This window comes from Equus przewalskii, chromosome 1, assembly GCF_037783145.1.
Source record: "Equus przewalskii isolate Varuska chromosome 1, EquPr2, whole genome shotgun sequence".
Lineage (NCBI taxonomy): Eukaryota > Metazoa > Chordata > Mammalia > Perissodactyla > Equidae > Equus > Equus przewalskii.
The window spans coordinates 110,065,874-110,137,962 of NC_091831.1; the positions used below are offsets into that span (position 1 = coordinate 110,065,874).

At 36.8% G+C, this 72,089-nt stretch overlaps 1 long non-coding RNA gene across 1 annotated transcript; it reads left to right on the forward strand.

Annotated features, from left to right (window-relative positions):
- Window positions 1-8,301: 8,301 nt before the first annotated feature.
- Window positions 8,302-39,880, forward strand: LOC139075498 (uncharacterized). The gene is made up of 5 exons (XR_011525874.1): window positions 8,302-8,403; window positions 20,355-20,499; window positions 22,486-22,622; window positions 35,977-36,049; window positions 39,452-39,880. It is a non-coding gene; the product is annotated as an uncharacterized lncRNA (long non-coding RNA).
- The last annotated feature ends 32,209 nt before the right edge of the window (window positions 39,881-72,089 follow it).

Sequence of the window (72,089 nt, forward strand, 5' to 3'; positions counted from 1 at the left end):
GAGAGTTCAGTGGACAATGAGGAGAATGTAGGCCCAGAAACAGAGGGGAGGCTACTTAAAAAGGAGGAGGCTCATAAACACTTGAATACAGATGAGAGGAACAATGGGAAGTGTCCACCAGATTAAATCGGCATGAAGGTGCATAATGATGTTTGAATGATTTCTTTTCATAGAGTGAGGGGGAAAATCCACCCAGAATAGGACAAAGGCTCAGATGTGAATAGGTAGTATCTGTGGAATGGCCTATTATTGGTCTTATGCTATAGCCTTTCCTGTGTATGATAGGGAATTTTTAAAATTCTAACAAAAAATCACTCTGAATATTACCAACCACATGGAAAATAATTACAGCATCTATTTGTAATTCATGGCAATCAGAGGGCAGATGATAATCTCCAGTGCATTTCTATGGTTTTTAAAAGGCACTGCAGGCTCTATTCCTGTCCTGGCCAGAATCCTGGTGATGCAGTTAGTAGATGGATGGGTCCAGCTGGAAGCTCCAATAGCAAGAACCTGTGGTAGATCTATGTTTAGAGTGGGAATGCCATGAATAATATGATGACCCTTAAAAGCATTTTCTTTAAATTTTGTTCAAGATTGAGATATTGAAGAAAAACAGAAAATTATAAATAAAAATTAATTTCTTCCTTTCAGTTGAAAATTGGGGATTTATTATATTCTGAGAAACACTCTATAACATTCTGTTTGGAGTAGTCTTTCATTTCACAAATATTTCATCAGACATAATGAGAATTAGTCAGCCATACTAGTTAATGACAGTGGTAACAATCTGTCATTCATGTTAACATTATTTCCAACTTCTTGAGTATGCTCTTCAAATATTCATGATTTTATAAAACAAAATCTTGAAATGCATATAAAACAATTAGAAATATGTAAAATAAAACTAATAATTTACTGCATTATTTGACTCCAGGATTTCAGCTAGTCCTTCTCTGGATAGTTATCATAGCGATTATGTGCAATATTGAAACTTAATACATGTGCATCCCTATTACCAATATAGAGAATACCTGTTTCTCTACTCCTTTGACAAGACCATATAAATTGCCTTTTTATAAATTGCCATTTTAGTAGGTGAGAAATAGTATGATTTCATTTTTCTGATTTTACATCAGATAAGCATTTTTTTTTCAGATGTTTCTTGGTAATTTGTATTTTATCTTTTGTGAATTTCCTGTTGAATATAAATTGCTCCTTTTTCCCCATTGGGTGGGTGATTGTTAACTGTAATCATTTTAGAAGTCCTTTATATATTCGAGGATCCAAACCTTTGTCAATTACACATGCTACAGATATTTCTTCCCAGTAGGTAGATTCCCCCCATGTTAAGACAGTCATTTTATGTTAATTTAAACTCATTTTTGTAAATATTGTGATAGAGGGATTTAAAACTATTTTTTTGCTAGATGGATGATATAGTACATTGTGCCAAAATTAGTCTTGATTTTCTTTTCTTTTTTTTTTGCTGAGGAAGATTGGCCCTGAGCTAGCATCTGTGCCAATCTTCTTTTTCTGTATGTGGGATGCTGCCACAGCATAGCCTGCCTGATGAGAAGTGTACAGGTCCGTGCCCAAGATCCAAAACCCATGAACCCCAGACAGCCAAAGAGGAGTACACAAACTTGACCACTATTCCTCTAGGCAGGTCCGTAACTTTTTTATTATGATATAATGTTAAACTTAAAGAAAGTGGCAAGAACAGAACAAAGGACTCCTATATTCACCCTACCCAGATTCATCAGATGTTTACATTTTGCCTCTCATTTATCATTCTTATTACTTTCTTTCTATATAGACATGGATAGATACCGACATCTGTGTGCACATGCATGCATGCACACACACAATTTATTTCCAAACCGTTTAAAAATAAGTTAGATAAATCATGTTCTTTCAAACCTAAGTACTGTAGAGTACATCTCCAATAACACTGATGTTCTCTTATACAACAACAGTTCATGAAAATTGGGATTGATTAAACGCTATTATCTAATATACAATTTATATTCAAATTTTGTCGACTGTCCCAATTTTGTTCTTTACAACTGTTGTTTAGGGATCCAGGATCAGACGTTGCATTTCATTTTCAGATCTTTTTGGTCTCCTTTCATCTAGTGTAATTTGTAGTGTTTATTTGTGATTCTTGACTTTTATGATTTTGAAGCATAAAAGTCAATTATTGTTTAAAATCTCTCTTAATTTGTGTTTGTCTGATGTTGCCCCATGGTTACATTTATGTTATGCATTTTTAGGAAGAATGTTATTGAATTCATGCTGGATCATTCTCAAAGCATCTTGCCAGAAGGCATATAATGTTGGTTCATACCAATATCAGTGATGTTAACTTTACTACTTGGTTAAAATGAAAAAAGTTTCTCCATAATTAACATTTTACCTTTGCAATTAATACAAAGAATCTTCTGGGAGATACTTTGAGACTAGGTAAATTGTCTGCTCCTAATCATACTTTCACTATTTAGCACAAACTGATGACTTTCTAATTCCTTCTTTAGTTATTACTTTGTATCCTAATGTCTGGAACAGTTTCCCCTTCACCCTCATTCATTGTTTCATTGGTTATATCAGTATGGACTCATGACTTTCATTTTATTCATTGCGTTTGAATGTATTACTATCTTTATTTTTATTTATTTATTTATTTTTTTGCTTGAGGAAGATTCACCTTGAGCTAACATCTGTGTCAATAATCCTCTATTTTGTATGTGTGTTCCCACCACGACATGGCTGCTGATGAGTCATGTAGGTTTGCACCCAGGAACAGAACCCGGGCTGCCAAAGTAGAGGGTGCCGAACTTAACCACCAGGAAACATGGCCATCCCCCGTATTTTTTTTAAAGTGTTTTAAATTTACAGAAAAACTGTGAAGATAGTATAGAGAGTTCCTATATTCTTGTTCAGAGTTCTTATTGAAGATAATATAGAAAATCTGACACCTATTTCCCTTATTGTTAACATTTTGCAGAAGTATGGTGCATACATTAAAATTAATGAATATCAATACATATTTTTTTAACTAAAAACAATACCCTAATCAAGTTTCCTTAGTGTTCACCTAATGTGCTTTATATGTCCTAGGATCTCACTCAGGATACCACATTAAGTTTACTTGTCATAGTGGCTGGCGCCATAGCTCAGGGGTTAGAGCACTTGTCTTGTAAGTTTACTTGTCATGTCTCCATGAACTCCTCTAGATTGTGACAGTTTCTCAGAATTTCCTTGTTTTTAATGATTTTGACACTGTTGAGGACTTCGGCAAGTATTTTGTAGAAGGTCCCTCAATTGGGATTTATTTGATTAAGTTCTCATAATTAAACTGGGGCTATCAATTTTGGGAAGGAGGATTACAGAGGAAAAGTACCATTTCCATCACATCATATCAATGGTACATAATATCACTATGACTTAGCACTGTTGATATTGAACCTGAACACCTGGCTGAGGTAGTTTGTCAGGTTTCTCCACTGTAAAGTTACTCCTTTCCCCCACTTTCCATAATATACTCTTTGGAAGTAAGTCACTGTGAGCAGCCAACACTTATGGAGAAGAGTTATGCTCTACTAACTTGAGGGGAAAGTATCTGCATAAATTATTCAGGATTCTTATGCACGGGATATATGTCTTATTTCCTCATTTGTTCATTTAGTAACTTATTAATCTATGCAAGTATGGGCTCATGGGTATTTATGTTATGTTTTGGAACATAATCCAACACTACTTTATTTTGTTACACATATTTTCCAAAATATACCTCCTTCAATATGGCTTCTGTGCCCTTTGACATGTTCCCATGTTTTCTCAAGCACTATTTTATTCCAACATTATTTTTCTTCAAAAATGAACTATTCAGTACTTACTCTTTTGATTTGAAATACCCTATTTATAATACAGGCATACCTTGTTTTATTGCACTTTGCAGATATTGCGTTTTTTTAAATATGATCCTCCACCAGCAAAAAGATTATGACTTACTGAAGACTCGGATAACGGTTAGCATTTTTTAGCAATAAAGTATTTTTTTCTTAAAATTGGCCCTGAGCTAACATCTGTTGCCATTCTTCCTCCTTTTCCCCCTCCCCAAAGCACCAGTACATACTTGTATATCCTAGTGTAAGTCATTCTAGCTCCTCTATGTGGGATGCCACCACAAGCATGGGGTAACGAGTAGTGTGTAGGTCCGCGCCTAGGATCCAAACCGGTGAACCCTGGGCTGCTGAAGTGGAGTGTGCAAACTTAACCGCTTGGCCATGGAGCTGGCTCCCTAGAATAAAGTATTTTTAATTAATACTTTTTTTTAGACATAATGCTATTGCACACTTAATAGACTACAGCATAGTGTAAAGAACTTTTATATGTACTAGGAAACCAAGAAATTCTTGTGACTGGCTTTATTGTGATATTTGCTTTTTGCAGTTGTCTGGAACGGAACCAGCAATATCTCCAAGGTATGCTTATTTATGAATTTTTCATAAATACATGGGTTATATTCAGTTATATGATATTTTCCCATTATCATTTCTATACCAGCACTTGTGGCCCATCCAGAAATGACAAATGCATTAGTAAAATCATGAGGCACAGGCTTCCATTAGCCCATAGGCTCTTGGAAAAATCCTAAAACGAAGTGGTGTATGCAAGATTTTGTGCAGAGCTTAAAAATTACTAGGCTTAGGAAATTTGCTTGGGATCTAAAATTTATTTTTCTGTTACTGATTAACTTTCTCAATTCAAGACTTACACTTTAAATTTATGTTTTTTCTTTTTTGCTTTATGATTACTTACAATTTTCCAGTACCTCTTTCACTGCCTCACCTGGCCTTTTTCTGTATATTCCAACCAAGAAATACCACAAAAAACTTCTTAAATTAATTAACCTAATTAATTTAAATTAATGTTCCTGTGGCTTTGAAGTTTGGGAGAGAAACTGAGCCGTCCAAAAATGCTGGGTTATAAGAGGAACCACTCTCACCTTCCAGTGAGTAGTCACAGGAGCTTGTTTTACAGCCTTCTCTCAGCACGTAGACACTGCCCTATACTCCCCTTAGCTAGTTGCCAAAGTCCTTAAAATCTGCCTGTGAAAATTTACAATATACCATCCTCAAAGGTAATGTGTGAACCCTGAGAACAACTCCATCTTCCTAATTAAAATTTCCCTCATTTATACGTGGGGTGTCAAGTGTCCACAAATATCAAAAACCTATGTTACAGCGCCATCTGTCATCCAATCATGGGGGATGGGAGCACGGTAAAATTAAATTGCTGAGAACCCAGGCTCCCAGCAGCAGTGGAAGATGATGGTTACCATGAGGAGAAAGATCCGATTCCTGGAAAGAGCAGAGCTCAAGGAACCACTGCTGATGGACTTCAATGAAAAGAGGGTTAAAATACCTTTTAAATTACAGAATTAATAGAAAATAATTGCAAATATTAAAAAATAGAAGCTTGCAAGATAAAAATTAAAAGATTTATACACAGCATTCATTTTCTTATTTCATTTCATATTCCCTTTTAGACGTGTGTATACATTCAGATTTTTCAGGACGTTTACAAATATATTAGACCAAATCCATATCTATACCTATATAGACATAGAGATTTGGATATAGATAAAAGTATAGATATCAGATCTTTCATAACATTTGCACATATATTCAACCCAATATCTATCTATCTATGTATATTTCTATATATTTAATTAGAAAAAATATATATATTTAAGAATAATGAGATACATATGTGATACTCACATTTTGTTTTCCAAATTGATTTTTACTTGCAGTAAATCATAGCGTTTATTATTGCTAAGTATACAGATAAGTGTACACTATCACTAAGTAGACATTATTTTTGTTAGTATTTTGCATCAAATGACATACACCCTTTATTTTGTCTATGCCCCAAGTGATAAACACTCACTTTATTTCTTGTTTTTTTCACTTTTGCAGAAAATGCTGCAGAGAACATTCTTGTAAATCTCGTACCTCAGTCAAAATAAAACTGATGGGTCAAAAAACCCTACAGTGATATATATTGTATGTTAAACTGTGTAACTACCAAACATGCAGTTTTCAAACCTGAATATTAGCAATTCATTTTTTCCCCCAATCAGGATAACATGGCTTCTCCTATTAGCTTATCCTAGATTTGGGGGGAATATAGTGTTTATTGTTTTTATTTTGTTTTCTCTTCTGAAAACAACCTGCTTTTATGAGTTAATACATGGTTAAAATTCGTTTGTTTTTTTCTTATTAATTTTGGGCCAGTCTGTATTCTGAGTATTACACTGAAAACTACACTATATAGCAAATATTTTCCAAATATTTGACTGTTTTTTGTAGTCTTACCCTATTATACCTAAACATTATCAATAACAGAGAAAAATGCAAATTGTTAATTGTATTATTTCTGGATTTCATGTAAGCATCTACATTAGGAAAAGTAAGTTCTTAATTTTCATTTAAAACAATAATTGCATCTGGGATTTATGTACATGTATAGCAAAAGATGGGGACTCTAGGGTTGTTCTTTGAATGAATGGCTGATAAGCTACCATCTTTTTTAACCATCCACTCTAGATTACGGATTTTAATTAAAAGTTCATTCTTATTAAGCCAAGTTCTGTATTTTATAGAAAATATAGTCAATGAAAGATGGGAATGGAAATTCCCTGAAAGATGTGGGGCAGTGCTATTTTTACCGTTTTGGAGTATTTGCTTCTTACTATACTCTGTTTTTATTCTGGTACATTTGGCTAAATAATTATCTTAAGACATGCTCTACTTTGTAACCTATTCTCTTAACATTTCAAATTCAGAATTGACTTGGAAACATCTCAGAACTGACCTGTAAAAGTGCAGCTACAGAATCTATAAACTGGAGAATTTTCTTGACAAAGCGACCGAAATGTTTTGTCCTCAAAGCAATGGTAAAAAAAAGTTTGTTTAACGCTTCTTATGTACTACGCTAAAAAATAGCGACAATGTGGAAATTGACCATGGGGAGACAGAGCGTTCTAGAAATTGTTTTTTTCTTGACTTACGAATAGCCCTACGTGAGCCTCTGGTCTCCGGACACTGACTCCATCAGTACCGGGACGGCTGCCATCAAAGCGCCCTGGAAGGCAGGCGGCAGGAAAGCCGACCTAGTCCAAGGGTCTCAGCTCACTTGCTGAGCGCTGTGGGAAGGTCACATGACTGGTGGGTCGGACGGTGGCCCTCAAGAGCCAATCCTGTAAGCATCTGGGCGCCGCTGGAGGCGGGAGTAGGTTCAGCGTCTTTGGCCCTCTGGACTCTATCGCTGTGGTCTACGTAGGGTCCGTTCAGGGTTAAGGTGCTAGCAGGGGTTTTCCTAGGGATCTTTTGCGCCATCGGGATTTATCTAGCCCCACTGCTAGTGACCACTGGCTCTCCCAAGGCTGATTCCTTCTGTGGAGTTTGCACCACTTTATTTATTTATTTATTTATTTTTGGTGAGGAACATTGGCCCTGAGGTAACATCCGTTGCCAAGATCCGTGCCAATTTCCCCTCTATTTTGTAGTGTGAGGCCACCACAGCATGGCTTGATGATCAGTGTGTAGGTCCACTCTTGGGATCTGAACCCAAACTCGGGACACCAAAAGCAAGGCCTGAACTTAACCACTATGCCACCAGCTGGCCCCTGCACCAGCAGATTTCAATAGTTAACTTTCAGCATATATAGGAATTAGCTATTTCAAGAAAATGTGAAAGTCTAGTTTTAATAGCTGTCATTTTTTATATTTATAAGGAAGTCCATAAGTAAAGTTGTCTATAGTGTTCCTTCTTATTTAGTGCTTTTTATCTTTACTTTAGCTTAATTCCATTGGTCAGAATTTTTTCAAATGTTTTTAGATGGATGTTGAGTTTTTTGTTTTGTTTAATGAGAAAACAACATTACTTAAGATAACTTTAGATTTGGATACTGATTGTTTATTTTAGTGTTTCACAGGCTTTTTCTTCCACTCCAAAATCTCCAGGAACAAAATTTCTTCCAGAATTTGACACATTATCTTTAAAATCTTGTGATTATTGCCAGTATAAAACTTTGCTTCCATTTTCAAGTTTTAGTGGTTTTTACCACCAATCTTTTAAATTCCAATTAATTTAATTTAAAGCAACTTAAAGTCGTTTGATTAATTTCAAAACTGCTGTTGGGCTTTCATTTTGAACCTCTCCTATATGCAAACCCTCCTCCTTTTAGCCACTACCCCTTAATCTCACCTTAGACCTATTGGTCTTCAGAATCTTTTTCAGATTTACCTCACTCTTATACCTCCTGTGCTATATCCTAGCTCAAGCTTCTGTGTCTGTTGTGGAAACCTCTTCGCTAGTACGTCTCACAGAGTAAGTCTGGGCGTGTTTTCCTTCCCATGTGTTGTAAGGTCTTTAGAATTTACCTGTCTGTATTTCACAATTTCAAAATTTATTTAAAAATATATTTCAAAATGTATTTCAAAAATTACTATAGAAGAGTGTTAACAAAGATAAGGGAGAAGCAGAGCAGGGAAAATTTAATAACATGAAATTTCTGATGTGACATTTAGCATTGATGTTCAACACTTGTTATAGCCATGTAATTTTCCTTTATAAAATATCCATAACAATATGCATAATTATTTTTGCTATGTTAACTTTCTAATTTTTGAAGGAAGAAGTTTTTGATAAAAATTCAAATTATTCCTAGAAAAAATTAATTTAATGAGGGACCATCATCTACCGTCTGACTCTGACAATTTGTTACTGCCAACATCCATACTTTGATGTCTCCTTTTTCAGACCTATGCTAGCAAAATAAATATATTTGTATTCCTCTGTATGTTTTCACACGTAGACTTATGTATACAATGCCGATTGTTTTATTTTCAGCTAGATATACTGTGTCATATTATTGCCACACATTATTATTATTACTGTCCTTTTATTTTGTTAGAACATTATTACTCAGAAAAAATACGTGGAAAATATAGCCATATCCCACTGTAAAAGTGAGGACACTAAGGATAAGGTAGGTAGTGTAACTGGCAAAAGTTTACATAGGTATTAAGTGATGTGATCAAAACACTGTCACCTACATTTTCTCTACATCACCATTCTCTTCACTAGTGTGTAGGCATAAATATATTCTCATTGTCCTGAACTGTAAATATGTTAAACATTCGGTAACTCCTAATTTACTTCAAATGTTTGTATAGTAATGTGTTATAAAGATGTGCCATAATTTGTTTACCCAATTATTCATCATTCTGTGGTGGGTATATATAGTATTAAATTTGTTTCCCAATATTTGTTTTGTTTGCTTTACCAAAAAAAAACAGTATTGGAGTACAAATACCCTATACATTTATCTGCACTAGAGGCCCATTACATGTGTATATATATATATATATATATATATATATATATATATATGTATATATATATATATGTATATATATCTGTGTGTGTATATATATATATATATTTGTACAATTTTAATTTTCAAATCAAAGCCTGTCCATACCTCTGCAATTTTACTACGTAAAAGCACATCGTTCTCCAAGTTGTATTATTTCCTAATATAATATACATCATCTTGTAGAGTTATGTGATATATGACATAATATGAGAAGCATTTTTCGTTTTGAAAAAGGATATATAATCACATTTACAAATTAGAGTACATAATTCTTTCATTTTGCTTTAGCAGCTATTTCAGTGCTGTCTATTGCCTTCAGCTGAACCTTTCACATTGCTTTGATAGAGTTTGTTTGGGAGTGACATGATTAGTGGACTGATTACAGAGAACAATAGCCCAGAAAAGACAGCAGAGAGAAAGCAAAGCACAAAGGTGCTGTTCAGGGACAACCACTAGATTAGGTATTCCGGGAGGCTGTTGTGGGGGATTTGGTGTAAGTTCTGACCAGGTGTAATGCAAGCTAACTGACCATGTTTTAAGAATTTTGGTATTAAATAAAAGCCCTACTTTAATTTCTTATTGACCTGATAATGATTTAGTTTTATTGCATCAAAAAATTCAAGTCATGGAAGACAAACTTTGACTATTAGGGAAGCTCAAGAGTGCCCTCATAGTCCCAACCTCATTCTGTTTTTCTTTTCCATCATCCTCAATGTAGGCCTTTATACCCATCCATTTCGGGAGAAAGAGATGAGGAAGGCAATGAGGATTACTGTTACATCTCCTGACAGATGACATGTGTGTGGATCACTTATCCAGTCGTGAGACGTACTTGCTCCACTTATACGCTTACCAGTTGAGTTGGGGGTTCAGCACAGGGGCTTAGCATTTTCTTGTGGAGAAAATCACCTTATGTTGAATCATAGCTGTAACAATCACTAGATGTGGCATGACATGATTCATGAAAAAGACTTTGAACCACGTTTGAAGCATAGAACTAATTTAAGGATTATTTAGCCATTATCTTAATAGTTACATGCATTTATATCTCTTACCTTAATGATAAAAACAGAAAATATACAGGCATTCAAGAAAACCAATTTTAGAGAGGCGATATCAAGTATAATTAAGTGAGCACATTTCTTTCTTTTGTGGTGAGGAAGACCTGCCCTGAGCTAACATCCATTGCCAGTCTTCCCTTTTTTATCACTTACGGAAGATTAGCCCTGAGCTAACATTCATGCCAATCCTCCTCTCTTTGGTACGTGAGATGCCTCCACAGCATGACCAACGAGTGGAGTAGGTCCATGCCTGGGATTCAAACCCACAAGCTCGGGCTGCTGAAGTGGAAGAGCAGCCCTGAGAGCATATTTCATAAGGTCACACTTTTTGTGACAGAGCTATGATATTAGCCCAAACAATATAGTACATTCAAACTCAGTTTTAAGCACTAAACAATGACCTCATGAAGCATTTGGCATAAATTCTTTCTGTGACTCACTATTCTCTATTTCTTATTGCATCATTTCCCTGGGGGTACTATACTGAAATATTGGCTTTATCTCTAACTTTGGTCCTGGCTGTGAATGAACAGATACATCTAGATAGCCCCTGTCTCGGAAAATCCTTAAATGTGTTCATGAATGGGAAGTGTCAGTCTATGAAATGAGTTAACTCCCAATATCATGTTCACTGAGATTCAAAGGTCTGAAGAGTAAAAGAAGCAGCCTAAGTTTGGCCAAACCAAAGATGCAGAATTTGGTATCAAAGGACAAGTTGCCAACTGAGATCTTGAAGTGAAAAACTTTGTCCTGTTCAAAGTATATGTTTAGTTCATTTGAGAGAAGGCACTAAGGGATTAAAGAGCACACAAAGAACATATTGGTCCTTGCTGGGAACTTGCTTAGCAAAACAAAATTGTTAGCGGTGTTTAAACATAACATGATTGAGAGATCATGAAAATAGAGTTCCATTCACGCTTCCTCCAGGTCCTCCAACGATAACATCTTATATAACTGTAGTACAATAATCAAAACCAAAAAACTGACCTTGATACAATGCTATTGACTAAACTACACAGCTTCTTCGGATTTAACCCCTTTTTATGTCCACTCTTTTTTTTTGTATATAATTCTATGAAATTGTACCGCATATGTAGATTTGTGTAACATACACCACATTCAGCACAGAGAACTTTTTCATCACCCCCAAAATACTCTCACATGCTATTCTGTGATAGAAACTCCCTCTCCCAACCCTAGCCCCTTTCCTCCACTGATCTGTTCTTGCAATTTTATAATTTTAGGAATGTCATATAAATTAAATCCTATGGAAGGTAACCTTTTGAGATTGACTTTATTTCACTCAGTATAGTGCTGTGAAATCCATCCAAATTATGTGTATCAATAGTGTGTTATTTTATATTGCTGTGTAGTATTCCATTGTATGGATATACTATTGTTGGTTCTTCCTTTCACCTACTGAAAGTCATTTGGATTAGTTTCTGTTTCTAGAAATTACAAGGAAAGCTGCTATGAACGTTCAGGTACATTTTTTTGCGTGTGAACATAAGTTTCCATTTCTCTATGTACACATTCTCATTAGTGACATTGCTGGGTCATATGGTAAATGTATTTTTAATCTTAGAAGAAACTGCAAGACTGTTTGCCATAACAGCTGTACCATTATATAGTCCCCATAAACTTGGCGTTGTCACTTTTTAAGGTATATTTTAGCAATTTTAGTAGGTATAGTAGGGTCTCTAAAGTATGATGGCTTTAATTTGAATTTTCCTAGTAACTAAATTTGTTGAATATATTTCATGTGCTTATGTGTCATCCATATCTTCTCTTTAGTGAAGCACCTGCTCAAGACTTTCCCATTTTTAAACTAGATTTTCTATTTTCTTACTGTTTGGTTTAGAGAGTTCTTTATATTTTCTGGATATGAATCTTTTGTCAAAAATATAGTTTGCAAATATTTTCAACAATTCTGCTCCTTGACTTTCCAGTCCCTTAACAATATCTTTCGCAGAGCAAAAGTTATTAATTTGAATAAGTCCAATTTATTGATTTTTTTTTCTGTTATGGGCTGTGCTTTTAGTGTCACATCTAAGATCTCTTATCCTAACCAAAGGTCAACAAATTTGCTTGCAAAAGTTTTACAGCTTAAATTTAGATAAATGGTCCACTTGAGCTTGTTATTGCATAAGGTGTGATTTGAGGTTCATTTAATGTGTGTGTTTGATATACAATTAACACCATCTATTTTAAAAATTATTTCTCCACAGAATTTCTTTTGTACATTTGTGAAAAAATGTTTTGGCTATTTCTGTGTGGGTCTGTTTATAAAGTATTCTGTTCCATTGATATATGTCTCTATCCCTCCACAGTGTCTTGATTACTGTAGCTATGCACTAAGTCTTAAAATCAGGTGGTGTGATTCCTCCAATTTTATTGTTCTTTTTCAAAATTGTTTCAGCTATTTTACTTACTTTGCCTTTCTATATAAGTTTTAGGATATGCTTGTTAACGTCTACAAAAATGTTTGCTGGAATTTTCATAGGAATTTCTTTACATTACAATTTAGGAAGAATTGGCATCTTTGCTATGTTGAGTCTCCTGTTATATGAACAAGGTATATCTTTGCAATTATTTTGGCATTCTTTGATTTTTTATTTGTGTTCTACAATTTTCTACATAAACATCCAGAATATATTTTACCAGAGTTATACTTAAGTTTTGTTTTTTCTGTTATTGTTTATGGTATGGTGTTTTTTCTTTGAATTTCCAGTTGTTTTGTTCACTGTGAGTGTGTACAAGCACACACGCACACAGACTGTGTTGACCTTTCACTTGTAATCTTGCTAAATTCACTTATTAATTCTACAAATACTTTGGTAGATTGCTGGAGATTGTTTACATAGATATGATTTAATATGCAAAGTATTTCTATTTTTCCTTTACTTGCCTGCATGATCTTTTATTTCATTTCTTGCTGCCTGATAGCGTTAGCTAAAGCATGTAGTACTACTTTTAAGAATTGGAGAGAGTGGACATCTTTGACTTGTTTCAACCCTAAAGAGAAAGCATCAATCTTTTACCATTAAGTATGATATCAAGTGTAAGTTTTCTAAATGTTCTTTATCAGGTTGAGGGAATTTTATTTGGCGGGGCTTCAGGCTATTCCTACTTTTCTGATAGATTTGACCCATAATGGATGGTATAGTTTGTATACTTTGAATCTTTCTAAATGTATTTAGACTTTTTTTGTCCAAGGATATGGTCTATGGTGGCAAATGTTTCATGTGCACTTGAAAGGAATGTGAATTCTGCTGTTGGGTGGAGCATACAAATCTATAAAAGTCAATTAGATCAATTTAGTTGATAGTGTTGCTCGAATATTCTATGTGCTTAATGGTATTTTTCTCTACTTATTCTACTAAATACTGAAGGGTATTGGAATGTTCAACTGTAATTTTGGATTTGTCTGTGTCTCCTTGAGTTTCTGTCACTTTTATGTAGTTGGCATACATTTTGAAGATCTGTTATTTGGTGCATAACGGATTAGTATTGTTAAGTCCTCTCGATAGATTGACGTATATTATGGTGGAATACCCTTCTTATCCCTGCTAATACTGCTGTTGAAACTTTCCTTTGATTTTTCTTAGAATGGTATATATTTGTCTATCTTTTTACTTTTGCACTCTTTATACCTTTATATTTAAAATGCTTTTCTGAAGGCAACGTATAGTTGGCTCTTGCTTTTATGTCCAATCTGACAATCTGTCTTTGAGTTTGTATATTTAGACCATTTACATTTAAAATTGCCATTAATATGGTTGGACTTAAGTCTATCATTTTTCTATTTGTTACATATATTTTTGATCCCTTTTTCTTCTTTATTTGCTTTATTTGGAATAATATAGTATGTCTAATAATTCCCTGTGTCTCCTTTGTTGGTTTATTGTCTTTAACTCTTTTTTATTAGTATTGTGGTTGATTTAGAGTGTAGTGTGTGCATGTTAGACTTATCAAAATTTTACCTTCAAATGATATCACACCACCTCATGCAATGTGTAGAAACCTTAAAACGCTACAATACCATGTCTCTCTTTCAAAACTTTTGTGAAATTGTAATACATTTTACTTTTACATGAGTAACCTCAGGCCACCTTATAATTATCTGTGCCTAAACAGTAAATTACATGTTAATGATATTAAAATACTAGAAATATATCTTATGTATTTACTCATGCAGTTACAAATCCCTATGCTCTTCATTCCTTTCTGTGGATCCAAATTCTCATCTAGTATTGTGTTCCTTCCACATGAAATTTAACAGTTTGTGGAATGAGGATCTATTATTGATTAGTTCTTTCAGCTCATATATAAATGAAAAAAAGTTTTCTTATTTGCTTTATAAGGTATATTAGATTGACATTTTTTCTTTTAGTATTTTAACCATATAACTAACATCTCATCTTTATTGTGTTGTTTCCAATGGGAAATCTGCTGCCATCCTTATCTCTATTTATCTGTACCAACATGTCTTTTGTTCCCTAACTAGATTCTTTATCCCCGATTGGAGCAACTTGATTTTGATGTTCCTTTATATAAAGATATTTTCATGTTTCTTGTCCTTGGGGTTCACCAACCCACTGAATCTGTGGGCTGATATGTTTGTGTCAATTTATACGCTATACTCATATATTAGGCTGCTTGAAATTTCCCCACAGTTCATTGATGCCATTTTCATTTCTGTTGATTCTTTCTCTCTGTCTTTTATTTTGAATGGTTCCTATTGTCATGTCTTCAAGTTTACAAATCTTTTTTGCTGCAGAGTCTAATATGCTGCTAATCCTAGTCAATGTATTTTTTAAGCATAACTCATATTGAAGCTTTCCTCTCCAGAAATTTGATTTTGGCTTTTTTTTTTTTAATCTATGACATCTCTACTCAACTTTTATATTGTAGAATGGAGTTATAAAAACTGTTTCATTGTATCGGTATAGTATTTTTTCAATGATTTATTGTTAAGTTTAACATTTGTGTGGCTTCTGAATCAGTTTCAACTGATTAATTTATCTCCTTATTATAGGTCATATATTTATGTTTCTTTGCCTGCCTGAGAAGTTTTTATCGAATGCCGGATATTGTGAATTTTACCTTATTGGGTGCTTCACATTTTTGGTATACAAACACACACACACACACATCCACACACACACACACATACATACGGAGTGGAAGATCGGCCCTGAGTTGCCAGTCTTCCTCTGTTTTGTATGTGGGACGCTCCACAGAATGGCTTGATGAGCAGTGTGTAGGTTTGCACCTGGGATCCAAACTTGCAAACCCCAGGATGCTGAAGCAGAGCATGGAAACTTAACTACTATGACACCAGGCCAGCCCTGTCTAATAAATATTCTTAAGCTTGGTACTGGGACATTACTTGGAAACAGTTTCATAATTTCACATCTTGCATGTAAAAGTTGGATCCAGAGCTGTATTTAACTTAAGACCAATTATTCTCTGCTACTGAGGAGAGACACTTCTGTGTTCTCTCTCCAATACCCTGTAAATCTTGACATTTACCAGTTTGCTTGAAAGGAACAGGTGTTATTCCATCACTTGTGTAGGTACAAGACATCTCTGATCCTTCCAGGTTGCTCTTTCCGTGAGCTTGGATAAGTTCCTTAACTCAGATGCAGTGCCAGATCCTTTGCCATTCTCTAGGACTTTCTGTATGATTAGTTCTCTCTTCCCAATAACCCTGGTCAGGGATATTGGACCACCTTATTTTTCAAGAATTTCAGTGCCATCTTCTCAACTCAGAAAGTCTACTGAGATCCTTGCCATACCACAACTTGAAAACTGTCTTGAAGAATTAAGTTCGGGAAGTAGTAGGTGTAATATAATTATTTCACATCTCTCAGGGAATACTATCTATTCTTTGCTGTCTGATATACAGTATCTTGAAAACCATTGTTTCATATAGTTTGTCCATTTTTTGATTTTCCATGTGGTAAGGCATAACTAATCCCTACTAGTTTTTCCACAACATCTTGATCTATTCCTCCTGAAGTTATTCAATGATTACTGTACCCTTGGCTGTATGCTGCTAGTTGGCAATATTAAGGTGAATAAGGGTAAATGTGAGTGAAACTCACAAACAAAGTGGGAAGTCAGAAACGGTCTAAGTATGGTCTGTAGGAGTCTCGTTGGAGGACATTCAGAATCATGGATATCTTATCATCTCCTTCCATGGCATGAGGAATGATGACCATGAAACATATATTAATAAACGGGGCTGCAACATTTGTATGAGTGATTTCCACCTTTCCTGTTGGCATCCATTCTACAAAATTTCATGCAGAGGACCTTGACAGAGGGGACAACAGAAGATTTCAAGCCAAGTTCATCTATATACATACAATGACAACCACGTCATGGATGCCACCAGACTAACAGCAACAATAATAAAATTTGAAAAGAAAATAAGCACTTACTAAAATTGGTAAAATATAATAACTAATAAGGACTTGGAAATACTTATCCAAAGAGCCATGATAATACAGCTGATTCTCAGTGATAAAGATTTTACTTGGTCTAAGAGGGCAAAAGTGCCCAGGAGGAAAGAAGAGGTGCGCATGAGGTGGGAAGCAGTATGGTACATTGGGAGGTCTTAAAATAGTGGTTTGAGAATGGGGAGGCTATAAAACAGACTGAGGCAGAAGTCAGGGTTCATATCCTGTCTTGAGAACAGAAGGGAACAACAGAAGGGAACAAAAAAAACCACTTTAATCTTCAAGTTCAAATTCTCTTCTGATTACCTAAAAGTTGTGGTTTATTGAGAAATAGTCAAGAATATAGATGAGGAGTTTGAAATATTCATTCATTCATTTGTGCAATTCAATATAAAGAAGGTGAGAAAGAGTGATGTGTATCACACTGATTTATTAATATAGAGGTGTTTTGTGAAGGTCAGGCTCAGCGGAGAGGAAAGGCTCTCATCCTGTCATGATGACTACTTAAGGCAATATCTTCAAATTCAAATCCCATTAATATATGCAGAAATTGGGGAATTATAAGGACAGTAACCAAGACTAGAGGTGACTGATGTGAGAGATTGAACTAGACTTGTTTTTGAACTTCAATAAAAGAAGAATCTACTGTCACTCTGTGTCCCCAACATGTGAGGGGGCTCACGGGAATTAACACAGATGAAGTTTCCACATTCTCTGAGATTTTGTTCTAATGAGGATTCAGAAAACTTCGAAAACTAAACCAGGGGTGGGGAGCTGCACTTAGGAACTCAGAGGACAGAAATCAGACCAGGAATGGGATACACAAAGAAGACTTCTTGGGGGAGCATATCTAAGGATGTGCTGAACTATGAGAAGTAAATGAGGCAAACTGGGGAGGGGAGAGAAGAAAAGGTGCATCCTTGGCATAGGGGAGGACATGTGAAGTGGCCAATACATTTGTAGGCACTCGGGAACAGTAACTTGTTAGGGTGTCAGGAGCATGAAGGGCAGAGCAAGGAGAGAGCAGACAGGTGACAAAGAGAATACCAGGAAGTGATGGAGGGGCAGCCCACAGAGGAATGCCTGTTGTGTTGTGGAATTTTGGATGTGTCTTGTTCCTTGAAATGTTCTCCCATGGAACAAGAGGTCTGCCTCTCAGGAAGACAATCAGAACAAGTAAGGATGGTCCCTGTCTACCATGCAGGTCCCTGGACTTTCCTAGGAAGGGTTCTGGGCCTGGGAAGGAGCAAGGGTAGAGGGGGCAGAGAGGGCTCCCAAACTTGCAAACCAGCAGGGACCTTGAGTGCTTCTGTTCACCTCCACATCTCCATTTCTCACACTTCTAGCCCAGCCCAGTGCAGGCTCCTGTCCCTCAGTCTTTTTCACGTGTACATGGGATTCATTGATCATAACATTAAGAGTGGCCAGGTCCCATTGCTGTCCACAGGTGGGAGGCCAAGAGTGGTCTCAAAAGAGAGCTGTTGAAACATATGTGTTTCAAAATGATTTGATTCTTTTAAAGAAAGTTGGAAAATATTTAAGAGAATTGAATAGTTATTCCAACTTATGGTGTTATGCTAACTTTAGCACTTTAGTATATAGCTTTTTTCTTAAATCTAAAATTTTAAAATTTATAATGAAAATGCAATTGTTTTGAAAAGCAAAAGGAACAGTAAATTGGAGACCTATATCCATCTATCTAGATTCAAGATCATTAACATATTGCTATACTAAACTCATGTACGTACATATGTGTAAAGTAGACAATTTTAAGGTCAATAAGACATCATGGCATCTCTGCCTGCATTTTCACAAAATAAAGATACTCTTCTATAACCACAATACCTAGACCACTCCTAACAAAAATTAGGGGAATCGTTCCCTAAGGTCATGATTCCTGTCCCATATTAAAATTTCTCCAACTGTCCCCCAAGACCTCTACAGCTGTTTTATTTTCTCAGCCACGATGTGATAAAATATTCTGTGTTGCTGTTGACCTTTATGTCTCCAATGTCTTTGTAACTCTTATGTAATTTTCCCAACACCATTCCTTGCTTTAATTTTTTAGTACATTGTCAGTGAATTTTACGCTATGGCTCGCCTCTTCTTTTTCTCTCCCTGCTGTCTAAAGGGTCCAGGACTTCTCCCTCTGTGCCAGCAACAGCCAGAGGTGGGTAGAGCCTGAGGATTGGCGGTCCAGAGCGCCTCCTGCGCAAGCGCAGACCAACTAGAGTGCTCAGTCCTCCTCCCAGCCATGCTCACCAAAGGCGGGGCCTCCCCAGGCCCAGATGAGCTGAAGGCGTCCCTGACGGGTCTGCTGCAGAGGCCAGGCCAGCTGCTCACTGTCTTTCCTCAGGGGTCCTTTGAAGAATTTATGTAAAGATCAAGTTTGTTCGGGAATCACAGTGCTTGCTGTATGTTACTGCTTCAGGCCTTACCTTGTAATATTGGTTCTTGCTTTTTGCTTTAGCATTTAAATGTCTTTAACGTGGGTGTATACATTTTTATTTTTTTAAATCACATAAACACCATCTACAATCAAATTCATATTTTTGTATTGTGTACATCTTTCATTCTTCTTTTTAAACATGCATTCAGCATCATTTTTCAAAGAACCTCTTCAATTATTTTAACATTTTCAAGCGTCAGAGAGTCAGTCTTTACTAAACTGAATGTTTTTTTCTTTTAGGAAAGACACATTGCACTTCCCCTGTGTCAGTGTTTTCCAGAGACTTTCTCAGAAGTAATTTAGGTGGAAAAAGAAGAAGGACAGAGACTTTTCTAGAAGCCACAAAGTAAAATTTGCTCAGACTCTCATGCTTAAAAAGTGCTGTGAATATTTTATTATATGGCTTAATTCCAATTGTGAAAGGTTCAGAAAGGCATTCATTTGTATAGACAGAACACTAAGAATTCCACTCTGAATGCAGAGACCAGCCACTTCTTTGCCATGAAAGTATGAATTTTGTTATATTGTTTGCTTCTCTCCTGACCCAAAAGCTGTATATACTAGTTGGAGCCTCTGATTATTTCCACCTCATTTTTTAAATGTTTGCATAATGTTTCCTTGTACAGATGGGCAATAATATAGATATGTATGATATTCTTACTCTTTGATGAGTGAATACTAAAATTGCTTTCAGTGAAATAAAAAATTTCACTCAGAATATCTATCCAGGCAGCACATACTTTTGTAATACGGTCTTATAGAAATGGAATTGTAATCTTTCATTTATTTCCTTTTATCAATTACCATAATTTAAATAGACTTTCATGCTTGTGACTTTTTTAGATGAAAACTTTTGTTGACATAGTCAATTATTTGTCCACCTTTCTGTTATTTAGCTGATTCATTGATGTCCATTGTTTCAGGCTGAGCCTTTGACGTCTCTCTGGCACAGTTTGTTTGTGAATAGGCTGCTGAGTGTCCTTGAGAGTGAAGATTGGATTCCTCAACCTCAGTTAAACAGGAATTTCATCACCCAAAACTACCAAGAGACTCAAGAACAAGAAGAAGGTAGAAACAATTCAGGGCACCAATAATCAGACTAAGATTTATTTAGGGCCTGCAATGTGGAGGGCATGAATGTCAGCAGGATTGTATTGAAAGAAACACATTTTTGTTCTTGCTGAGGAAGACCAGCCGTCAGCTAACATCTGTGCCAGTCTTCCTCTATTTTGTAGCTGGGGCACTTCCACAGCATGGCTAGTGAGTGGAATAGGTCTGTGCCTGGGATCAGAACCCATGAACCCAGGCTGCTGAAATAGGGCACACAGAACTTCAACCACTCAGCCATGGGGCCAGGCCTGGTACACAGTCTTTAATGAAGGAAGCATCCTCACAGGGTGCATCTCTGAGACTCAGTAGCGTAGGCCTGCTTTGCAAGTAATGAAATTCTTGATCTAATGATATAAAAACTATTCTTCAGGGACCATTTATCCTAGGTTTATGAGATATGAACAACCAAAAGAGCAAAAGCATTGATGCATTATGTATATTTTAACTCCAAAGTGTATAGCTGCAGTCAGGGGCTCTGGGGGTCAATAGGCAAAATCTTGTTCAATAAATTACTCATCATCTTCACGCTAGTAGAGCCTTTTACCATTAACCTTAATTTTACTGAAGAGCAATCCTATGTTCCATGCAAACTACACTGAATGTGGCGTTTATGTAGCAGAGGGCAGAGGCAAGATGGTTTACAAATTTAAAGCCTACTAGAAATTTTGGAGGGAAACTCATAGAGGTGATAAGCCTTACTGATTTCTCTTTTGATGATAATTTTGTTTTGCTGTTATAAATAGAATACTCTACTTGAATTATTTCATAATGTTGTAAGTTTATCATACATACACAATACGAAATCATAGGAAAGGCAGATCAAGGTCCCTGTGAGGATTCAACCTATTTAGACACATCTTTTCCTTCATCACTAATGGATAGCCCTTCATGCTTGGGCTTGTTGGTAAGATGGCTATGACATGTAAAGACTTCTATATTTTTGCAGCCAGGAAAATGAAAGGGTTGAGGGCCAAATTCAAATGACTTTTCCTTGTGTATTTGCCTTGTTATTCTGCACTGCTCCCATAGTTCTGTGTCTCATGTCTCAGTAGAGTGATAAACATAGCAACCCTGCCTGCATGGGAGTTGACATTTTTCCCTCTTTTCTTCTTATCCCTGGTCTTGGAGGAGAGTTTAGTGAAGTGCACTAAGATAGATCTTGAATGAACCAATATGCAGTGTGTCATACTCTCCTATTATGCCTCTGGGTGTGTTCTGGACTACTACTGGCAGAAGGCAGTACCACATCCCAAGTGCTGTTTTCACCTTTATGTAAACTTAAAATGTGGCCAGTGGGAAAAAGCTGGTAACAGAAACCTGAGGAATTGACTGTGAGATTTTCTTGTTTCTATCATTTATTACATCAAAGACTGCCAGTCAGTTATTAAATACCTCATTTCAGTATATGTTCCATCGCAATAACAATAATCACCATCCCCTAGAGATTTGTGGGAAAAATATGTTAATAACAGTAGCTAGTACATTCTAATGCTCACTAAGTTATTTTTTAAGGGGGAGATATTTCTAAAGGCAGTGAGCAGAAGTGCAGAAAGAAAAAGCCACGCAGAATCAATGATGTAACTTCTTTATCCCTCTCCAAATTGGCTAAAACTTACCACTTAATTCTGAATGTAGAGTGAGAAGGGAATTTTGAATAGTCATCTGGACAATGGGCATGGGCAATTTGGTTGGTGATTGCACATTTAGAAAACTGACTGCCAAGGTGTAGTTTGCGGAGTTACCTCCACGGGAGACCTCCAGGAGACAGAACCTGCACTGAGACCTGTTTCCCACACTCAACAGCCCTGCAGTGAGAACATTCACAGAGAGTTCCTAGAATCACGCTCCACAATAAAGATACCAGCACATATTAGCTATAGTGTTAATGCCCAAATAGATTATAAATTTCAAAATATCATATCAAGACTCATTACTATTTTGCAGGTCAGAAATCTGAGGCACAGCCAGCTTAAGAAATCTGCCCAAAGCCACACAGAGAGCAGCAGAGTTGGGAAATCAGCCCAGGCAGCCAGACCCCATAAATACTACTCCTCAATATGAAAATGCACTGCCAACAGCACGTAAGTAGCAAAAACTCTGGAAATTCAAATGTTTTTTCTGCTTCCCTGAAGGTAAGTCTCTTAGTTTTATTTGCCTGTCCTTCAGCAGCACATTATTTGAACACCACACTTAAAAACTGGCTTAGTATCTCACCTTTGGCCTGGTGACAATACAACTCTCATAACACCGTCTATATGGGAGATAGCTTCAAGCTATGCTCCATAATAGCAAGTGTCAGTCTCTAAAATCAAAGAGCTTGTCACATGGTGTTTACTGAAATGTCAAGATTTTAATAGTAAAAGGTGAGATCCAATTACCCCCCCCCCCCACACACACACACGAAACCGGCATACAAAGTAGTGGTATTGTCAAAGATGAACAAAGCTGGGCACCACTTAAAGTGTTCAGGGCAGAGTTTAATCAACAACTTACTATGGCAATAGGACAGTGTCCAGTGGGAACTGAATTCAACATCTCTTCATACAGAGGTGACTGGACTTTTTAAAAAGAGAATGAGAAGAAGGGGAGGGAGGTGAGTAGGGGCTCAGTAGAGTCAGTCAAGTGAAAAATGACAAATGGTTGGTCATTGTAAGTGTGATTAGGCCAGTTGTGTCTGCTAGCTGACAGTTATTAAAGTTAAGTTTCTATCCTCCCAAAGAGACTGGGAGACAGAGGCCCTGTCTTTCCTAATTTCATTTCAAAGGAATGGATTTCAGGTCCCTAAGAAAGACATCCTTGAGTTGAAAGAGAAAAATATACATTTCAAAGGGACAGAGTAAAGATTCAAAATGGTAAGCCCTTTTTTGTAAATGCATTAAGAAAAGGAGATCAGGGGCCTCTCATCAGGGGCTGGCTAGAACAAACAGTAAATTCTTCTGGCAGCCTGGAGTCATTCTAGACCTTGAGCTGTTAGAAACTATGATAGTATTTGTTTAAGTCTTTTAATGTAAGGAGAGAGGGATGCACAAAATAATTTGTATTGAGAGTCTGCAGTTTTTATAGGCCAAGGTTGAAGCCTAGTTGAGAAGAAGGCTCAGAGGAAAGTAGCTAGAGTTTGGTCAAGCAGACAGTCTTTCTCATTATCAAAAACAATATTTTGTCCTAAACTTCATATAGAATCTCAACAGAGCCTAAGTAGTCAAAACAACCTTGAAAAAGGACAAAGTTAAAGGTCTCATATTTTCTGATTTCAAAACTTACTACAGAGCTACTCTAATTAAAATAATGTGATGCTAGCATGAAGATGGACATATGGAACAATGGGATAGAATAGAAGGCTCAGAAGTAAATGCTTGCATGCATGGTCCAATGATTTTTGACAAGGGTGCAAAGACTATTCAATGAAGGAAAGACAGTCTTTTCAACAAATGGTGTTGGAAAAACTGGATATCAACATGCAAAAATATAAATTTAGACCCTTGCCTTATACCATCCACAAAAACAACTCAACTCAAAATGGATCAAAGACCCAAATATAAGGTCTAAAACTATAAAACTCCTTGAAGAAAATATGGTGGAAAAGCTTAATGACATTGGACTTAGCAATCCTCTCTTGGAATATGACACCAAAAGCACAGGCAACAAAAATGAAAATAGATAAATTGGACTAAATCAAAATTTGAAACTTCTGTGCATCAAAGAACACGATCAATAGACTGAAATGGCAACCTATGGAATGGAAGCAAATATTTGCAAATCATATATCTGATAAAGAGTTAATCCAGAATATAAAGATTTCTATAACTAAACAACAACAAAACAAACAACCTGATTAAGAAATTTGCAAAGGACTTGTATAGACATTTCTCCAAATAAGATATGCAAATGGCCAAGAAGTACACAAAAAGATGCTCAACATCTCTAATCTTTAGGGAAATGCAAATCAAAACCACGATGAGATACCACTTCACACTTATTAGGATGGCTACCAGGATGGCAGCTACCAGACTGTTAGGATGGCTACTGGCCACCTCATAAAATAACAAGTGTTAGGTAGGATGTGGAGAAATTAGAATCCTTCTATCCTTCTGCACTGTTGGTAGGAATGTAAAATAATGCAGGTACTGTGGAAAAGAGTAGAATGGTTACTCAAAAAAATAAACCCAAAAACTAAAAATAAAATTATCATATGGTCCAGCAATTCCACCTTGGAGGGTTTACCTGTAAGAAGTGAGAGCAGGGTCTTGAAGAGATATTTCTACACCCGTGTTCATAGCAGCATTATTCACAATAATTAAAAGTTGGAAACAAACAAAGTGCCAACCACGGATGAATATATAAACAAAATTTAGTATATACGTACAAGGGAATATCATTCAGCCTTCAAAGCAAGCAAATTCTGACACATGCTGCAAAATGGATGAACCTTCAGGATAGTATGCTAAGTGAAATAAACTGTTTACAAAAAGCTAAATACTATATGAATCCCCTTGTATAAAGTACCTAGAGTAGCCAAATTCATAGAGTTTAATTCATAAAGAAAGTAGAATGTAGTTGCTAACGCTGGGGGGAGGGAAAATGAGAAGTTGTTTAAAGGGCACATATTTTCATTTTCACAAGGTGAAAAGTATTTTAGAGCTTGGTTGCACAACGCTGTGAATGTGCTTAATACTCCTGAACTGTATGCTTAAAAATGGTTAAACGATAAATTTATACTATGTGTACAAATTTTTAAACTCAATTTTAAAAAGATAATATTACTATATATATATATATATATATATGTCAGCTTCTAAGAGTCTAGGCTACTTGTTTTGTTATTAAATCTATTATTAAAGTAGTTTCTTGATACAAGATTTGTATCAATTACATATTGAAAATATTTTCTCTAAGTCTGTGTTATCTCTTCTCATTTTCTCAACATGGTTAAGTACAATTTATCCATTTTTTTCTTTTGTGGTTCATAATATTTATTTCCTATCCATTAAATTTATGCTTATTTCAAGGTCACAAAGATTACCTACTTTATATAGACATTTAAAATGTTAACTTTAAAACCTTGACATATTTATATCTATGATAGATTTTTAGTTGATTTTTGTATACAGTACAAAATAAGGATGCATTGTTTTGTTGTTGGCATATGGATGCTCAATTGTCCTAGCACCATTTGTTGCAAATACTATCCTTTCTCCATTGAAATTCCTTAGCACATTAGTCAAAAATCTACTGACCATAGATATGTAGGTTTATTTCTGGATGATATGCTGTTCTAGTTATCTAAATATCTATCTTGCAACCAATACCAAATTATCTTGGTTAATGTTGTTCTATGTTAAGCCTTGAAGTAAATCATATGAGTCTTCCAATATTGCTCCTCATTTTCTGAATTGGCTTCACTATTCTTATCCCTTTATTTTACTATATTAATTTTAGAATCCACTTGTAAATTTCTACAAAAGTTCAGAATGGTATGTTGATTGGGGATTATGCTAAAAGATTTAAATACATTTGTGAGAATTAAAAATTTTAAAAATATTGAGATTTCCCATCCATGATATCAGTGTATCTCTACATTTACTTAAATATTCTTTAATCTCATCAGTGTTTCTCAGATTAATCCCTAAGTAAATCATGTTTTTTGACCTCATTGTAAAATACATTTTTAACTTCAATATCTAATTTATTATTGGCATATAGGAAGACAATTGATCTTGACCCATTCATTTTTTGAAAGCTAGGAAAATTGAGTGGCAACCACGTGGAACATAAATAAACAACAAATCTGAACTTTCTCCTTCACTTGAGGTGTCAGTCAAGTGGAGATTTGAATAGGCAATGGAAATCAGATTAGATGCGCTGTAGTAGGGAATGTACAGTATTCTGTTGCAATCCACAAGATGCACTGGCAAACAATCTGAATTTAAATGGTTATTGAAGGTTTCCTGTAAGAAACAACTTATGATTAAATACATGAAGAATAAATAGGCAGAATCCATGTAAATTAGAGCTAGGAAAGACAAAGGATGGAATTATATTCAGGTAGGGACCAGGGCATGTATAGAAGTCAAAAGATTTGAGATATCACATGGAAAGTAGCAATTTTAGCGCCCTTGAAGAAAGCTGAGAATATATCCATGGGCTAGAGTTTTGAGGGATTTTATTCCATGTTAATGGGTTCTGATTTTATAGTTTTTTGAGTTTCATCAGTCTACTGTGGGGTCTGCTTATTAGGAACACAACTCATGTAAATGTAAACTGAGAATTTGGGAGCCCTCTAAATTTGAAGAAAAAATGAGTTTAGGCTCTACAAAGGCAAAGGAAAAGTATGGCGTGGGGAAAATGAGAGACAACCTAACGTCCAGTATTTAATTTAGTGTTTTGATATTTAGTAAATTTAGTATTTTCAGGGTCCAACCTTCTCTTGATCGGGCTTGACCTCAATGTGAAAGATGAGTCATATGATGAACACTCCTCCTGGAAGGAAACAATTCAGCTCCAAACACAAGTTACTTTCATCTCTTAAACTCAACCTTCTCATATATCAGAAGTACATGCTCCACTATTTTTGGGAACCAGGGACTCCTGGGCTCACAGCGCCATCTAGCATCAACAAAAATGAGAGGCCAATGGCAAGCTAAATAAAAGGCTCAAAAAAAAAAAAAAGATGGGATCCAGGAACCAGAAATACCTGTGTTCATTTGAGCAGGATTTTAAAAATATTTCCAAAGTGAAACACAATGCATAACTGCTACGGGTGAAAATATGTGGTTCGTAATTATAGTTTATAGTTGATTATAAAACTAGTACAGTTGACTTTACACTGTCACATTCATCCTTGCGAAACTGTGTATGTGTTTATAAACACATTATTTTCCTCTGCAGTCACACTGTAGTGCATAAGATGAGTGTATTCTCCTAGCCTAAAGCCTTGATAGGTTATTATTTAAAATGTTTTCCAGTCTATAGAGAGGCCGGGCATGTTTGCTGGCGGCTCGTCAGCGGGATCGCGCCCCCGATATCCCGCCCTTCCGACCCGTGTGCAAACACCCGCCGTCAGCACGTCCTAACGACCACCCCAGCCTGCAGGAAATGCGCCATTATACGGCGCTGCCGGCTGCTCGCAGTGTGCTGTGGGAAGGTCACGTGGCTTGCCGGCCGCTCGGGCCACAGGGGCTGATTAGTACGCATCTGCGCTGCGTGGGCGGGGCGGGGCCAGGTGCAGCACTGTTCACCTCCACGTTTCCGTTTCCGCTCTCTTTTCCTGGTCCGTTCTTCTTTAAGGCACCCGCTAGAAGTTCCCATCGGTCGTTTGCGCTGCAAAGACTAACAAATTATATGAGTATATCCTCCATAAAAATTTTCCTCTCTAGGCTTCCTGTCATTGTTCTGGTTCTTGCTCTTTAACTTTGTATAAACCTTTTTTTTTTCCCCTGGGAAAAATATGTATTGGGATGTTTCCACAACCTTCTCTTCTCCTTTGTATAGTTATATAAACATTGCCTAAAACCATCATTTTATACTCTTTCTTTTGAAATAGTAGTCCTTTTCATTTCATTTATTGCATTCATCTGATAAGTTTAAGTATTTTTCCATAATACTGAACTTGAGTGCCTTGTTTTTTAAATGGGTTCTACTTAATCATTTCTATATTGTCCTCCAGATTCTCTATTGATTAATGTTTTTCTTACTTTTCTGACAAAATATATTTGATATGAGATGAGTTTAGGGGCTTCAAAGTCAAACTTTCCCCCAAAGTCACAATATTCACATAATAAGATACTTTTTTGTGTGTGTATGAGGAAGATTGTCCCTGAGCTAACATGTGTGCCAGTCTGCCTCTACTTTATGTGGGATGCTACCATATTGTGACTTGACCTGTGGTGCTATGTCCACACCTGGGATCCAAACCTGCCAACCCTGCACGCCAAAGCGGAGTGTGCCAACTTGACCACTACATCCCGGGACCAGCCCCATAAGATACTTTGTTATTGCTATTATTTTTTAAATTGTACGTATTTGAAAAAAACGCACAACTTAAAACAGTCACTGAACCTTACTTTTCTGTATATCTTATCTTACTCTGTTCCCCTAGCTCTCACCTTAGAACTGATCATTCAAGCCCCAGATTGTTTTTCCAATTGATACTGCCTCTGGTTCACCCATGTTATTCTCCCAGTTCTGACGTTTTTTTTTTTTTTTTCCTTAGAAAACAGTACCTGGATTCTGTAATTCAGAAGTCATAATTTTTTTGTAAAGGGCCAGATATTAAATATTTTAAGCTTGGAGGATTATATAGTGTCTGTGACAATTATTCACCTTTGTAGTTGTAGCATGATAAGCAGACATAGCCCACGTATAAATGAATGGGTGTGGCTGTGTCCCAGCAAAGCTTTATTTACAAATGAATGATTTGACCGAGGAAGTAGTTTCTGACCCTGCACCTTAGCACCCTACTCATGGTAAACAACGCTGATTTATACAACCTCAAAAGTCATGTACATTTTATATTTGTTGTGAATTACTTTGATTTTGCCTCAATTTTGTGCTTTAACATGGAAGGTTTTTGATATTAGAGATCTGCTATGTTTTATTATTTCTATTATTATTCTATAATCTAGTATACTTTTTGCTATGTTGACTATCTTATTGTTTTTTTGGAAGTGGAATATGTGCTGATGGTAATGTGAAAGAAAAAATATACAGTGACACTTGTTAGAGATGGTAAGGCAGATTTCAATGAAGACCATCGTGCTAGGTACTGGAACCACTGCAATGGGGTTTTACAGTGAGGGAGAGAGATTGGCCTCAACTCCAAATACAGAACAGGAAAGTTGAAATTTAGAACCAGGGAGCAGGGTGAGGATCAGTGGATGGACAATTACTGAGAGGAAATATCAAGGGTAAGAGGGATTCTGGCTAAATCCACCTGGTAGAATTCTTGCTGAAGAGAGGCCAGGTGACTAGACACAAACTAGGGGATGGTGGAGGATGGGCAACCTGATTAGATATTGAGGATAATCACATATCCAGAGTAGGGGGTTCTGGTTAAAGTGCTTTAGCGGGATTCTTGCTAAAACTATATTTTACAAGGAAGTGCACAGATGGGACTAGGAGAAGTTTCAGGAGCCTGAGTAAAGTTCGCTCAAGCAAAGAATATTTGTCAGTAACAAAAAAGTAAGAAAATGGAAAAGGAAAAAAAATTGTAATTTTTTACAATTAAGAAAATTCCACCTTATATCCCTGGTTCCAGAAATTGATTATTGCAGTGCACTACCACATTAAGACTTTGATGTCCCTTTTGTACATATGCTTATAAAATGCATTAGTGTATATCATTACATTTGTTTCTTTGTATGTGCTTAAATATGTACATTATATAAGGATAATATTAATTTAAGCTAGTACTTATTCAGAAGTTATTTTGTGCCAGGTATTATTCTGAAATTTAAACTCAGAAAATATATGTGGAGATTCTTCTATGGATTTAATGATTGTATAGATGAGAAAACACAGGCAAAATGTATTTACAATTCCAAAGCAGCAATTAGCGATGAGGTGAGAAGAGGAAACCATTCCATTTGCAGAGACTATGTAATTCAACCTTGTGCTGGGATAAACACCTCAAATGTTCTTGTTGACCTACGGCCTGAGGGCTAAATCCTGTCCCAAACTTGTTATCGTGAATAAAACTTCACCAGAACAGCCATATGTATCCATTTAATTATCTATAGCTGCCTTCCTGTTGCAGTGGAAAAGTTCAGTAGTTTTGAGAGACAATACAGCCCGTGAAGCCAAAAATATTTACTATCTGTCCTTTATACCACCCAGAGTTGAATCAGGAGCCTGAGCACTTCAATCTTTGGTATGCTAATTATGATGAGATCCACACTAGGGCAGTTAGAGTGGGAGAGGTGAGCCTGTGAATTTATAAAGTACTTCAAGGAATGTCCTCAAGTCCCTTTCTAAAAACCTCCCAGCACTTTCTGCTTCCCATTGGGTCTCCTTTTCAGTCCTCTGGCCATGATTTTGACCAGGTCTGAGGTGAAGTGGTCAGAGGACAGAGAGAGAAAAAGTAAAAATAATGAAAGTTAGCCCCACTGCTGTGAAACTGCAACTCTTTTGAATGGAGAGGAAAGTTCCCCTACTCAGGTTTTGTTCCTGTGAGCTCTCTTAGCTGCCATTCACCATGACAACAGGGTGACCTCAGGGTTTGAGAAGGAAAGAGTGGAGAAAAGAAAAGGGGGAAGGGAAAGGAAATTCTGCACTCTCTGAGCATTAGGAGTTTATTTTCAATCCCTAGACTAGAACCGGAGGGCTACTCCTGGAGCTCTCTGTTTGCAACATAGTGCTCAATTTTGGATTTCTTAAGGTGTTAAATTCAGGCCAGGAGATACACGAGAGGGAAAAATAATGACAATAGTGCAGGGATTCTGGAGTAGGGACAACTCTAAAAGCAATTCAGTAGTACTCTACCACCAATTCAGTATTACTTCACAATCCAGTGTTCTTCTTTTCCTCCCCCATTACTGTTTACTTTCAGGGTCTTTAACTGTTACATACATTTTATCCAACTTTTATAGCTACATTCAGTCAGAGAGGCAGAGTGCAGTATGCTTATTCCATCACCCTGGGAAAAGGAAGCTTTTTCCACTTTTTAAAATTTTGGCCAAAAATATTTATTTTCACAAATTCTTGTTTATATTCATCAAACGTCATGTGAAACCCAAGTTCTTCATTTTAGTATTTATACCCTTCAATTCTGTTTTACTCCATTGGTATTCGTAGTAAATTTTCAAATATTTATCAATTATAATGATGCTGAGTATGTCTTTTGTGATATTTGAATGATAATGTCACTTTTAATATGAAACAGATTTTGGTAAATGTTTCCTGTTTTAGTATTTCTAGAATTTTCCACTGTAATACACCTAGTAGATATGAAGATGTGCAGGGAACTTTACTCTGAGTCTCATGATGTATTTGAGATTTTCATGAATTTTACATAATATGGATTTCTTTATCTTAATTTTAAAATGTGGCTTAATCCAGCAAAATTTTGAAATAAATATACTAGAGGTATTTATACCAAGTGTAAAACAGACCCTTTCCAATTCAAAGTCAGTTTTCATGGAGCTGAATTTAAAATTCAAAACTCTCTGGAGCCAGCCCTGGTGGCCCAGTGGTTAAAGTTCACCTTGCTCCTCTTCACTCGCCCCCTGTTGAGTTCCCAAGTGCGGAACCACACCACTTGTCTGTCAGTAGTCATGCTGTGGCGGTGGCTCACACAGAAGAACTAGAAGGACTTACTATCAGAATATACAGCTATGTACTGTGCTTTTGGGAGGAAAAAAAAGAGATGAAGATTGGCAACAGATGTTATCTCAGGGAAAATCTTTTCCAGGAAAAAAAACAAAAGAAAACAAAACAAAAACCTCTCAGCATATATCTGTGCCAGAATGGGCAGTGTTCACACTCTTCAGTCACTTGGCAAAGAGTAACGTCTTCTAATTATACTCTCTTATATATACTCTTTGCCCTTTATTTCTTCTCCTCCTCCAAATTGATAGTGACAATTATGTGTTCTACTCCTCTGTGTGCTATTGGAGTGGTCCCTACTCTGGAATCCCAGCACTATTGTCATTGGTCAGGCTAATAATCTCCTCAGTAAGATATTCCTGAAGCCTCTTCATTGATACCCTATAAATTTGCCTATTATTGTGATTATTATATTATGGTCTACCAAAAATTTCTTTTCCCTCTAATCGGTTCTCCAAAACACAGAAAATATAACATATTTTCTTTTGTTTTTTTGGAAAGTTATTTGAACGTCCTTGAATTTTTGTAAAGTTCTAGAAAGCATGTAGAAAACAATAACAGGAATCATATTTAGAAATGTTTTTTTTTTAATTTGCTTCTATAATACTTAAAATTGTAATTATGCATAGATATATGAATACATCTTTACTTCATCAATTTTCATTTCAGTTTTTGAATGTAGAAGTCTCAAGTATAGACAGTAAAAATCTGCTTATATCCCAGATCCCTTCTGATTTCACCTTTCAATGGTGACCACTATCAAAATCTTGGTGTATTTATTTTCTGAAGATATATTCTGCTTATAAAGTACTTATGTGGATTCTTTGAGGGTGTACATATGAGTGTGCATGTGTGTGTCTGTATGCCTGTGTGTATGTGTTTATGTGAATACACATATGACCATAATAATGGTAGGGACTATGATTATAGATAGACCTCTGATGGCTTAGAATGTGTCAGAACTCTAGTATTAAAGCTTTTCTTTGACAACCAAAAAAATTTTCATCTCATACTATCATTTTACCTGTTAGGCAGGTGAGGTCATTAAGGATATAGTTCTTAGAATAACTGGCACAGCTGCATAAAGGACTTAAAAGAGAGTCAGAATACTGAAAATGCATCTTTCTAAATGCAAAGACTACCCTCTTTATCATGGCAATCAATAATTTTTCTCAGACCCATTTTTATGATGCATCTATTGTGGATATTTGTTGGAGTTCACAAAGCTCTCCTCCTCTCTCATTCTCTCTTCCTAATGGAATGAATCAGAAGCAGGTATATTTCAGAACACAGCTCCATATATCTGAGACCCTGAGAGCTATGGGGGAGAGAAGGACATTGGGCCTGTTTGTTATTTGTTTGAGAATTTTTTCCTGATGTACTGCATTACAAAATATGATATAAAGATCAGGGCTTACACACAGGGTCTTCTCCACACCCACATCCCAGAGTCCTTGATCACAGGGAAGAGGTGAACTTGCTAGGATTCACCTGGTATGTATCCGTCTCCTGAATTCTAGACATTGCACAAATTTGTTGTCAATTCAAGTCAGACTTAGCCTCACATTAAAAAAAAAATAGAATGAAATACCACAAACCTCTGACTTTTACAAATCTCTGAGCCCTTAAATATTTCATCAACAATGCAGATGATCAGCAGGTAAAGGCAGTGGGAAAGACAGAGTGTTCAATTTCTTCTTCATGTTAAATCCAATAACCAGAAGGCCCAGAAAAGCTCTAAAGAATTTACTGCAACTGAAGCAAACTACAGGCTCCATAAATATTAGTTATTGATTTTTTCCCTGACCTGATACTTTTCTATCTAGAGTGATTAGCAGGCTAAGAATGAAAAAAAGCTACACACAGAGATGACAATATACTTTTATGTTGTTCACCATGAAACTAGTTATCCCTAAACACTTAATTCTGGACGTTCATATAGGCAAGAGAATTGGAATTTCCTTAAAATTCCTTGACCATCCACTCAGAGGTGCATGTAACTAAGGTAAGAAGATATCACATTTGTTGGTGAATTGCAAAGAAATCATATGCCATATTCATGGATGTGTGAGTAGAATGAGCAAAGAGACGGGAAAATCAGTAGGCAGGATTCTTAACAATTTTATCTCTACACAGCAGGATGCTACTAAAGAATTTTAATCTACAAAAAGATCAAATCATATTTTGTGTACTTGTGTGGCTAATTTGAATAAAGAAAGGGAGGTTAGTGCAGCATTTCATTCACTTTTTCAAACTGAAATATTGAGCAATCTGCATGGTATCTGCTCTGCTCTGTTTGAAGCAGACACAGGTGTTCTGAGCAGATGAATATACTGCTGCCTCAGATACAGCAGTCAAGTGGGCATTCTGACGGATAGGGAAGTGATTCCCATTGCCATAGAAAGGATGTAGTTTAAAAAGTAACAGTAAAGTATGTTGTTATGGACTGAATGTTTGCCCCAGACAAAATCACACATTGAAGCACTAACCCCCAATGTAATGGTAACTGGAGGTGGGACCTTTGGGAGGTAATCAGGTTTAGATTAGGCCTTGAGATTGAGACTCTAATGAAGGGATTAGTGGCTTCATAACAAGAGTTATATATATATAAATATATATGTAAATATGATCTCCAAGTACACCCAAATAGGACAGGCCATGTGAGTACACAGTAAGAAAGAAGCTACCTAAAAGCCAGTATGAGGTTCCTCACCAAGAACGGAATCTTCTGGCACCTTGATCTTGGACTTACCAGCCTCCAAAAACATGAGAAAAATTTACGTTGCTTAAGTCACCCAGTCTGTGTATTTTGTGATACTAACCTGAGCTGATTAACACACATGTCTAGTAGATTGAAGCAAAACACAGAAAAGTCATAGTGTTGGGGCATGAGCCTGAGCATAAAAATATTTGAGTCGCATATTAACTATTACATAAGCATATCTAGATTTAGAAATCTCTGTATGCCATATCCATGAATTCTGAGTTTATTAACTATTCATCAACTTTATTGGGGGTATCAATCTTAGGAATGCTTGTGTACATAATTGTCAAGCCTTGGGTCTGAAAAGGTGCTGAAACAAAGCCTGGGCTTAAAGGACAGATTCTGTGCAGGCAGAGGAGAATTAGGAGCAAAGCCAAGACTTCCTTCCACCTAGAAATGACCATGGGTTTTCAGTTGATGGCATCTTGTCATCGACTTAAGTCTCCCTAGGAAGCTTCAGAGTTAGATCATGAAGGTCTCTACAAATTCATGTCCTAGCTGCATTTGCATATCCTTTGAATATTGTCTCTCCACTTGTTGGAGTCCTGGTAGTTGAATTTGAACTTTTATGTTCTTCTGTGGAATGAATGATTGCTACATGCAGAAGTTTGTTTCTTTGTTTTTTCCGGGACCATCATTTCTAACTTTTGCTTTTGCCACAAAAGCCTCTTTTTCAATTCAACCCTGCTAGATTAAGATTTTCAGTAAAAACTGTTTTAAAGGTAAACATACTACATAAAATTTGAATAAACTGGAAGAAAAATTATCTAAAGTCTGTATGCTTGTCTACTTGTAATGTTTTAGCATATATATATATATATAACATTATGTAAATTTAAGGTGTACAATGCATTGATTTGATACAGATTAGTATTTCAAAACGATTATAACCATAGAGTTAGCTAATACCTCAATCGTGTGACCATGATTAATTACCATTTCTTTTTTGTAGTGAGAACATTTAAGATCTACTCACTTAGCAACTTTCAAGTATATAATACAGTATTAACATTTATAATCACCATGCAGTATATTAGATCCTCAGAACTTATCCATCTTATAACTAGAACTTTAGGTCCTTTGACCAACATCTCCCCTTTTCCCTCAACCCCCAGGCCCCTAGTAAGTACCACTCTGCTTTCTCTTCTACGAGTTCAGCTTTTTTAAGATTCCATATACAAATGCTATAATACAGTATTTATCTTTGCTGTCTTATTTAACTTAGCATAGTGTCCTCAACTTTTCTCCAAGTTGTTGAAAATGTCAGGATTTCCTTCTTTCTCATGGGTGAATAATAGTCCATTGTATAGATATGTATGCCATATCTTCCTTATCTATTCATCTGTTGACAGGAACTATAAAATTGTACTAATATTAATGACTGCTAGTGTTTATGAAGAATGCTGTACAGCTCAGGTACTGATTGTAAGTATCCGTCATCATTTAATTCTCATGATCAATATATAAATTATGCAGTATGATAAAGTATACAGAGAGAAAAGGAGGAACTGGGTGCAAAATCACAGAAGCAAGAAGTACTAAATTCATGACACTAAGCCCATGCTTTCTCTGCAGAGACCACATTCCTCACCACTGTGCTCTAATACATATCCCATGCGGTTTGTGGCCCCTAATTGTTTCTTGTGGCTAGCTTTTGGATTACTTTAAATTTTGCCCTTTTAAAAGTTACCATAATATTTCATTCTATCAGTGGGCCACCATGGTTTTCTAGTTTGCTATTTTCCTTGATATTTCAATATTTAGTGTTTGTTTTTGTTTTTTTGCTGTAAGAAACAATGTAGGAATAAATGTCTCTAGACGTATAACTAAATCCATGTACACATTTTTGTATGGGAGAGTCACAGAGTCAGAATGTGTTCCTTTAAAATATCGCTAGATACTGCCAATTTGCTTTTTAAATCTTCTCATGTCATAAGGTGGCATGATTATATTTGACTCATTTTTATAGATAGATTCAGAAATGTTTTCATATTTATAAAGTATATATCACCTCACTTATAATTTTTGAATAAGTTAACCATTTTGTATTTATTAGATACTTCACTACTCTCTGTTTTTGTTTTTGTTTTGTTTTTTAACTGAATCTCTCACATCTCTCTGCAACATTTGATTAGCTCTCCACCTAAACCACAGTGGGGACAAATAACCAGAAGAAAAAGCAGAGGCTGAGGACAGGAGACAACATTGTGAAAGTACTTTGTGCTTTCTTCATGTGGATTATTGCTTTTAGAGCATTTACCAAGTGTTGCATGGCCATGTTTTAAGTAGCATAGTATAAAACAATACATTATTATAGTTACATACAGGAGCAATGAGTTTATTTCTCATATGCATGGCAAAATCTAGGCCGAGCAGTCCAGTACTCTTGGGAAGCGTAAGCATGTCCTCACGGACCAGCATCCATCCGATTTCCATTTCTGAATCCTCAGGGGGTAGCTTTTCGCCTCTTTATCGACTACAGTTCTGAAGTATGCTTTGAGGAAGGGAATTGAGATTCCTATCAAGTGCCCACACAGGTTGCAGTCATGTGGGGCACTTATGAGGGTAAGAATTGTCCTTGCTCCACATTCATTCCTGCCAAGTGAATTGTGGCTTTCATATAGGGGTGTACTGATTTCTTCAGAAAAGTCCCACCTGATGTTAACTCAAAGCCATGGCACTCCTAGCTGTGCCCTGATACACTTTATGGGAACAGCTTTAAACAGGATTGCCTAAAATGAGCTCAATGAATATTAGCAACAATTTTGGTTATTTCTCACATGCATTTATCATTTTCATCCTTGAAAACTCCCAATGGTACATTAATTTTTCACATATTAGAGATGAACGAACTGAGACTAAATAGGGCCACTTATCTTTCTTGGGATCCTGCCCTGAGTGGTGGGACTGAGATATGAAGTGATGCAATCAGAGACCTTCAACTCACTTTTAAGCATTAGATATAACTGTCATCCCACATCACTTGGCATGGTTACCAGCCCTATAAAAGTTCTTCCTCCATCTTAACCTTCTCTTTTGTTCCCTGTGTGATCTTCCCATGCTACAGCAATGCATTCTGTGGGCACACACTGAGGTCTTATTTTGACTTTAACTTTGGCCCTGGTCCTGAGTGTCACTCCACATATTATAATAGGTCCTGTCTGGGATGGCATTAAACCATAGGAAAAAATGCCATTTGCTAGAGTCTAAATTGAGAGAATACCCCATGTGGTGTTACTTGGAGGCCAGAATTTTCTAAGAAAAAAATATGTGATCTGGGCTTTTCATGGGCAAAGATTCAAGATGTTGGTAGCAAAAACATTTTTCCACCCATGACCTCGAATCAAGAAAATATGTACCTATTAAACGTTCATGCTGCATTCTTTTGGGAGACGGAATATATTAAGTAGGTGAAAATGACTCACAGAACTTTGTGTGCACCCTTAGTTAAAATGGAAGAGGAAAAACACGAGCAGTTATGAAAACTCCAGCAGGACTTCTTAGAGTCCTTGTTGGTGCCAGGAAGAGTGGAGAATGCCTGCAGCTTGGTGCCAGGTCTCACTGTGGCATTAAGAGGCACAATAGCATCTCCTGCAAGCTTATGTACAAATTGTTTTTTGGGGGGAGGAGGGTGTTCAAAATGAAGCTTAATTTTATTGAGATGTGGTTGAAATGTAACATCGTGTAAGTTTAAGGTGTTCAATGTGTTGATTTGATAGACTTGCATATTGCAATATAATTACTACCATAGTGTTAGCTAACACCTTCATCACATCACATAATTATAATTTCCTTTTGGTGTTGAGAACATTTAAAATCTAGTTTCTTAGCAAGTTTTAAGTATATAATATAGTTTTGTTAACTGTAATCACTATGCTTTGCACTGTATCCTCAGAACTTATTCATCTTCTTACTGCACGTTTGTACCCTTTCACCAACATCTTCCTGCATTCCACAGCCCCCAGCCCCTGGTAACCACAATTCTACTCTCTACGTCTACACGTTCATCATTTATAGAGTCCACATTGTACATATTTATCATTCTCCGTCTGAATTATCTCTGAATCGACACCATCCCTGGGAGACCATAAACACAAACAGAAGAGGATTTACACAACTATTCACAATTACCTAAAAAACTAGTAGATGCTAAATATTTATTAAAATAAAGGAAATTCTTCTTTTTTGATCACAGCTTTATCATCACTTCCTAACACACAGTCTGGAAGATTTTTGACATCAAATACATATTTTTTGAATGATTAGATTATGGATCTTTTTTTTTTAATGTGGACAGAACTGATGTGGTAACTCTGACTCAATCTGTCAATTCAAGCTTTGTTATCATCTTGATCACCAAGTTTGTGGCACAAGACTAGGCTATTGGTATTTAAAGAATTAGTAGAATAATTATTTTACTCCTTCATAAAAGTCAGGAAAATGTATAGCATTGTAGTAATTTCTCTACTCTTATATAATTTATTTCTTATCGCTAGGCATGATGATGTGTTTCCACTTCACCGTCCCAGTCAAAATGGATATTTATATGTTAACCAATTTTTATGGGATTTCAATTTCACTTTTCCAGTACTTAGAATTTTTAGCAACCATTACCCTTAAGGTTACTGTAAGTGTAATTATTCCTTCTTTGTTCGTGAAACTTCCCTCCAGCATGCTAACACCAGTTCTGTAAAACTTTATGCTGGTGATCTCACCAGAAAATGCCAGCAGAAGATTTTCAGACCAAATTTATGTGTGTATATGTAATAACAATGTGCTTTCTGAGATGCCATTAATTATAAGAAGTTTTCCTTTTTCTCTCTCTAGGGTGGAAAATCTAAGAAAATGTGTGTATTAAGATTGATGAAACTCAAAAGTGAAGTTTGAAATGGTTATAAAATTAGCACTAATTACTGAACTGATTCTTGGTGGAGTTATAGTTAGCTTGGATCCAGCAAACTGAGACTCTCTATTGAGAAGAAAAGAATGGGTGCAAAGGAGGTGAGAAGAAGAAATGCATATCATGGTGAATTATTAATAGGATGGTGGCTTGTGAAGGAGCAGTCTAAGCCAGGAGGAAGGACTTTCATCCTATAGTGATGACTACTTGATGGAGCATCTTCACATTCAAATCCCATTCATATTTGCAGATAGTAGGGAGTTATAGAGAAGGTAATAAGACTAGAGGCAAGGGATGCAAGAGATTGAAATAGCCTTATTTTTTCTGAACTTCAATAAAAGAGCAATCTTCTCTCACTCTGTGTCTACTACATGTGGGGGGCTCACATGGGATTAACATAGATGAATTCTCTGAGATTTCAGTCTAATGGGTATTCAGAAAACTTAACAGAAATATAAACTCTGGGTGGAAAGCTGTGCTTGTGAAGTCAGAGGACAGGAATCTGACCTGGAATGGGAGGCATAAGGAAGTTCTCTTGGAGGAGCATACCTGAGATTGTGCTAAAGTATGAGGAGCAGTGAGTGAGGTAAACTGAGGAGGGGAGAGACGAGGAAAAAAATATGTGCTAGGCATGTGAAGAGGCCAATGCATTTGAAGGCACACTGAGAACAGTAATTTGTGAGGACGTCAGGAATATGAAGGGCATAGTTTGGAGGGACAGGGCAGGTGAGAGAGGGAATGTCAGGAAGTGATGGAGGGGCAGCCCACAGAAGAATGCCTGTGATGGTATGGAATTTTGAATGTCTGGTTCCTTGAAAGGTTACAACCCGCCCCGCGCCCCCGCCCCCGCACATGAGGTCTGCCTATGAGGAAGACAGTCAGAATAAGTGAGGATGGTCCCTGCCCACTAAGGAGGTCCCTGGAATTACCAGGAGGGTTTCTGGGCCTGGGGAGGAGCAAGGGTAGATCGGGCAGAGAGGGCTCCCAGGTATGTGGAAGGGCAGGGACCTTGAGTGCTCCTCTTTGCCTCCCTAGCTCCAGCCCTCATGCCCTGCAACCTCATCGGAGTGCAGACTTCCTTCCTCTCAGTCATTTTTGCACTTGTAGGTGGGATGGATGCATTGATCATAAAACTCACAAGGCTAGCTAACATCGCCATCTGGTGTCCATAAGTGGCAGGCCAAGAGCAGCTTTAACAGGAAACTGTGGATAAGCCTCATCCACAGCTATGCACAGAAGGGACCCTGCTGGAGCTAGACAGGTCAGGTGGGAAGTGGGCGCGGAGGTGCTGGGATCTGGTGGTGGGCAGGCCTTTTACAGGCCTTCCTTCACTGGTGCATGTATCCGTCTGTGTATCTGCTATCTTAGAGGCTCTCTGATTTCCCAACACGAACCTCCTGATTTTCTCCATTGTCTCACAGTGGAATGCTTTCCTGCTGCATTCTCTTCATCAGTTGTTTCACAGGATGATGTCGCAAGAGTAAACCAAGTCTAATATTGGTGGATTATTAGTACTTTAAGTATGAAGGATAAACTAAATAGCATTTACTTCACCATACATGACGCATGGACCAACTCCTCATTCCCACTTTTTGTAATTTTTCATTACTCTTACTCTAGTGAGCCACCACTCACCCGCTCCCTACTCCCTCATTCTCCCTTTAAAACATCCAGTCACCTCTGAGAAAATCCAAGTTGAATTGAGCTCACAATGGACCTTTCCCTATTGCACAAGTTCATTTTGATTATAAACTTCCTGACCCCTTTAATTTGTGTCTGGCTTTTTTTATCATTGACAGGTATCTGGCCTCATGGCATGCATTTGCATCAGAACCATGACTGTACACTTGCACCTGATAGCCGTACCTCTCAACTGCATAGACACCTTTGTCTTAGCTCCCGTCTTTAGCTTGTTTTGGTATTTGGTGGTGAGTCCAATTCCTTATCCAATGCTCTGGACAGATGTCCACTGAAGCATGCTGAGGACAGATTTTGATTTTTATAATTCTGAGTACACTCTCTGAAGCTAGGTTAGAGTCCCAGACTTCTCATGCATGGCATCTGCTGAAATGGAAGTTCTTCCTGACTCTTTAGTTTGAGTAGGGTTCATTTCCTGACTCCTGAGCTGGAATTTTTTTAATCTCTATAAGATTAAATATTAGAGCAAAGACAATCATAAAAGTTTCCTCCATAAATATTGGTTAAAATATCTGCCCTCATATTGAACAGATAATGTTTAACTTTTGCCATGAAGGCAATTCCATAAAAGTATATAATGGAGCAGGAAAAAAAAGAACAATCTCTTATATAATCTAGTCTGTTATGTATTACGCATAGCTAAAATTTTTGAAATGAAAACCAAGAGATCTCTGTTTCCATCTATATGTATGTGTGTGTGTATAATATGTGTATACAATATATAATATTATATTCGATATAATATTTATATATTGTATGATATATAATTCTCCTATCACATGGTTACTTAATTTTTAAAAACTATTTTATTGTGGTCATATTGGTTTAAAACATTTTATAATTTCAGATGTGCATTATTAGATATCAGTTTCTGTGTAGACTGGGTTGTTCTCACCATGAATAGTCTAGATTTTATCTTATACCATATGTATGTGCCCCTTTACCCTTTTCACCCACCCCTCACCCCCTTCCACTAATCTGTTCTCTTTATCCATGAGTTTGTTTATCTTCCACAGATGAGTGAAATCATGCAGTGTTGGGATTTGTCTGTTTGGTTTATTTTGTTTAATATTATATCCTCAAGGTCCATTCATGTTATTGCAAATGGGACAATTTTGTCTTTATTTATGGTTGAGTGGTAGTAGTCCGTTGTGCATACATATACCACATCTTCTTTATCCGCTCATCAATTGATGGGCATTTGTGTTGCTTCCACATCTTGGCTATTGTGAACAGTGCTGCAACAAACACAGGGGTGCATAAATCTCTTTGAATTGTGGATTTCATGTTCTTTGGATAAATACCCCGGAGTGAGATATCTGGATGGTATGGTATTTCCATTTTTAATTTTTTTAGAGATCTCCATACTGTTTTCCATAGTGGCTGTAGCAGTTTGCATTCCTGTCAGCAGAATATGAGGGTTCCCTTTTCTCCACATCCTCTCCAAGATTTGTTATTTTTGTCTTGGTAATTATAGCCATTCTTTCAGGTGTAAGGTGATATCTCATAGTAGGTTTGATTTGCAATTCCCTAACAATAAGTGATGTTGAATATTTTTTCATGTGCCTGTTGGCCAAAGGTTTATCTTCTTTGTAAAAATGTCTGTTCATATGCAATTGTCTTATGAAAATGTCTGTTCATATTCAATCTGATTGTTTGTTCTTGTTGAGTTATACGAGTTCTTTATATATTTTTAGACTTTATATTTTTATATATTTTACAGATTAGCAACTTGTCAGATAAATGATTTGCAAATATTTTCTCCCAGTTAGTGGGTTGTCTTTTAGTTTTCTTCATAGTTCCTTTTGCATTGGAGAAGCTTTTTAGTCTGATGTAATCCCATATGTTTATTTTTTCTTCTGTTTTCCTTGCCTGAAAAGACATGGTATTCAAAAAGATACTGCTAAGACCGATATCAAAGAGTGTTTGCCTGTATTTTCTTGTAGGAGTTTTATGGTTTCAGGTCTAAAATTCAAGTCTTTAATCCATTTTGAGTTAATTTTTTGTGTATGGTGTAAGACAATAGTCTACTTTCACTCTTTTGCGTGTGACTGTCCAGTTTCCCCAGCACCATTTATTGAAGAAACTTTCCTTTCTCCAATGTATGTTCTTGGCTCCCATGTCGAAAATTAACTGTACATAGATATGTGGTCTTATTTCTGGGATTTCCATTCTGTTTTATTGATCTGTGTGTCTGTTTTTGTGCCAGTACCATGCTGTTTTGATTACTATAGCTTTGTATTGTATTTTGAAATCAGGGATTGTGATGCATCCAGCTTTGTTCTTTTTTCCTCAGGATTGTTTCAGCTATTCATGGTCTTTTGTTGTTCCATATAAATTTTGGGATTCTGTGTTCTATTTCTGGGAAGAATGTCATTTGGATTCCAATTGGGATCGCATTGAATCTGTAGCTTGCTTTACGCAATATGGGCATTTTAACTATGTTTATTCTTCCAATCCCTAAGCATGGAATATGGTTCTATTACTTTATATCGTCTTCAATTTATTGTGGTAATGTCTTATAGTTTTCAATGCATAGGTCTTTAACCTCCTTGGTTAAATTTATTCCTAGACATTTTATTCTTATTGTTGAGATTGTAAATGAGATTGTATTCTTGACTTCTCTTTCTGCTAGTTTGTTATTAGTGTGTAGAAATGCAACTGAGTTTTGTAAGTTGATTTTGTACCCTGCAAATTTGATGGGGTTGTTGATCATTTCTAATAGTTTTCTGGTGGATTCTTTAGGATTTTCTATTTATAGAATCACATCATCTAACAACAGCGAGAATTTCACTTTTTCCTTTCCAATTTGGAGACGATTTATTACTTTTTCTAGCCTAAATACTCTGGCAAAAACCTCCGGTCCTGTGTTGAATAAGGGTGGCAAGAGTGGGCAGCCTTGTCTTGTTCCTGTTCTCAGAGGGATGGCTTTCACTTTTTCACCATTAACTATGATGTTGACTGTCATGTATTGCCCTTATTATGCAGAGGTACTTTCATTGTATGCCCATTTTATTGAGAATTTTTATCATAAATCCATGCTGGATCTTCTTAAATGCTTTCTCTGCATCTATTGATATGATCATGTGATTTTTACTCTTCATTTTGTTAATGTGATGTATCACATTGATTGATTTGCAGATGCTGAGCAGTCCCTGCATCCCTGGTATGAATCCCGCTTGATCCTGGTTTATGGTCCTTTAATGTATTGCTGTATTCAGTTAGCCAAGATTTTGTTTAGAATTTTTGCGTCTTTGTTCATCAGCGATATTGGCCTGTAATTTTCCTTCTTTTTGTTGTCCTTGTCTGTTTTTGCTATGAAGGGGAGATTTGCCTCATAGAATGAGTTAGGAAGAATTACATCTTCTTCAAGTGTTTGGAATAGTTTGAGAACGATAGCTATTAAATCTTCTTTGAACGTTTGGTATAATTTTGCAGAGAAGCCACCTGGTCCTGGACTTTTGTTTTTAGGGAGGTTTTTGGTTACTGTTTCAATTTCTTTATTTCAGTTGGTCTATTCAGATTCTCTATTTCTTCTTCATTCAGTTTTGGGAGATTATATGAGTAGAAGAATTGGTCCATTTCTTCTAGTTTGACCAACTTGTTGGCATATAGTTTTTCATAGTATTCTCTTATAATCCTTTGTTTTTCCATCATGTGTGTTGTAATTTCTCCTCTTCCCTTTTAATTTTATTTATGTGAGCATTCTCTTTTTATTTTTCTTAGTGAGTCTGGCTAAGGGCTTGTCAATTTTGTCTATCTTCTTAAAGAACCAGCTCTGAGTTTCATTGATCCTTTCTATTGTTTTGTAGTCTCTATTTCAATCATTTTTGCTCTAATTTTTATTTCCCTGCTTCTGCTGACTTTAGGCTTTGTTCTTCATTTTCTAGTTCTGTCAGTTACAGTTTATGATTACTTATTTTAGATTTTTCTTGTTTGTTGAGGTTGGCCTGTATCACTCTAAATTTCCCTCTTAGTACTGCTTTTGCTGTACCCAATAGATGTGGTACGTAGTGTCTTCATTTTCATTTGTCTCCAGGTATTTTTGGTTTTTCCTTTGATTTCTTCATTGATCTAATGATTTCTCAGTACCATGTTGTTTAATCTCCAAGTATTTGTGACTTTCCTAGCCTCTTTCTTGTAGTTGATTTCTAGTTTCACAGCATTGTGATAGGAAAAGATGTTTGATATGATTTCAATCTTCTTAAATTTATTGAGGCTTGCCTTGTTTCCCAACATGTGATCTATCTTTCAGAATGTTCCATGTGCACGTGAGAAGAATGTGTATTCTGCTGTTTTGAAAGGAGTGTTCTCTATATATCTGTTAAGTCCATCTGGTCTAGTTTCTCATTTATTTCCACTGTTTCCTTCTTGACTTTCTGTTTGGATGATCTATCCATTGATGTAAATGGGGTATTGAGGTCCACTTCTATTATTGTATTGCTGTTAATTTCTCTTTTAGGTCTGTTAATAGTTGCTTTATGTTTGTTGGTGCTCCTATGTTGGGTGCATATATATTTATAAGTGTTATGTCCTCTTGGTGGAATGTCCTTTATATCATTATATACTTCCCCTCTTTGTCAGTCTGCCTTCTTTATCTTGAAATCTGCTTTGTCTAATATAAGTTTGGCAACATCTGCTTTCTTTTGTTTGCCGTTAGCTTGGAGTATTATCTCCCATCCCTTTATTCTGAGCCTCTGTTTGACTTTAGAGCTGAGATGTGTTTCCTGGAGGCAGCATATCGTTGGGTCTTGTTTTTTAATCCATCCAATCACATGTGTCTTTTGAGCAGAGAATTCAATCTATTTAAATTTAGAGTGATTATTTATATATGCTGATTTAATATCTCCAATTTATCACTTGTTTTCCAGTTGTTCTATATTTCCATTGCTTCTTTTTCCTTGTGTTTCTGACTGCCACTTCTATTTGGTGGTTTCTATGACAGTTTTCCCAGTTTTCTCTTTATTTATGATTTGAGGATCTGTTATGATTTTTATTTAGTGGTTACCATGAGGTTTGTACGAAAGATCTCATAGATGAGTTAGTCCATGTTCTGATAGCCACTTATCTCCATTAGCCTAAGCAGCTCAATCCCCCACCTCTTCCTCTTCTGAGTTATTGTTGTCACAAATTATTCTTTTATGTTTTGTGAGTTTGTGACTAAATTGAAGTGTTTATAGCTGCTTTTTATGCTTTCCTTCCCTTTATATTTTATGTTACAATTAATCATTTGCTAACCTGTTCCGATAGAGAGCTGTGATATTCTTATTTTGTCTCTTTATTTCCTAGCTCAATGTTTTGTAAACCTTTGCCTTTTGTTTCTGGTGGGAGGGATTCCTTCATCATTTCTTATATGTGAGTTCTAGTGGTGATGAGCTCCCTCAGTTTTTGTATATCTGAGATGACTTTTATTTCTCCATTGTATCTGAAGGAAAGTTTCAGTGCATAGTGTGTTTTTGTCTTTCAGTATTTTGAATATATCATTCCATTCTCTCCTCATCTTTAAGATTTCTGCTGAAAAACCCTGTGAAAGCCTGATAGGTGCTCCTTTGTAGCTTATTTTCTTCTGCCTTACTGGCCCTAGTATATTTTCTTTGTTATTGACTTTTGCCAGTTTTACTATTGTATGCCTTGGAGAAGGTCTTTTTGCATTGATATAATTAGGAGTTCTCTTGGCTTCATGTTCTTGTAAGTCCAGATCATTTGTTGGGTTTGGGAAGTTCTCAGCTATTATTTCTTTAAACAAACTCTCTGCTCCTTTCTCCCTCACTTCTCCCTCTAGAATTCCTATAATCCGTGTGTTACTTTTCCTAATTGAGTTGGATATTTCCTGAAGAATTTCTTCATTTTTTAAAAAATCTTCCTTTCTCTCCTCCTCCAGCTGAAGCTTTCCTAGATTCGTGTCCTCTAATTCACTAATTCTATACTCCACACATAATTATAATTCCATACATAGTATAATTCTATACTCCCTACGTAGGGTATATTTTTTACCGTTTCTCGATTAATTTTGTCTCGTTGTGTTCTTCAAATTCAGAATTGCTGTATAGTTTATTTAAGGGCTTCAATCTCTTTGGTGAAGTATTCTTTCTGCTCATTAATTTTGTTTTTGAGCTCATTGAACTATCTTTCTGACGTCTCTTGTAAGTCCTTGAGTTCCTTTATGACCACTATTTTAAATTCTTTGTCATTTCGATTATAAATTTCTGTGACTTCAGGATTTGCCTCTGGAGACTTGTCATTTTCTTTCTGTCCTGAAGTGTTACTGTAGCTTTTGATGGAGTTTGATGAATTGATCCTTTGCCAGCTCCTTTGTGGTAATAGATTGCAAATTCCACCTGCCATTTCTGAGGCAGGAGCTGTGTTTTCTGATCCTGCTCTGTCTGCTGGAAGTTGTTCAGGTACAGCTGCCTTGTGCTTTCACAGGCTGGCCACAGCTGCTTGATGGGTCACACATACAGTGCATGCAGGGCCTCTGGCCTCTGCTGTCATGTCTGTCTCGTGCAGCTGGGACTACTGTGCTTGGCAGGGGACCAACTGTGCTACTGCACTATACAGGAGGGGAGGCATGCTTTCTTTCATGCATGGACCAATCATGTCTGCGCTCATGGGCAATTTGGCTCAGCTGCTGCGCTTGCTAGGTGGGACTCCTTCTTGGGGGCTGAGCAATCACTACTCCATTGGCAGAATTCACATGGTCAGGGCTGCTGTGGCATGGTCAGTGCTACTGTAGGCCAGGATACCATTCTGAAAGCATTCATGCATGAGCCAGCCTGCCCCTTCCTCCTCTTACAGTCATGCTGGCCTCTGTGTGAGGACTTTTGATGGGATCACTGGTGCTGGGAAGGTGGAGGGGTGTGTTCACCTAGTTCCAATGCTTCCCAGGGATCTAGTCCCCCCACCTTCAGATGTATGACTGCGTGGATCTCTCAAGTTTCCTGTTGTTGTGTAAAGAATCCTCTGTTAGTTAATGAATGTCCTTTTAGCTGTAACTTAGAGAGGATAGACAAGAGGAACAACTCATTCTGCCATGATGCCGACGTCATTTTTATCACCTAATTAAGTTCTAAAATCCCTTAAAGGAGTTCTTTCCTACTTGGCTTACAGAGAAATAAGAACTTACATAAATTAAATCTTCCTAAATTCCCAGAAATAGAGGAACTGACTTAAATGTTTTCCAAATTTCCATAGGTTGTGTAAATTTTTGCTAAATAAGACTACTTTGATATTGTTGATTTAGTAATGCACGTATATCCTCAGTGTTGTGAACATTAAATATAATGCAAGCATACATTTCTATTCTACTTTGGTTTCCTAGTAAAACAAATTAATATTATATACACTAAATGTTTAAGATTATACCAAAGATAAATTTAAGTTTAATCTTATCTCTATCAAGCTGACACATAAAACTAACCATCAAAATTCCACCCTTTGTCAGTATGATCCCTTTACACTTTGCTTTCAACCATTATTAATCATCAAATAAAGACAGTAATGAGATCATAATTCTGCACCAAATGATAAAACTACCCTGCATACCATCAAAAACTAAATTCTTCCCCAGAAGAGGAGGTAAAGTCTTTGAGTGAAGTTTGCTCTTCTCTTTGATGTTCTGTAACAAATAGTATGATATGAAATTAACTGTTCTTAAATACTATGATATAAATTCAGTACATCTCATGTTATATGATAAGGAAATAAGAGAGGATAGATAACAAAGATATTTGCTTAATGTATGTATATATACACACAAACATATTCATAAAAAGTGCAGAAATACTCATGACAATTCTAGTTCTTGTTTCTTTAGCTGATCACATAGTACAGGCATACCTCTGAGATATTGTAGGTTCAGTTCCACATAGTGATGCAATAAAGCAAATATTAAAATAAAATGAGTCAACTTTTCCTCGGTTTTCCCAGTGCATAAAAATTTATGTTTACACTATACTGTAGTCTCTTGTGTGCAGTAGCATTATGTCTAAATGAATGATGTATATACCTTAATTTAAAATCCTTTGTTGCTAAAAACTGCTAACCAGTATCTGGGCCTTCCACAGGTCATGATCTTTTCTGTTGGTAGAGTGTCTTGCTTCAACGTTGATAGCTGCTGATTGATAGGGTGGTGCTTTCTGAAGGTTGGGGTGACCGTGGAAATTTCATAAAACAGCAGTGATGTTTACCACATCAATTGACTCGTCCATCACAAATGATTTCTCAGTAGTATATGATGCTTTTTGATAGCATTTTACCCACAGTAGAACTCCTGTCAAAATTGGAGTCAATCCTTTCAAACTCTGCTGCTGCTTTATCACCTAAGTTAATGTAGTATTCTAAATCTTTTGTTGTCATTTCAATAGTCTTCACAGCATCTTGACCAGGAGTAGATTCCGTGTCAAGAAACCACTTTCTTTGTTTATCCAGAAGTGATTCCTCATCCATTAAAGTTTTATCATGAGATTGCAGCAATTCAATCACATTTTCAGGCTCTACTTGTAATTCTAGTTTTCTTGCTATTTCCACCAGATTTGCAGTTACTTCCTCCCCTGAAGTCTTGAACCCCTCAAGGTCATCCATGAAGGTTGGAATTAACTTCTTTCAAACTTATGTTAACGTTGATTTATGACCTATTCCCATGAATCTGGAATGCGCTTCATGGCATCTGCGATGGTGACTTTGCCCAGATCCATCAGAGGAATCACTATCTATTGCAGTTATAGCCCTACAAAATGTATTTCTTAAATAATAAGACTTGGAAGTCAAAGTAACTTTTTGATCCATGGGCTGCATAATGGATGTTGTGTTAACAGACATGAAAACAACATTAATCTCATTGTACATCTCCATCAGAGGTCTTGGATGACCAGGTGCATTTTCAATGAGCTGTAATTTTTTTAAAAGAATCTTTTTTTCTGAGCAGTAGGCCTCAACGGTGGGCTTAACATATTCAGTGAAACATGTTATAAACAGATGCTGTCATCCAGGCTTTGTTGTTCCGTTTATAGAGCACAGGCAGAGTAGATTTGGCATAATTCTTAAGGGTTCTAGGATTTTCTGAATGTTCAATAATCATTGGCCTCCGCTTAAAGTCACCAGCTGCATTAAACCCTAAGAAGAGAATCAGTGAAAGTATGATATCTCTACTACATATTTGAGATTATAAAGCTATAAATCTGTACAAAAATAATTACATGATGCATGTCAAGCACAGTAGTAAATTTAAAAAAGAAATATCACAAGAATCATAAATTTACAATATTTAGGTGTTTATCTTTGGTAGTTTTTGGTATGTGCCTAATTTACCAGCAAGAAAAATAATTTAGGATGATGACTTTACCTCATGATATGATTGTTTGCCTCATGAAATTTTCATGATCAAGTCACACAAATTGTTAAGCACAAGTGAATTGAATAGATGTAAGTATGATAAACTTATAAATAAACTTTTCAAAAATAATTTTTTTTATACTATATCTACGTAAGAATTAATTTAACAACATTTTTGTGGGGCTGGCCTGGTGGCAGAGCAGTTAAGTTCAGACGTTCTGCTTCTTGGTTGCCTGGAGTTTGCCGGTTCGGATCCCAGGTGCGGAACCACTTGGCAAAAGCCATGCTGTGGTAGGCGTCTCACATATAAAGTAGAGGAAGATGGGCATGGATGTTCGCTCAGGGCCAGTCTTCCTCAGAAAAAAGAGGAGGATTGGCAGTAGTTAGCTCAGGGATAATCTTCCTCAAAACAACAACAACAACAAAAATTTTTGTTAACTCGAAACGTTAAAGCTACACTAAATTAAGGTAAATAATGAATATTCATTAATATCTAGATCATGCCCAAATAAGGTAAAATATGGAAACATTAATTGCTGAATATGTTTATTTTTGTGTATTTTTATATAATACAGAGAAGGTAAATATATTGTGGTCTATTTTTATTTTATTTCCTTAATTTTTATTGTAGTAACACTGGATTCTAGCCTTATATAGCTTTCAGACGTACATTGTAATGTATTTCGAATTCTGTGTAGATTACATCATCTTCACCACCCAAAAACTAATTATAGTCCAGAACCACACATGGGAGCCTAATCACCCCTTTTACGCTTCCCCGTCCCCTCCTCCAATGCAATCTCTTTTGCTATGTGTTTGTCCTTGTTTTTATCTTCTACTTATGAGTGAGATCATACAATATCTGACTTTTACCCTCTGACTTATTTCACTTAGCATGATAACCCTCAAGGTCCATCCATGTTGCCACAAATGGCCGGATTTCATCATTTCTTATGGCTGAGTAGTAGCCCATTATGTGTATATACCACATCTTCTTTATGCATTCGTCCCCTGATGGGCACCTATGTTGCTTCCAAGTCTTGGCTATTGTGAATAATGCCGCTATGAACATAGGGCTGCATGTATCTTTATGCATTTCTGTTTTCAAGTTCTTTGGATAAATACCCATCAGTGGAATAGCTGTATCATGTGGTAGATTGATTCTTAATTTTCTGCGGATACTCTGTACTGCTTTCCAGAGTGGCTGCACCAGTTTGCACTCCCACCAGCAGTGTACGAGGATTCCCTTCTCTCCACATCCTCTCCAACACTTAGTGTTTCCTGTCTTGTTAATTATAGCTATTCTGACTGGAGTGAGGCGATATCTCATTATAGATTTGATTTGCATTTCCCTGATAGCTAATGATGTTGAGCATCTTTTCATATGCCTATCTGCCATCTGTATGTCTTCTTTGGAGAAATCTCTGTTCAGATCTTTGGCCCATTTTTTAATTGGGTTGTTGGATTTTTGGTTGTTGAGCTGTATGAGTTATTTGTATATTTTGGATATTAACCCCTTATCTGATATATGGTTTGCAAATATCTTCTCCCAATTGTTAGGTTGTCTTTTTCATTTTGTTGATGGTTTCCTTTGCTGTGCAGAAGGTTTTTAGCTTGATATAGTCCCATTTGTTCATTTTTTCTTACGTTTCTCTTGCCCGGTCAGACATGGTACTTGAAAATATGCTGCTAAGACTGATGTCAAAAAGCATACTGCCTATGTTTTCTTCTAGAAGTTTCATGGTTTCTGGTCTTACAATCAAGTTTTTAATCCATTTTGAGTTGATTTTTGTGCATGGTGTAAGGTAATGGTCTACTTTCATTCTTTTGCTTGCGGCTGTCCAGTTTTCCCAACACCACTTATTGAAGAGACTCTCCTTTCTCCATTGTATGCTCTTGGCTCCCTTGTCGAATATTAGTTGTCTATAAATGCGTGGGTTTATTTCTGGGCTCTTGATTCTGTTCCATTGATCTGTGTGTCTGTTTTCGTGCCAGTATCATGTTGTTTTGATTACGGTAGTTTTGTAGTATATTTTGAAATCAGCGAGTATCATACCTCCAGCTTTGCTCTTTTTCCTCAGGATTCCTTTGGCTACTCAGGCTCTTTTGATGTTCTATATAAATTTTAGGATTCTTTCTTCTATTTCTGTGGAAAATGTTGTTGGAACTTTCATAGGGATTTCATTAAATCTGTAGATGGCTTTAGGAAGTTTGGAAATTTTAACTATGTCAGTTCTTCCAATCCAAGAGCACAGAATGTCTTTCCATTTCTTTTGTCTTCTTCAGTTTCTTTCAATATGTTTTACAGTTTTGGTGTACTGGTCTTTCACCTCTTTGGTTAAGTTTATTCCTAGGTATTTTATTTTATTTTTGTTTTGAGGAGGATTAGCCCTGAGCTAAGATCTGCTGCCAGTCCTCCTCTTCGTGCTGAGGAAGACTGGCCCAGAGCTATCATCCATGCCCATCTTCCTCTACTTTATATGTGAGATGCCTACCACAGAGTGACTTGCCAAGGGGTGCTATGTCCACACCCGGGATTCTGACCAGTGAACCCTGTACCCTGTAGAGCTGAAGTGGAATGTGCAAAGTTAACCACTGCGCCACCGGGCCAGCCCCAGGTATTTTATCCTTTTTGTTGCAATTATAAATGGGATTGTATTCTTAATTTCTCTTTCTGCTACTTCGTTGTTAGTGTATAGAAACGTGACTGATTTTTGTATGTTGATTTTGTATCCTGAGCCTTGACTGTATTCATTTATTACTTCAGCGGCCCAGAGTTCACCAGTTCAGATCCTGGGTGCAAACATGACACCACTTGGCAAAAGCCATGCTGTGGTAGGCGTCCCACACATAAAGTATAGGAAGATGGGCATGGATGTTAGCTCAGGGCCAGTCTTCCTAAGCAAAAAAAGGAGGATTGGTAGTAGTTAGCTCAGGGCTAATCTAACTCAAACAGATAAACAATAAAAGAGTGGTAAAAGTGGCATCCTAGTCTTGTTCCTGTTCTTGGAGGAATAGCTTTCAGTTTTTCTCTGTTAAAAATGATATTTGCTGTGGTTTGTCATATATGGTCTTTATTATGTTGAGATATTTTCCTTCTATACCCATTGTATTTAGAGGTTTTTTTCATATAAATGGATGCTGTTTCTTGTCAAATGCTTTCTCTGCCTCTATTGAGATGATCATGTGATTTTTATTCTTCGTTTTGTTAATGTGGTGTATCATGTTGATAGATTTGTGGATGTTGAAACATCCCTGCATCCCTGGAATGAAACCCACTTAATCATGATGTATGATCTTTTTGATGTATTGTTGTAATCAATATGCTAGTATTTTGTTGAGGAGTTTTGCATTGATGTTCATCAGTGATAATGGCCTGTAATTTTCTTTTTGTGCTGTCCTTGTCTAGTTTTGGTATCAGGATAATGTTAGCTTCATAGAATGAGTTTGAAAGCCTCCCCTCCTCTTCAGTTTTTCGGAAGAGCTTGAGAAGGATAGGTGTTAAGTCTTCTTTGAATGTTTGGTAGAATTCACTAGGGAAGACATCTGGTCCTGGATTTTATTTTTTGGGAGGTTTTCCATTGCTCTTTCAATCTCCATACTGGTGATTGGTCTATTCAAATTCTCTGCTTCTTCTTGGTCCAGTTTTGGAAGGTTCTTTGTTTCTAAGAATTTATCCATTTCTTCTAGATTATCCAATTTGTTGGTATATAGCTTTTCATAGTATTCTCTTATTATCTTTTCCGTTTCTGAGGTGTCCATTGTAATTTCTCCTCTTTCATTTCTGGTTCTATTTATTTGAGCCTTCTTTCTTTTTTTCTTGGTGAATCTAGCTAAGACTTTGTCAATTTTGTTTGTCTTTTCAAAGAACCAGGTATTGGTTTCATTAATTTTTTCTTTGTTCTTTTTAGTCTCTGTTTCATCTATGTCTGCTCTGATTGTTATTCTTTCCTTTCTTTTGTTGATTTTGGGCTTTTTTTTGTTCTTCTTTTTATACTTCCTTTAGATGCACTGTTAGATTATTTATTTGGGATTTTTCTTCTTTGTTGAGGTAGGCCTGAATTGCTGTAAACTTCCCTCTTAGAACCACTTTTGCTGTATCCCATAGATTTTGGCAGGTCATATTTTTATTTTCATTTGTCACCAGGACTTTTTCGATTTCTCCCTTGATTTCTTCATTGACTCAATTGTTCTTCAGTAGAATTTTGGTTAATCTCCACATGTTTGTGGCTTTTCTGATTTTCTTCCTGTAGTTGATTTCTAGTTTCATACAATTGTGGTCCTGAAAGATGCATGGTATTATTTCTGTCTTCTTAAATTTATTGAGGCTTGTTTTGTGCCCTAATATGTGATCCATCCTGGAGAATGTTCCATGTGCATTTGAAAAGAATGTGTGTTATTTGGCTTTTGGATGGAACGTTGTATATATATCTACTAAGTCTATCTGGTCAAATGTGTTGTTAATGCCAGTGTTTCCTTATTGATCTTCTGTTTTGGTGATATATCCATTAGTGTAAGTGGTGTGGTCAAGTCCCCTACTATTATTGTATTAGTGTCTATTTCTCTTTTTATGTCTGTTAATAATTGCTTTATATATTAAGATGGTCCTATGTTGGGTGCATAGATATTTACAAGTGTTATATCTTCTTGTTTGATTATTCCCTTTATAATTGTGTAATGCCCTTCCTTGTCTCTTGTTACAGTTTCTGTTTTAAAGTCTATTTTCTCTGAAATAAGTGTTGCTACCCCCAATTTCTTTTCTATGCCATTTGCATGGAGTATCATTTTCCATCCTTTCACTTTCAGTTTGTGAGTGTCTTTAGGTCTGAAGTGTGTCTCTTGTATGCAGCATATATATGGGTCTTGTTTTTTTATCCAATTGGGCCCCCTGTGCCTTTTGATTGGAGCATTTAGTAGATTGACATTTAAAGTAGGTATTGATAAATATATATTTATTGCCATTTTTTTTTTCAGTTATTTTTCTGGGTGATTGAGTAGTTCTTCTTTGTTATCTTCTTTTTCTCTTGCTCTCTTCCCTTGTGGTTTGATGGTTTTCATTACTAATATGTTTGCTTTCTTTCGTTTTATTCATTTGCTTATTAATAGCTTTCTGGTTTGTGATTACCATGAGGTTCCTATATAATATTCTATGTAGATAGCAGTCTATATTGAGTTGATAGACTCTTTAGTTTGACCTCTTTCAAAAAGCTCTACTTCTTCACTCCCCTCCTCCCACATTTTGTGTTTTTGAAATCATATCTAATTGTTTTGTGTGTCTATCCATTACCCTCTTATCATTGAAATAGGTAATTTTAGTACTTTTGTCTTTTACCCACCATATTATCTTCATAGGTGATTGATCTGCTTCCTTTACTATATTTTTACGTTTTCCAGTGATTTTATTGCCTGTTTTTTTGATAATTTTTGTATCCATATTTGTGGTCATCACTTTCCCACTTAAATTAGTTGCTTCAGCATTTCTTGTAGAACTGGTTTCTTGGTGATAAACTCCTTTAATTGTTGATTGTCTGGGAAGCTCTTTATCTCTTCTTCCATTCTGAATGATAACTTTGCTGGCTAGAGTATTCTTGGCTATAGGTTTTTTCCTTTTAGAACTTTAAATATGTCATGCCATTCTCTTCTCACCTATAGAGTTTCAGCTGAGAAGTCTGCTGATAGCCTGACGGGCTTTCCTTTGTATGTCACTTGTTGCCTTTCTCTTGCCGCTTTTAGGATTCTCTCTTTATCTATAATTTTGGACATTTTAATTATAATATGCCTTGGTGTGGGCCTCCTTGGCCTTATCTTGTTGGGAGCTCGGTCTGCTTCCTGTACTTGGGTGTCTGTTTCCTTCCTTAGGTTAGAAAAATTTTCAGCTATTATTTCTTCAATAGATATTCTGCCCCTTTGTCTCTCTCTTCTCATTCCCTGACACCTATAATACAAATGTTAGTGCACTTGATATTGTCACAGAGTTCCCTTAGACGTTTATCATTCTGTCTAATTTTTTTTGTTATCTGTTCAGCTTGGGTGATTTCTTCTAGTCTTTCATCTAGCTTGCTGATCTGTTCTTCTGTCTCATCTACTCTGCTATTGAGTCCCTCTAGTGAATTTTTCATTTGCAGTATTGTAATCTTCATTTCTGATTGGTTCTTTTTTATATTTTCCAGTTCTTTGTTGATGAGCTCACTGTGTTTACCCAGTCTTCTCCCAGTATCTTTGAGCATCCTTATGAATTTTTGTTTCAACTCTTTGTCAGGTGGGTGGCTTATTTCTGTTTTATTTAGTGCTTTTCCTGGGATTTTTTTCCTGTTCCATGGCTTGGAATGCATTCCTTTGTCTCCTCATTATGCCTCTTTCTCTGCACTTATATATAGGTATTAGGTGAGTCAGCTATGTCTCCTGACTTTGTAGAAGTGGCCTTATGTAAGACCTGCCTTTTGAGGCCCAGCAGTGTGCTTCCCTCTTGTCACCAGTCAAAATGATCCAGGAGTGACCCCTTTGTGGGCTACTTGTGTTCTTCTGCTGTAGCAGGGTTGCTCTTAATGCAGGTACAGATGGAGTCTAGTCTCTCCTTCCCTGGCCAGTTGTTTGTAAATCTGGTTTAGGGAGCCTCAGGAGGGTTGGTTACAAGGTCTAACAGCACACTCCTGTAGCAGTTTTCCTGTTAATTTGGTAGGTACCTGGTGTAGCCGGTTGATAGGCTCAGGGGCTTAGAGTTGCTATAGGGCTCAGGCCTACAAGGCTGTTGTCAGTTCTCTTAAGAGTGCAGCTGAGTGGGGATGGCCCTAGGCATAGGAGCACTCAAATATTTCAGGCTTTGGTGGGTGGGGTTGATCCTTTTTATGGCTATTTTTGGAGCACAGGACTTCTGCTAAGCCCCACCCCCCACAAGTCTGCACATTCTGTCAACACAGTCCTGGTCTGTTACTAACCCCCTGGAGCATACCATGGCACCCCACTGCAGAGAACCCCACCTCTCCACCAATGCCCCTCACAGCTCACCTGGTCTTCACACACGGCCTGCCCCACACAGGCAGACACACTCACATGCCTGTAGAGTATCAAGGAACCCAGTCAATGGAGGCTGAAAAGTAGCCTGAGGGCTTGCTCTTTTGTGGGGCCAGTCCCTAGTGTGGGCTGCCTTCCCTGGCTGAACTAGATTAAATTTGCACTCTATTGGGTGTGACAGAACCCTGGGTTAGCAGGCAAGGGGAAGAACTTCAATAGCGTCTACCAGGGTCTGTGTTGGCACACCTGGACTAGGTGACAACAATGGCCATCACCAATGTTTCAGTCTCTGGAGTGTTCTCTCCTCTCACTGAGATGCACCTAGAGCTTACTAGGTGAGTCTCTTTTCACCAAAGGACTGATAGCCTTCTTTCTGCTGATTTTAGGTTGCTCTCTGAGACAGGTGAGTTTGTGAGTGGGCCCTTTAAGACTCGAGTGTTTTTTTTTGGCTTTTGTCTGATAGCTTTTCTGGGGGCATTCCCCACTGCAGTTAATAGCCAGTGAAGCCAGATAGCAAGACACTTGTCTCAGTTGTGCTGAGTCTGAAGGATGCTCATAGCAGGATCGGGCCCCCGCTCAGGACCTCAGTCCTCCAGGGAAGGCTGCGTACCTTAGGGTGGCTCCTGCATGGCTGGCTGTGAAACTCTACTGCTCCTGACGGTGGCTTTTTTTCTCTCCAGAAGGAATTTCTGCCTCTTCTGCCCTAGTCATGCCTCTCCCTTGTTGTGGGGGTTCTTTTTATCCAGTTTTCAGTTTTCTCTCCAGGGTAATTCTTCCAAAAATAGTTGTAACCGGTCATGTTCATGGGAGGAGGTGAGTTGAGAGTCTGCCTATGCCGCCATCTTGATGAGATCCCTTGGTATCTATTTGTAAATGTGAGGAATTTCAGTATAAAAAAGGTATATACCTCTAGCTATCAGAAAATGGACTATCTCATCTATGAGATGTTTTATACAAACAACATGGCAACCACTAACAAAATAACAAGAATAAAGAAACAAACTACAAATAAGAAGCCAATATAGAAAACTACCTACCTGAATAGGTAGTCCAAAAATCATGGGACGAGAAACAAAGGAAATGCAGAAGAACCAGAAAGCAAGTGATAAAATGGCAGCATTAGGCCCCCACGTTTCAATAGTCACTCTAAATGTAAATAGATTGAACTCTCCAATCAAAAGACACAGTGGCAGGATGGATTAAAGAACAAGACCCAACAATAGGCTGCCTCCAGGAAACACACCTCAGCCCAAAAGACAAACACAGACTCAGAGTGAAGGGATGGAAGGTGATACTTTAAGCTAATAATGAACATAAGAAAGCAGGTATCGCCATACTTATATCAGACAAAGTTGAGTTCAAAGCAAAACAGATAAATAGAGACAAAGAGGGGCAGTTTATAATAATAACAGGGACACTGCACCAAGAAGACATAACACTTATAAATATATACGCACCCAACACAGGAGGACCAAAGTACGTAAAGAAACTATTAACAAAACTAAAAGGAGTTATCAACAACAATACAATAATAGTAGGGCACCTCAACACCCCACTGACAGCAATGGATAGATCATCCAGACAGAAAGTCAACAAGGAAATTGTATAATTAAATGAAGAACTACACCAGATGGACTTATTAGATATATCTATAGAACACTCCATCCAAAGGCAACAGGTTACACATTCTTCTCAAGTGTGCATGGAACATACTCAAGGATAGAGCATATGGTGCAAAACAAAGCAAGCCTCAGCAAATTCAAGAGGGTTGAAATAATATCAGTCATCTTTTCCAACCATAATGCTATGAAGCTAGAAATCAACTACAAGAATAAAGCTGGGATGGGGCAAAAATGAGGAGATTAAACAACATGCTACTGAACAACCAATGGATCATTGAGGAAGTTAAAGGAGAAATAAAATATTATCTGGAGACAAATGAAAATGAAAACACACCATAGCAACTCATTTGGGATGCAGCAAAAGTGGTCCTAAGAGGGAAATTAATTGCAATACAGGCTCACCTCAATAAACAAGAAAAATCTCAGATAAGCAATCTCAAAAGACAGCTAACAGAATTAGAAAAAGAAGAACAAACAAAGCCCAGCGTCAGTAGAATGAGGGAAACAATAAAAAGTAGAGCAGAAATAAATGAAATTGGAACAAAAAAGACAGTAGAAAGGATCAATGAAACAAAGAGTTCATTCTTTGAGAAAATAAACAAAATTGACAAACCCTTAGCCAGGCTTACTAAGAGAAAAACAGAGAAGAACCAAATAAATAAAATTTGAAATGAAATAGGAGAAATCACAACACATACCACAGAAATACAAAAGATCATACGAAAATACTATGAAAAACTATGTGTCAACAAATTGGACAACCTAGAAGAAGTGGATAAACTCTTAGCCTCTTACAACCTCCCACAACTGAATCAGGAAGAAATAGAGAATCTGACTAGACCAATCACAAGTAAAAAGAGTGTAACAGTAATTAAAAACCTCCACAAAAATAGAGGTCCAGGACCAGACGGCTTCTCTGGAGAATTCTACCAAACATTCAAAGAAGATTTAATACCTATCCATCTCAAACTATTCCAGAAAATTGAGGAAGATGGAGCACTTCCTAACACATTCTATGAAGCCAACATCACCCTGATCCCAAAACCAGACCAGGACAATGCAAAGAAGGAAAACTACAGGCTGATATCACTGATGAACATAGATGCAAAAATCCTCAACAAATTCGGGCAAACCAAGTACAGCAATACATTAAAAAGATAATACACCATGATCAAGTAGGATTTATAGCAGGGACACAGGGATGGTTCAACATCCACAAATCAATCAACGTGATAAACTGCATTAACAAAGGGAGAAACAAAAAACACATGATATCTTAATAGACAGAGAGAAAGCATTTGACAAGATCCAACGTCCATTTATGATGAAAACTCTCAATAAGATAGGTATGGAAGGAAAGTACCTCAACATAATAAAGGCCATATATGACAAACCCTAAGCCAACATCATACTTAATGGGCAAAAACTGAAAGCCATCCCTCTGAGAACAGGAACAAGACAAGAGTGTCCACTCTCATCACTCATATTCAACATAGTACTGGAAGTTTTGGCCAGAGCAATTAGGCAGGAAGAATAAGTAAAAGGAAACCAAATAGGCAATGAAGAAGTGAAACTCTCGTTGTTTGCAGGTGACATGATCTTATATGTAGAAAACCCCAAAGAATCCATTGGAAAACTATTAAAAATAATCAACAACTACAGCGAAGTTGCAGAATATAAAATCAACATACATAAATCAGTAGCATTTCTATACTCTAACAAGAAACTAACAGAAAAGGAACTCAAGAACACAATCCCATTCACAATCACAACAAAAAGAATAAAATATCTTGGGGTAAATTTAACCAAGGAAGTGAAAGACCTTTACAATGAAAACTACAAGCCTTTCCTGAAAGAAACCGATGATGACATAAAGAGATAGAAAGACGTTCCATGCACATGGATTAGAAGAATAAGCATAGTTAAAACGTCCATACTACCTAAAGCAATCTCCAGATTCAATGCCATCCTAATCAGAATCCCAATGACATTCTTTACAGAAATAGAACAAAGAATCCTAAAATTCATATGGGGCAACAACTGACCCCAAATCACTAATTCAATCCTGAGAAAAAAGAACAAAGCTGGAGGCATCACAATCCCTGACTTCAAAACATACAACAAAGCTACAGTAATCAAAACAGCATGGTACTGGTACAAAAACAAGTTCACAGATCAATGGAACAGAATTGAAAGCCCAGAAAGAAAACCACACATCTGTGGAAAGCTAATCCTCGACAAAGGAGCGGAGGGCATACAATGAAGAAAAGAAAGTCTCCTCAACAAATAGTGCTGGGAAAACTGGACAGCCACATATAAATGAGTTAAAATTGACCATTCTTTTTCACCATTCACAAAAATAAACTCAAAATGGATCAAAGACTTAAAGGCAAGACCTGTAAACATAAGGCTTCTAAAAGAATATATAGGTAGTACACTCTTTGACATCAGTATCAGAAGAATCTTTTCCTACACCTCATCTTCTCAGACAAGGGAAACAGTAGAAAGAATAAACAAATGGGAATTCATCAGACTAAAAGACTTCTTCAAGGCAAGGGAAAACAGGATTGAAACAAAAAAAGCAATCCACCAATTGGAAAAAATTATTTGCAAGTCATATATCTTACAAAGGGTTAATCTCCATACTTTATAAAGAACTCATACAACTCAACAACGAAAAATCAAACAACCCAATTACAAAATAGGCAGGGGACATGAACAGACATTTCTTCAAAGAAGATATACGGATGGCCAACAGGCACATGAAAAGCTCATCATTACTGATCATCAGGGAAATGCAAATCAAAACGACACTAAGATATTACCTTACACCCATTAGAAGGCAAAAATAACCAAAACAAAAAGTAACAAATGTTGGAGAGGTTTTAGAGGAAAAGGAACCATCATAAACTGCTGGTGGGAATGCAAACTGGTGCAGCCACTATGGAAAACAGTATGGAGATTTCTCAAAAAATTAAAAATAAAAATACCATATGACCCAGCCATCCCACTACTGGGTATCTATCCAAAGAACTTTAAATCAGCAATTGCAAAAGTCCCATGCACCCCTATGTTCATTTCAGCATTATTTACCATAGCCAAGATGTGGAAGTAACCTAGGTGCCCTTCAACTGATGACTGGACAAAGAAGATATGGTATATATGTACTATGGAATAATACCCGGCCATGAAAAGGATAAAATTGCCCCATTCACAACAACATGGATGGACCTTGAGGGTATTATGGAAGTGAAATAAGCCAGATAGAGAAAGACAATCTCTCTATGACTCCACTCATATGTGGAAGTTAAATATGTAGACAAAGAGAACAGATTAGTGGTTACCTGGGCAAAGGGGGGATGGCAGATGGGGGTGGGCACGAAGGGTGAAGTGGGGCACCTACATTTGACTGACAATAATGTACAACTGAAATTTCACAAGGTTGTAAACTACCATAATCTTAATAAAAAGTAAAAAAAAAAAAGGTGTATGCCTCTAGAAGATTATTAAGTGATATATTCCTTAATTTCTTACTGAACAATAGTCTGAGCAGGCCAGGTAATAATTGCTTATGTTCTACTTTTCTCTGTAAAGAATGATAGTCATGGTTGCAAATTCTAATCAATATATGGGAATGACAGTACTAGGACAAATAAGGTAAAGACAAAATATTTCTGTGTGCCAGAAAAGTAGTATGTGTTTTTAGTAACTAAACATACAAAGGGTGTTTTTTGTTTTGTTTTGGAGGAAGATTAGCCCTCAGCTAACTACTGCCAGTCCTCCTCTTTTTGCTGAGGAAGCCTGGCTCTGAGCTAACATCCGTGCCCATCTTCCTCTAGTTTATACGTGGGACGCCTACCACAGCATGGCTGCCAAGCAGTGCCATGTCCGCACCCGGGATCCGAACCAGCGAACCTCGGGCCGCTGAGAAGCGGAACGTGCGAACTTAACCGCTGCGCCACCGGGCCGGCCCCAGGGTGTGTTTTTGTTAAGGTTAAATGAAAGTAATTTTTCCTAAACGATAATGACTGATTGTTCTAGACTGAGAAACAAGATAAGTAAAACAAAACTAAATGGACTTTCAAAAAAGTTGAAGAAGTTTTGTGGGAAAGAAATCATCTTGTGTGATCACAGCTTGCTAAGATTGGATGGATTAATTTATAAGGTTTTAAAAATTTTCCCTTAGGATTAATAGTACACAAATGCAAAACTAGAATTTTATTCTTTTTCTAGCTTAAAAACATAAAGTTTGCTTAGATTATTCACTTGCTCTTAATAAAAAGTAGTAAAAAATGTTTCTTCTTTATCTTGTAAATATTCTGCCTGGAAAACAGATATTCTGTATCTTAAAGTAATTTCCTGTGTTCATATTGTCTTTCTTAGGTCTTTGGATACTAAGAAAACTGAGTACTCAATATTAAGAGAGTTAGATCTTTTACAAATATGTAACTTCATATGTTTGCCTATGACATCTTTGTCATGTAAGTTAAATGAGTAACTGTGTATGGTTTCACAATCTGGTTATCTTATTCAGTCAAGTGATTAACTTTTTAACATTTTTGACAAGTTCCCCAACTCAAATTTTAAATGGATTCTTTTTTGACCTCGAAGTACCTTTGAGACTTCCAGGATGACGCCCTGGAAAATCTCAAAGTATTTGTATCTTACCTTGTAAAAGAGAGATGCCAAACTCATTTGGTTTATTTTCTAAGTTAATTTAGATGGGGTTCATTGTCAAATCAGAAGTGATAGATTTGTCAATATCCTCGTTGTCACATTATGATGTTAAAATATTTTATGGCACAGAAATAGCTACTATTCCTTACCAAATGAACTACATCAGAACTTTAATCATGGTCATTTTGTTTGAAACTTTGCTGGATTTTTAATATGTTGTTTTTAAGATTTAAGAAAAACTTATTTTAAGCTATGTGTAATGTACAACAATTTGGTGAAGTATACTTTTGAGAACAAAAATGCAAAGGTTACTTTTTCCCCTACCTGATCCCTCCATAATTCGAAAAATTTTAGTTAATATTATTTATATATGACAATGTACTTATTTGCATAATTTCAATAATAATCTATTCTCTTTGTAACAGCATACAATTGGAAACATTGGTTATATTACCAAGGCTTTGACTGGAATGTTTTATTTAAGAATGATATGCATTGAATCAGATATGACCAGATAGCTTTAAGGAGCTAAGCTTGAATTTAAGGAACCAAAGTTTATAAAGCCCACCTTTCAACTCTTCTATTATGCCTGATAGGAAGACAGATATGTTGGAGAATGATAGTGGATTATTGCATGCTTAACATAGTGATAACTATAATTGCAGTTGCGGTACCAGATGTAGTTTTATTGCTATAGCAAATTCACACTGTGATACCCAGTATGCAGCCATGGATCTGGAAAATCACTTTTGCTGTATACTTCACCATAATGCCTACCAGAAGCAGTTTCCTTGCAGTTGACAAAGCCAGCAATACGCTTTTACTGTCCTACTACAGGGATTTATCAACTCTACTGCACACTGCTACAATTTTGTTTCCAGGAATGTTGATCTCCTATCCGTTTCACAAGATATCACACTGGTCTGTTACATGCATGACATTATGTTGAATGGACCTAGTGCGGGCAAATAGCAACTACTCTAGACTTACTGGTAAGACATTTATGCATCAGAAGGTGGTGAATAAATTCAACTGAAATTTAGAGTCCTTCTTCCTCAGTGAAATGTCTAGGGAGTCAAAGGTGTGAGACATGTCCAGATATCCTTTTTAAGGTGAAGGGTAAGTTGTTGTGTCTCCCAAAACCAAGAAAGAGGCACAATACCTAGTGGAGACCTTTGATTTCAGAGGCAATGTATTCTTCACTTAGGTGTGTTAGTCTATTCCATTTATCGAGTGACCAGCAAGCTTCTAGGTTTGTGTGGGGGTAGAACAAGAGAACACACTGAAACAGGTCCAGGCTGATATGCAAGTTGCTATGCCACTTGGGCCATCTAGTCCAGCTGACCCAATGGTTTTTGAAATTTCATTGATAGATAGGGATGCTACTGGAAGCCCGTCCCCTATAGGTGAATTCTAGCACTAGTGTGTAGTATTTTAGAGCAAGGGCTTGTTATCATCCACAGATAAATATCTCATTTGGAGAAACAACGTTTGCTCTGGTACTTGGCCTTAGCAGAGAGTGAGTGCTTGACCATGGACCACCAAATCACCATGTGACTGGAGTTGCCTGTCATAAACTGAGTGTTATCTGACTAAAGAAGTCTTAAACTTGGGTGTTCCCAGCAAAAATTCCTATATCAAGTAAAAGTGATCAGGCCTGCACAGGCCATGAAGGTGCAGGTAAATTACCTGAAGTGGCCCAAATGATGATGGTTCCTACTTCTGCTAAACTTCGTCATCTCTCCCAGCCTACATCTATCTCATAATGGGGAATTCCCTATGATCAGTTGACAAGCCGATTAGATAGGTTTGATTTACTGATGGCCCTGCACCATATGGAGTCATCACCTGAAAGTGGAGAGCCGAAGCGCTACAACCTCTCTCTGGGGTATCACTGAAGGACAGTAGGGAAAGGAAATGATCCAAGTATTCAGAACTTTGGGGAGCACACCTGGTTGTTCATATTCTTCAAAAAAGAAGTGGCCTGAAGTGTGATTATATACCAATTTTTTACTGTAGCCAATGGTTTGGCTTGATGTTCAGGGACTTGAAAGAAATGTGATTGGAAACTTGGTGACAATGAATTTTGGAAAGAGGTATATGGATACACCTCTCTCATTGGGAAAAAAAAGATATTTTTATCTCCTGTGAATGCTTACCAAAGCATGACCTCAGCAGAGATGGATTTCAGTAATCAATCAGACAGAATAACACATTCTATGAATACCACTCAGCCTCTTTCCCTACCACGCCAGTCATTGCCCAATAAACTCATGAACAAGGTGCCCATATTGGCAGGTAGTGAGGTTATGCACGTGCTCATTGATATGGACTTCTGCTCACAAAAGTTGAGTGCCTGATCTGCCAGAAGTGGACAGCAACACTGAGTCCCTCAGGTGGCACAATTTTCAGACAGGTACCAGTGGCAGGTTGATTACATTGAACTGCTTCCATAATGGAAGGAGCAGTCTGTACCCATAGACACTTACTCTGGATTTACTTTATTGCATGCAGTGCTATTGCCAAAACTACAATATAGACTAAAAGATGGCTTATCCACTGTCATAGTATTCCACAGGGTGTTGCTTCAGTTCAAGGACCTCACTTGGCAGCAAAAGAATGGCTATGCTCATGGAATTCACTGTCTTACCATGTTCCCTACCACCCTGAAGAAGCTGGTGTGATAGAACATGGAAGGGCATTTTGAAGACTCAGTTTCAGTGCCAGCTAGGTGACAATATATTGAAGCACTGTGGCAAGGTTGTATACAACCTCTCCAGGAGGTTGTAGGTTCTCTGAATCAGCTTCCAATAATGGTGGTTTTTTTCTCTGATGGTGTAATGGGTCCAGGAATCCATGGGTGGGAATGGTAGTGACATCACACATTAATATCCCTAACAATCCCTACAAACACTTTTCCTTCCTTTTTCCATGATATTAGTCTCTGCTGACCTAGCGTTCTTAGTTCCAGAAAAAGGAATGTTTCCAGGAGACAAAACATTGATTCTTCTGAATGAGAATTTAAGACTGCTACCTGGACACTTTGAGCTCCTCATGCCTCTGAATCAACAGTTAAAGAAGGGGGTTTCTGTGTTAGATGGGACGATTGATTCTGATTACTGTCAGAGGAAAACCACAGCTGGACGGAATTTAAGTTGGTAAAGACAGATTTGTTCAGGGGTATTGTATTCAGGAAAAAGAGACTTCAACATAAAACTGATCTCAATTCTGAATACAGAATTGGCAAATGCAATTTATATCCAAGGAACTTCGAAGGAGTCATTGGATGGAATATTACTAGTAGGAAACATCAAGATAAAGGGATTTCTCACTAAACACTTCTACAAGATTCTTGCTTAAAACGGGTGAGACTGATCAGACATCACTTGGTGGATGTCAGATTCTGAGAAACCAGATTAGATATCGAGGATGATCAGGAATGGAGGTTGAGAGACTCTTGAAAAACTCACTAAGCAGGGTTCTTGCTAATGATTTTATAAGGATGTGTAACTATGGGCCTAGGAGAAGATTCAGGAACCTGAGTGCAGGTTGGCCAACCAACTAATCTTTGTCAGTCTCCTTCTTGGTCAAGGGAAGAAGAGGCATTCGTCTTTTCTGTGAATTATACAAGTCCATTAGTTGTTCAGTCACAGTTTGTTCCTTAAGGACTAGCTGAATCATCTTTTGAGACTTGGTAGTGCAGGGTATTTGCTAGATTATTCTAGCCATTTGGCATTTCATGAGGAGAAGTTTCTATGAAAATAAAAGAAAACCAAAGATTAATCGTTAAAAACCCAGTTCCTGAATCCAAATGGCAGCCAATGAAGAAGATTTCTAGAAGTTGGGCGTAAGGCGTTTTAGATGGTGGCTGGAGACAGCGGTGACAATCCAGGGAATTTCCAGGTTTGAAGGTTGAATGCCTGTGGTGATGGGATCAGGTGCTCAGGTGAATCTTCTGAGTGACTGGCACAGCAATCGGCACAAACTTTGCCTATACCTGATCTGTTGTGTTGATTAGCTTGGCACGCAGAAAATAACTCCTAGCTTAAGAGAAAAGGATTTCCCTCAATAAGGAAAAGAAAACTTTAAAAAACACCAAGAAAGTTTCCAAAAATTTTCAGATCATTATGATTTTCCTCATCAGTTCATTAAGTCACATGGACTCATTTCTTGTTCTGCATGATGGGCTGTTAGAAGTTTTACTCATTAACTTCTTTAATTCTTCAGGAAAATCTTGCTCAGTCCAGTGGCATGGGTTCAGATTTACTCAAATTATGCCGACATGGAGCATTGTTGCCCATAGCTCTTTCTGAAGAGCTTGCCTGTAAACACTTTCAGAAAAGAATCACAGCAAAACAATAACTGTCTGTGAATGATAAATGACTTAACATGGCCATGGTTAAAGTTCTTATGAGAGCTCATTGTATAAAGAAAAATAGTTGTTTCTGTAGCATGCAGCATTTTAGTAAAATAACTGGACAATGAGGGCATTGGCAGATTTCTGTGAACTTCATACAATTTCTGGTATACCTGTATTTGTGACATATATCCGCCTCATATAACGTAAGAGGGTTTATCATCATTATTATTTGACAGTGCTTTCCATGTACAAAATAAACCGAATTATTCTACCATCTCCCTTTTTGCAAGGTGAGAGAAAAATCCTTTGAGATTTTCCAGGGCCATTCTCAAAAATCTCAAAGTTGTTTTGAAGTAAAACAGACTTTATTTTAATATTGATTTTGAAAATTTATCAAAAAGTTTGAACGCTTAAATAAATAGGATCACAGGTAACTGTGAAACCATAAATAGTTATCCATTTAATCAAAGTGACAATTAGAATATTTCAAAAGAAAATAGAGAAAATTACACAGTTGTAAAAAATTTAGCTGTTTGAATATTGAGAAAACTTTTTTAAGTAATCAAAGTATTGATAAAGACAAAATGGAGAGTAAATTATTTGAAGACAGGAAATGTTGGTTTCCCATGCAGAATACTTAAAGAAAACCCTTTTCACATTTTCTTATTAAAGCAGACATGTAATCTAAGAAAACTTTGTTTGCAGCAGACAGTAGAACCAAATTCTGATTTTGCATCTGTGTACTATTATTTATAAGGCTATTTAAAAAAAACCTTGTAAATGAACCCGTCCAATCTTAACAAGCTCTCACCATACCGTATAAGATTCCTTTTCTACGATTCCTTTCTCACAGACTTTCTATAATTGTTTTTTAAATATTTGTTTTCTTCTTGTCTTATGTGTTCCTTCTTTTGTATTATGGAATACTAGTCATTCTACTTGAGGACAAAAATTACTCGTTGTGTCCCTTAAGAAAAACACATCCATCATCCCACTCCTTATCAAAAATACATCTTACTTTCCTTGCATACAGAGTTTTATATTTTTTTTACTACCACTAGGCCTAGTAGTTTCATTACATATATGATGAGAGATTTTCAACATCAATCACCTTTCCTTTACAGAGAAAACTAGGAAGGAAGCAATTGTTAACTGTCTATCAATAATATCATTCTGTAGCAAATTTATGAATACATCATCTCATAATTCTCTAGAGATATATACCTTTCCATAGTTCCACTTCTCATCTTTATTAACAGACTCAAATTATATTTAGATTCTCTATACAATATTAAAGCAAGACACCAAAGCGATAAATTTATGTTTAGCAATTAAACTTTCATATTTTATCTTATTTTGGAATGATGTATCTACTCAATGAATATTCTTTTTTTTTTGCCTTAAGGTTGTATAGCTTTAAGCTTCAAGTTACCAAATAGGGTTATTTTTCTGGGACATATCTAAAGCATAATTATTATAAAACATAAATGTGAAAAACAATTATTATAAAACATTATAAATCATATAAAACACAATTATTGAAATGTTCATTTATAAATTTTATCTTTTATTTATTCACTTCTGCTTAAAAGTTATGTTTGATTTGATCATGAAAATTTCGTGAGCTAAGCAAACAAATCTAGCCATCATTCTAAGTTATTCTTTTGGTGACAAATTAGGGAGGTATCAAATATCAGAAGCAACCAACCTAAGGATTTAAACACATGGTTCTTCTTTCCATTTTTTTGTTTCTCTTTTTGATTTCTACAATTTTTGACATCCATCAAGCAATGCTTTTTTTTTTTTTTTTGAGGAAGATTATCCCTGAGCTAACATCTTCTGCCAATCCTCCTCTTTTTGCTAAGGAAGATTGGCCCTGAACTAAGATCTGTGCCCATCTTCCTCCATTTTTTATATGTGGGATGCCTGCCAAAGCATGATATGATAAGTGGTGTGTAGGTCCACACCCAGGAGATGAACCAGTGAACCCTGGGCTGCCAAAGTGGAGCACGTGACCATAACAGCTGCACCTCCAGGCTTACTCCAAGTAATCCATGTTTATTGTACATTTTGTTCTTAGGTTGGATTTCTGGTTTTATAATCCTAAACATCTAGTGGAGATAATTTTGGTTTAAGTTTGACTAATAAAACTAGGTATACAAAAATTATATGTCTGCAATATATTTAATGTGTGACAATTCTGAAGATATGCCTATTTTATTTTTCCCAAAATTTTTGAATCTAGCTTTATTTACCAAAGATTGTCCTAGGTTATGAGACATATATATATATATGCATGCCAACAGGGATCTTATAGCTTTCATTCTAAAATTTTAGCCATGGTTCAGTAAAACAGTGATACAATCAAATGGGTTTATCTCCACTTTCTATTTTCATCTGAATTGTTCTGACATGAGACAAGGTATGGTTACCTGTTTGTCAATATTTATGGAGGTTTTGAAGGTTTTCATTTTTCCTGACGTGTAATCTGATGGAGGCTGTGAACTCAGTTTGAGGTCAGCGACTGAGGAGACATTTTGCAGCTGTCTGGATGTCTGTAAACCCCATGTGGATGAACAAAACTTTCAGTTCTGTTTTAAAATAGGCTTTCATTTTCTATTCAACCTCAGGTGGTTGCTTTCGGGGGGCCCTTAGTTATTTGAGAGCCCTTAATGGAGTGTAAGGGGCCTAAACCTAAAGTGATTTTAGGAAGGTGAAAGGCTGAAATGAGAAGGGAAGAGTCTGGCTATGTTGACAGAGGGACAGAGGAGGTAGTGGCCTGAAGGGAACATATCAAAGAATTCAAGGGAACTGGAGGTACGAGTAAATGGAGGAAGAAAGAGCGTCTGTGACAGAACGGGAGTGATTTTAGAGAAGCCAGTTTCAGAAGCCCTTACATTTCCTAACAAAGCCTTTGAATATCCAAGTTATCCTTAGTAAAATCATGCCAACAAGAAAGAAATCAGACAGAGTTGGTGGAGAGCATTTTCAGCAGAGATTCAAAAAGGGTTTCAATACACTGAGAATCCCCCATGTTCTTAACTATCGGTACGCTTATACTTATAAACAGAGAAACTCGGGACTGTTACCCCAGTTTCTGACTGCCTGACATCCAACTAGTTTTTACACAGGTGCTTGCTTTGGACTCTAACTCAACTGACGCGCAGCTGGGACTCTAACCCAGCTTCTTACAGAGAAACCTAGCACTCTAACCTAGTCTTTCTCTGTAAGGGACTGTAATACAGCTTCTAGAGTGTAATTGAAATCTTAAGAAGGAAACTTTGTCTCTACCAGCTTCAAGGGATATTTGCCTGAAACATTTGTTTAGGAGTTGGACTCACCAATGGATCCTCATCAGTCAGTCAGGAATGAAAACAAAGTCTTCAAAGTGTGCACTTAGGGTCCTAGGTTAGGGGTCTAGTGGTCCTTTGATTAATCTGATCCCATCTGCTGCATGGCACTGTAATTGTCAAAGATAAGATGAGATGAACAGTAATTAAAGTGGTAAAAAAATATTTTTTTCAGGGCCTTTGCAACTGGAGAAAAAAGACCTCAGTGTAGAATGGGCTCAATTCCAAACACAGCATGGGCAAATGGGAAATTATAGCTAAAAAGCCTGGTGAGGGTCAGTGGATAAAATATAAGAGAAAACATCAATAGTAAGGGGGGTTCTTGCTAAATCAACCTAACAGGATTCTTACTGAAAACAGCTTAGACTATTCAGACATAATTTGGTGTATGGTGGAGGATGAGAAGTATCTTAGTTGTTGAAGATGATGAGAGGTGGAAGATGAAAGACTCTTGATAAACTGACTTAGCTGGGTTTTTGTAAGGATTTTGCAGTGAAATGCAGAAATGGGCCTAGCA